Source organism: Coregonus lavaretus (genome assembly GCF_964263955.1).
Source record: "Coregonus lavaretus genome assembly, chromosome: 24".
NCBI classification, from domain to species: domain Eukaryota; kingdom Metazoa; phylum Chordata; class Actinopteri; order Salmoniformes; family Salmonidae; genus Coregonus; species Coregonus lavaretus.
Genome location: NC_140011.1, coordinates 27,588,030 through 27,660,118, shown reverse-complemented (window position 1 = coordinate 27,660,118; position 72,089 = coordinate 27,588,030). Strand labels below are relative to the sequence as shown.

Sequence of the window (72,089 nt, the reverse complement as noted above, 5' to 3'; positions counted from 1 at the left end):
GCGTCTGCTAAATGACTAAAATGTAAAATGTAAATGTAAATTAAGCATTTCCTAATCGAAATGTACAACTGTTACTTCCCATTGCAAAAAACATTTTACATTCAGCACACAAATTAACCTGTGACCTAAAGTTTAAAGTGGAACTGACAGCGTTTTAACTACTTTGCTGATATTAAACAAACAGACAATCATAACATCAGTAAAAATATATACAATTCCCAGTTTATGCTACAAAACCAACTTCATGAGAGGTTTTAAAAATAGGTTCTATTTGACAACGTTCCATGAAGTACACAAAGGCATTGTTGGCAGAATAGTTCAATGCATGGTAGTCCAAAAAATATTGCTATCAGGTTGTAAATCACAGCTGGCCTGGTACATTGTTTGCTGCCTCCATTCGGGATGCACTGTTTCAGTTTCAATGACTCAATATTCTGGAAAAGAATTGACGAATGTAACTAACACTGGGAATGTCAATACAATCAAACTAGCAAGGGCAATGATCACAAGTCAGTCATAACGTGGCTATTAGGCTAGTGTACATATTTATGTAGCAAGCTAAAAACACGGAGGCTAACGTTAGCTAGCTAGCTAGCTAGCTGTTAGGAGGATGTCATGTCATGCCATTGGAGGAGTGGGTGAGTGACTTACAGTGAGGGAAAAAAGTATTTGATCCCCTGCTGATTTTGTACGTTTGCCCGCTGACAAAGAAATGATCAGTCTATAATTTTAATGGTAGGTTTATTTGAACATTGAGAGACAGAATAACAACAAAAAAATCCAGAATAACGCATGTCAAAAATGTTATAAATTGATTTGCATTTTAATGAGGGAAATAAGTATTTGACCCCCTTTCAATCAGAAAGATTTCTGACTCTTAAAGGGAGTGCTCCTAATCTCAGCTTGTTACCTGTATAAAAGACACCTGTCCACAGAAGCAATCAATCAATCAGATTCCAAACTCTCCACCATGGCCAAGACCAAAGAGCTCTCCAAGGATGTCAGGGACAAGATTGTAGACCTACACAAGGCTGGAATGGGCTACAAGACCATCGCCAAGCAGCTTGGTGAGAAGGTGACAACAGTTGGTGCGATTATTCGCAAATGGAAGAAACACAAAAGAACTGTCAATCTCCCTCGGCCTGGGGCTCCATGCAAGATCTCACCTCGTGGAGTTGCAATGATCATGAGAACGGTGAGGAATCAGCCCAGAACTACACGGGAGGATCTTGTCAATGATCTCAAGGCAGCTGGGACCATAGTCACCAAGAAAACAATTGGTAACACACTACGCCGTGAAGGACTGAAATCCTGCAGCGCCCGCAAGGTCCCCCTGCTCAAGAAAGCACATATACAGGCCCATCTGAAGTTTGCCAATGAACATCTGAATGATTCAGAGGAGAACTGGGTGAAAGTGTTGTGGTCAGATGAGACCAAAATCGAGCTCTTTGGCATCAACTCAACTCGCCGTGTTTGGAGGAGGAGGAATGCTGCCTATGACCCCAAGAACACCATCCCACCGTCAAACATGGAGGTGGAAATATTATGCTTTGGGGGTGTTTTTCTGCTGAGGGGACAGGACAACTTCACCGCATCAAAGGGACGATGGACGGGGCCATGTACCGTCAAATCTTGGGTGAGAACCTCCTTCCCTCAGCCAGGGCATTGAAAATGGGTCGTGGATGGGTATTCCAGCATGACAATGACCCAAAACACACGGCCAAGGCAACAAAGGAGTGGCTCAAGAAGAAGCACATTAAGGTCCTGGAGTGGCCTAGCCAGTCTCCAGACCTTAATCCCATAGAAAATCTGTGGAGGGAGCTGAAGGTTCGAGTTGCAAAACGTCAGGCTCGAAACTTTAATGACTTGGAGAAGATCTGCAAAGAGGAGTGGGACAAAATCCCTCCTGAGATGTGTGCAAACCTGGTGGCCAACTACAAGAAAGATCTGACCTCTGTGATTGCCAACAAGGGTTTTGCCACCAAGTACTAAGTCATGTTTTGCAGAGGGGTCAAATACTTATTTCCCTCATTAAAATGCAAATCAATTTATAACATTTTTGACATGCGTTTTTCTGGATTTTTTTGTTGTTATTCTGTCTCTCATTGTTCAAATAAACCTACCATTAAAATTATAGACTGATCATGTCTTTGTCAGTGGGAAAACGTACAAAATCAGCAGGGGATCAAATACTTTTTTCCCTCACTGTAATTTTTCCCCTCATATCATTTTTCAGTGGCTATACACAGCTAGAGATGCATTTGGTTAGCTAGAAAGAACTTGAACGACTGTTATCCAGTTAGCATATCTCTTGCGTTTGCAAATTCACTCTGGTTATCTACTCTGATTTCAGAGAAGTCTCGTCTGAGTGTGCCAGAGCGCAGAACAACTGATGAGTTTACGAACGTGCAGTACCTGCTGAATATGACCGGTGTCAGTAAACGTAGGCAAAAAAAGTTATAGTTAGTCAAGAACGCTCTAGATAACATGTAAACAGCCTAACCAGCTCTGCTACGGCAAGTAAAATGGTCAGAGTGAGGTGTTCTCTTATTTGTGTCTGGAAGTAGCTAGCTAGCAAGCTTTAGCCACTTAGCTTGGGTGCTTGGTTGGGACAAGCATGAATTGGCAGGCAAGCTGTAGAAGGATGAGGAGGCTACATTTCCCCATCGTTTATCAGTGCAATATTGACGGCCAACTAGCTGAAAAAGTTTCAGAGGGTTTATCTAATGTTCCTTCATTAGATTTTAGCTCAACTTGCTCTGGCTAGCATTAGTTGTTGATCTTGTTGTTCTTGATGTGCATAACTGAGGGAAAGAGAGCCTACCTTTTCATGGTTGTTTGATCAATAGGGCTGTAAGGTTCCCAAATGTAAGAGGACTCCCGTGGTGTTTACATATTTGCAGAAATCCATTTAGGTGTATTTTGTGGCTTTTGCCAAACGCTTTCTAATGATCTAAAGTTGCACTGTTGCAACTGCCTATAAACACACAGTAAGGTTCAAAGTGAATGATGGCAGGCACGTGTGGCAAATGGCTTGTTTGTATAAAGGCCTACAGTAGCTCTGATTGGCTATAGCGCACCGATTTGTGTAGACATGTGTAGAAATGTTGCCCTAATACAGTTGAATGGCAGATGCCTTTATCTAGCTTCTGATGGCCTAGCCAATGGCTGACTTAGCTAGCTAGATTTATCTCCCCAGAGACCAGCAAAGAAAAATCCTGATTGGATCTTTTTTTCTCTTCAGTGTTAACCCATTCCTTTCACCCAAAAAACTGAAGAGATTAAATCAGAACATTACTGAAAATAATAATGCAATTAGCATCATTATTATAATATTATTATAATCGTTATTTTATAAATCCTTAGCCCTTCTCTGAAGGTGTAGAAGGCCCATTGTTCCCCACTGTGTTTGGGTTAGTAATAATTTTCCCTCAGCATGCATTTTCTCACTATTCTGAATGTCTAAAGAATCCATATGTTGTTCTGAAATATGAACACAGAAATACTGGACATTTTGAACTCTTATCATGGTGGTGATTTGACAAAATTACAATCATGGTCTTGAATTGGATTTACACTTTTCTGGTCTTGGGCTTGCCTCGGTCTCTGACCCCTTGTCCCCCTCCCGGTCTCAGTCTTGACTCAGTCTCGCCAGTCTCCGGTCTTGGTCTTGACTCGGACTCGAATTGCTCCAGTCTTGCCTTGAATTGGTGTCGCTTTACGTGGTCTCGAACACAACACTGGACCCATGGGTTCAATCTCAGAAGTATTTACAACTCCAACAATAATATAGACAAATGTGAAGACAAACAATGACAAACTGTAATATATTACCCATGTCAAATGAAGTAAAATAAAAAATTTGCATTGGAAATAAAGTGATGATAACAACCTTATGCACTCACCTCGAAGGCAGGATGTGAGTTAAATGAACAAAACCTTGAAAAATAGTCAAATTCTCTAGCTCCTTCCCCAATCCTTGCAGTTACCCCCACAAAATACACAAGAAAAAGAAAATAGCATGCATATCATTCATTAGTAGCAAATAAAATACATTCTTTCTAATAGTGCCCCCAAATCCCCAAGCTCCTTGCACCATGGAGCGGCAAATAAAGAACTGGGGAGAAAGATGCAAAAGGAAGCCGTCTCCCTCAAGTGCTTGTTAGGCCCAAATTATTATGGCGATGAATAATCTTAAAAATAAATAATGAAATAAATAAATAAAAAATAAACATTTATAGATCTAAGTATTATCAGAGGAGCTGCGGGTTTGTTTCCAAGCTCTCCGGGCCCGTTTGAAATCTGCCTTTGTTTTTCACTTTGATATTTAACTCCAAACCTATCCATCGTTTCACCTGATCCCTTGATAATGCTTCACCCACTTCCTCCTATATCCAACTTTTTAGCATGCCATGGCATTGCCGCCCTAATTGGTAATCATTATCATCATCTTTAACATTACTATTTTCCTTGCTTGCTTCCTCAAAATTCATTAACATACTGTATGGAGAACCAAGGAGATACTGTTCTGTGCGTACAGACAGAAGAGGAGAGAGATGGAAGAGAAAGACTGCGGAGAGACAGAGAGTCAGGGATGAAGAGAAAAAGAGCATGAGAGAAGTAGCGTGATGGCCAGCTCCTCTCCTCACACCTCCCTCTCGTCTTCTCCAGGGGGACCCAGGATCCTGGCCTGCAGTGCAGGGACATCCCAGCCCTGAGCCCTAGTTTCAGTGTCCCCTCTACATCCCCCTGCAACCCCCGTCCCTGCCGCACCGCTTCGACATGGCTCCCCCTCCACGCTCCCCCCACAGCTCCCTGAGCCTCTGAGCGGCTCGCTCCATTCCGTTTCATCACACATCAAACAGGCCTGACGCGCTCCACGCTGTGCGGGCAGGACCCAGGGACAGCAACATCTGCACAGGGAGGTGTGTGGGGGACAACGGCCTCCGAAGGGGGGGTGGGGGTTTGGGGGATACGGCGAGTGCAGAGCAGATGTCACAGGGACCTGAACAGCAGGTTAGGGGTAGGCTGCAGGGAGAGCGAGAGGGACTGTCACCACCCACCAACCTCTAGCCAAGTCTAGAGAAAGAGAGAGGAGAGAGAGAGGGGTAGAGAGAGACCCCCCAGTCCTGTCACACACACCCCTCCCCTCCTGGCCCTCCAGCAAGTCCCCCCTCCCTCTGCCCCCTTTGACAGTACAATTAGGTAATTAGTCACCCCAACACTAATAAGCTAATCATTATCAGTGTGTTTTTTCTATTACGAAAGCCTTGTCCTCCATGGGCGCTCCCTGAAGGTGGGGGTCCTGTCGCGGAGCTGCGGTGTGGGGACACAGAGGTGGTGGGGTTCCTGTCACAGAGCTGCACTGTGGGGACACAGAGGTAGCGGAGTAGAGATAGAGGCATGCAGGGCATTTGTCTCAGCACTCCCTGTGGCACAGAGAGATCCACCAGCACACATAAAGGCCACGCTTTAATGGAGACAGAGAGAATAATCTTTCTGGCCTCAGCCCCAGAGCTGAGGTGGGTTGAATATGATCTGCCTTGTGCAACACTGGCATTTCCCAACTTAGAACAAGTAGCAATCAGGAGCTCTCACTGTCAATGAGTCATCAAAGGGCTCTGTTGAAAATACAGTCAGTTCCAATTTTGGCACCCTTGATAAAGATGAGCAAAAAATACAATCAAATAAATAATACAAATACTGAGCTATATTGTATGCTCCAAAAAATTGGGAAATTATATTATTTTATACTAATAAAGTTTCTCAGAGAAGAGATTTTGTTTAACAAGTAATATGTTTTCCCCCAAAAAAGATAGGGGTTAAAATTATTGGCACCCCTGTTTTCAATACCTTTCAATACCTTACCTTGTGAGGATAATGGCACTGAGCCTTTTTATCAAATGTTTTATGAGATTGGAGAACACATTGGGAGAGATCTTAGAACATTCCTCCATGCAAAATATTTCCAGATCCTAGATATCCTTCGTCTGCACTTATGGACTGCCAACTTCAATTCATACCACAGGCTTTCAATAGGGTTGAAATCACATCAACGTTTATTCATTGCGTACACATATTTGCAGGTGTTATAGCAATGATCATGTACGGAAACTGAGATGGCCATTGCAATATGTTGATTTTGTGGCTTTTGATGCACTGTAAAATAGGCAAGTTATCCAATTGCTTATTCACCGTTATTCTGTGAGTTGAGTGGACTTCAAATGGACAAGAATTTGAGCTAATGTGTTAAAGTTTGTTCACTGCTTGAAGCGAGCTGAATTTGAAAAAGCTTGTTGAGTAAAATGACAAATTCATGTTTTCCTTTGGAAGGCAACACTGTAGGCTTTAGGTTGGTTCAGCTAAATGCCCAAATGTTGAATTGTACAATTTTTTTAACAGTGTGTGTTCTTTGGGTTGTCTTGCTGGAAGATCCACTTGCAGCCAAGTTTCAGCCTCCTGGCAGAGGCAACCAGGTTTTTGGCAAAAATGTCCTGGTACTTGGTAGAGTTCATAATGCCGTTGACCTTAACAAGGGCCCCAGGACCAGTGCAAGCAAAATAGCCCCATAACATCAAAGATCCACCACCATATTTTACAGTAGGTACGGGGTTATTTTCTGCATATGCATCCTTCTTTCAAGGCCAACCCCCCCACTGGTGTGTGTGGCCAAAGAGCTCTATTTTCATGTCATCTGACCATAGCACCGGTTCCAGTCCAAGTGCCAATGCCTTTTAGCAAACTCCAGACGTTTACATTTGTTGGATGACATGAAAATAGAGCTCTTGGGCCATGCACACCAGTGATGGGTTTGGCGTTGTCAGTGCTAGTAAGAAAATAAAAGTGACAGTGTTAGAGCAAGAAAGGCATTGGGTAGAGGTAGGTTTTCAGATGTTCTTGGAAGATTGTCAGGGACTTAGCTGTCCTGACGTTAGGGGGAAGCTTGTTCCACCATTTGGGGCCCAGAACAGAGAAGAGGTTTGACTGGGATTATTTTCAGAAATAACCACAAGCCTTTGGTCTCGATTTAGTTTTTCTTTCTATGCCTCTTCTACTAAATGTTCACCACTTCTATAACCAAACTAAATCTTGCTATGTGATTCAGTTTGGATTTCGCAGCTACAATTTCTGGGCTCATGATGGGAGTGATTAGGCTCTGAGCCCACTTGTTTACAGAGGAATGTAGGCTACTGTATAATAATAATAATAATAATATGCCATTTAGCAGACGCTTTTATCCAAAGCGACTTACAGTCATGCGTGCATAAATTTTTGTGTATGGGTGGTCCCGGGGATCGAACCCACTACCTTGGCGTTACAAGCGCCGTGCTCTACCAGCTGAGCTACAGAGGACCACGTATCTAATCCTGAAAGTTTGGGAAGCCCTGGCCATGCTGCTCAATGGGCATGAAGGGCAAAGCTGCTTGACTGACCTTTCCCCAAAGGTCAGAGCCAGAGAGACCAGCCAAATATCCCCCCTTCCCTTCTCTTCCCTCCATCCCTCCATTTCTCCTCATCTCTCCTCCACAGATGAAATTACAAAGAACGTTCAACTTTGCCACAACACCATCCTCCTCTCCCGATTCTGTTCGTTTTGTTTTCTGTATTTGTCTGGTGGAGTTGTGGCCCCCCACGGTGCACGCAGAGACAGCCGTTGTGTTGTCTCATTACCATTCACATTTATTTTGTCACACAGTGAAGCGCTGGCTCCAAACAGCTGTTTTCCATGGCAGAATAAATAAGGGTTTGTTCTTCTCACACAGAGGCAGTGATTCTTAACTATCAAGACAAGCATCGAACCTCAGAGAGAGAGAATGAATGGTTGTTGTGGACACTTACTATCTTTCTCCTCAATAACAAACCAGCACATATGGTGCACAAGTGCAAGTGTATGTGTATTGTGGGCAGCAACCTTTATTAGATACAGCAACATATAGCTGGTAAGGGCACTATGGCACATTATCACAGTGTGGGTAATGAGAGATAACTTCCTCACCACGGAGGTAGCGAGTGCATTGCGAGTCAGTCCACCACCACCCCATGCATTTTTTATCAGTCGCAATTACTCAGAGGCTGTTGATATTTCCCATTCATTGTATTTGGAAAAATGTACATGAAATGACCAGAAGCCAGCTGTAGGGGCTAGCGGCTAGCAGCAGCACACTAAATAACAGGTCCCTGACAACATTCTGGGGATTTACTAATGACTAGGCTGCTTGTCAGGAAGGAGGGCTAGTCAGTTACATTTAAGCTACAGTATATAGGCTATTGTAAATTCTCCTCACTCCTCCTCACGTCTGAAGTTTGAAGACTTTCCTCAATCAATATATTCTCTAAGAGAGAGATTTAAATTTATACAATAGATACCTGGAGTAAAGTGGGGGAGGGTCATGCTTTTTCAATTTCAGTCAGGGGGAGGGTTTAGTTTTTTAGTCCAGGGGAGGGTCATTTAATTTGTAATCGATTAAATGTCATATTGCTCAGGGTTTGAGAATTAGTTGCTTATTATCGTATCTCATGTGTGCCCAATGATGCCCCTCATCTCTGATTCTCTGCTGGGTGCGCAATATCAAGTGCGTATATCAAGGCCTCAATAAAATATCATATATAGGCTATAGGCCTAGGCTATACGAAGAGCATGCTCAGAGAAGCACAGGGCAAAGTTATATTTCTAAGAAATATGATAGATTCATACAGCGCTTTTATTATAATGGAAATCTTTTCACCCCCCTTGTCTGCGTTGGTCTGCGAATCCACAATCTTCTGGCTACTTTGCCATGTAATGCTTACAAAACGAAGAACAGTTTCTAAACTGCATATCTAAGGCTCTGGTCTGTCCTAGGAGTGAGGGTAAATGGTAGGCATGTTCTCTGCTATCCACTTTGTTTTAATTATTATTTTGGGTACAGGGGAGGGTCACTTTTCTTTTAAGCGTTCAGGGAGGGTCAGGAAAAAATACATTTTACTGAAGGGAGGGCCATCCATTTTCATTTCAGAGAGATTAGATTTTATCCAGGTATCCCTCATTATAAATAATGTACAGTCCCTAAACTGAACATTGCTAAGAGCTTCTCTTAGATTCAGTTACTAGTACTTGTAGTGCATTAAGGTTGATTTATTGTGATAATTAAGTGGTGTTCAATCTCTCCCTCAGTGTGTGATAGGAAAGGGAGGAGGTGGGTGGGGACTGTCAGGCAGACCTCTGCTCTGATAGGGCGAGAACAGGTCAGATTCAGCCATCGCTCTAAGAGTTGCCTGTTGTGATTGCCAAGTACAAAGAGACATCAGAGAGTTCTCCTGGTGGAGCTCAATGTCTTTATGTAGATAAATACTTAAAAATTTTATAAACAGATAACTACTATCAGGCTTTTAGCCTGAGGCAATAGCATCATTACTAGATTAAACAAAACAATCATCTTCAAAAGTGAAAAAGTAAATTGTCTTAATCGTCATAATTATTTAACTCTGGGACAAAGCAATGCCCTGAATTCATTAGGGAACCACGAAAAGCAACATGGGCAGAATTTAATGACAGCAAATTCTTTAAACAGAAACAGTTAGACACCAGACGGATGATGATTATTCTTGATGACAGATTAGTGCTACTGACAGAACACCTATCCATTATGCCTTTACTGTGGTTTCAAGCACGTCATATTTGAGGGGTGGATTACAAAACCTGCCCAAAACCGGCCCACAGGGACAGCCCTTATTCCCTGAGCAGCCTACCAGTGAAGAAACCAAAGGTAGTATTCTGGAGGGAATTCCACAGAAGAATGCAAGAGAAAACAGACAGGGAATAAATTGAATCCCATAGAGTGCGCAAAATTTTCAAATAAATCCCATTGTCTTTGAAATTCAAATGAGCCGATAGTCTTCCATCCAATAACTAAGATGTGTAGCAATCAAAACCCATTGAACTGCTGTTGGACTGCACTCGGATTGTAGTCCTTTCACACATGTTTTACCTTTGAAACAGATAATGTATTGCAGCAAATGGCAGGGCAGGGAAGCGAGCCCAAGTCACTGCCATGAAAGGCAAACACCCTACGCATCACGCCAACCCAGTTGGTGGGAATTGTAATGTAGCTTATATAGTGAGGATTGCCACACTGCCCCCTCCGAACGGGAAGGCACGTCCCTGTGTTTCGACCTACCGAAGCCCGCTCAGATGTCCAGACCGTACATTCCGATGGCCTCACGGCCACCATCCCATTTCTTACACCAATGTATTGAACGAAGGGGAACCTGGGTCGTTTACGTGAAAGGCAAACACCCTACGCATCGCGCCAGTAGGGTTAACCCACTTGGTGGAAACTGTAACGTGGCTTTCACGCAATAAACTGACCAGTAAAGCTTCAACTCTCATATCTGTAAGCCCAATGCAACTTCACTTAAACACATAACTACCCTTAAATTGATTATCAAATTGCCCTGGGCCTCCAGCCCTCTCCCCCTTTTGACCTTCACCCTTGCTGCGGTTCCAAACATCACATATTGATGCTGATAACTATCTGTTTACTCCTCATATGCCTCCACTCCTTCTCAGCTGCAGGAGAGGAGCATCGTTTGCCCCGAGGCAATCACCAGGGCCCGGCTTGTTCCAGACTTTGATCATCGTTCAGTCAGAGGATTAACATACGCACGCTCTCTTCCTCCCGTTTGTCACCGCGCCTCATCATAAATCTATGGGATGAGCCCCATGAATCAATGGCCGTCTCTTGTTCAACATGGATCCTAATGGTGGATGGATGTCTGTGGGTAAAACTGTGTTTATTAAAACTCCGTGGCTGATTCATTACGCCGCCTCTCATCCACATGCATGCCAGGTCGATGAAAAGCAAATAATGGATATGAATATTATCAAAATGTATATGTGGGACGATGCGAGAGAACAATCTGAAATTATACTGTAAATACTTTATACTATTTCTTAGAACACAGCGTACATTCAAACAGACAAAGCAAAAAGCAAATTAAGTCAACAGTTTTCTAAGTGTTCATGCTGGCTAAAATGGGACTACTATAAAAGACACTGCAGTGCAGGGCTGCATCTGGCTCTCTGTCATGCCAGCCCTAGCTGTGAAGTAAGTGTACAAATTGCAGTGAAATGGGCCTACTACAGTCTCTACAGTTTGTCTGCACTAGCTAGGGGAACTAATTTAAGGGCTGGGGCTTTTGGGAAGAGCTGAGAATGCAGCCTGATAGGCTGAATGGCTGTGGAAGTGGGACACAGTGTCCTATGGTGGGGGGGGGGGGGGGTACACCTACAATCCCCACTAGCTGAGCTGATATTGCCACGCTTATTACGACCTAATTAGACATTAGCTAAGGTGACTATTTGCCCATCATCCTGCCCTAAATACCATAAATGATCTCATGGTCAACCTTTTGGGTATCATGTGAAAAGGCAGCCTCTATAGTCAGGGGTGAACTGGCCATCTGGCATTTCAGTCAAATGTGTTAGAAATGCCAGGGCCAATTTTTGGTCTCAGTCTGTCCCTGTCTATAGGTCATAACACAATTAACCATGGCTATTGATTCACATGAGCATCACTTCCATTGAGCCTTGCAATGGAGCCTCAAAAAATGCAATGAAATAAGAATTTCCAGGTAGCTGGGCCGCATGCAGTGAATGAAAATAAAGTAACAACATGAGCCAAGGTTTGGCTGCAGATTCCAGGTAACGAGCAGCCCAAACTGTACGAGTTCTCATCCTCATCAACCTGCAGGTCTGAACTGAGCAATGAGCAGAGCGACCTGCAAGGTGCTGGAGCCCAGGCCCTATTAATACTGGAGCCCAGCTTGCAGTAAGGATACATGTTTTCTTGTTGTGGAAAAACCAATCGGCACGCCCGACAGTGATAACATCAGATGTGAGCTGGGCGGGGTGACATAGGGATGCCCCACTGTTTCCTGCACAGCAGAGGTGAGGCCAGCTCTACAGACAAACATCAGACAGGCCATGACAGATCTCCCCGTGACCTTCTCCACTGCCCTGTCTCCTGCTCTCTCCTTTTATTTGGGGTTGATGTGGGAGCACGGATAGTCAAATATCCATCATGGTGTGCTCCGTAAAATTCTCTCTCCAGGTTTGAGAGGTGATTATAGACCCAGGCCCAGCTGATGCAGACAGTGTTGTGTGTGTGTCTCAGATGCTGCTACCCAATATGTTCCAATCATCCAGAGACAGACATCCCAAAGAGAATGACTAGAGGGAAAGATATCTAAAATAGGCGATGGAAACACTGAGAATAATGCATATGAAATCCAATCATAAAAATTATAATGATTTGGATCCATCCATCCAACCAACCCCCTTTCCCTTGCTGGCCTTCTGTTGAAGAGGCTCCAGAATTCCCAATAAGATGCAGCTAGATTCCAAGTGTTTGCAATAGGGGCTCCCGAGTGGCGCAGCAGTCTAAGGCACTGCATCTCAGTGCTTGAGGCGTCACTACAGACCCCCTGGTTCGATTCCAGGCTGTATCACAACCGGCCGTGATTGGAAGTCCCATAGGGCGGCGCAGAATTGGCCCGGTCGTCCGGGATTGGCCGGTGTAGGCCATCATTGTAAATAAGAATTTGTTCTTAACTGACTTGCCTAGTTAAATAAAGGTTAAATAAATAACAAATATGAATGGGCTGTTATTAATTAAGGTTGTGGGTAGAGTTTTTGAAAGGGGCTCCAGAGTGCAAAGCGGTGTGAATCTTGGCGCTGACCTGGCCCAGCGGGGGTACTCGCTGCGTCTTTGAGGAGGGGGGAGGATAGAGGGGGGCAGAAGGGAGCGGGGCGAAGTTGTGGGGGCTGGCTCCATGCCGGCAACCAGGCCTGCCACGTCTGTGTGCCTGCTTTGAAGTGTCACCTTGAGGGAAGAGCCGATGGCCGGGAAGCAGGGAGGGCGGGAGCCGCAGAAAGGAGTGGCACTGTTGGCATTGCCAGACACTGCGTTTTTAATATTACATGGGCTCCCGTCCATCTCTCTACACACACAGGACATTCCTTCTGCTTGATTTAGTTTGAAAGTAGATCTTTGGGTTTTTTTCTCCTCTCCATGCTGTGGCTCAACACCTGTGCTGGTTTTGTGTCCACTCTGGCCTGAACAAATGTCAAGCTCTCAAAATGGCATAATATTATGCAGCATAACAGCACATGATTAATAATGTATGACTAGGTGCTTACAGTGAGGGAAAAAAGTATTTGATCACCTGCTGATTTTGTACATTTGCCCACTGACAAAGAAATGATCAGTCTATAATTTTAATGGTAGGTTTATTTGAACAGTGAGAGACAGAATAACAACAAAGAAACCTCACCTCATGGAGTTGCAATGATCATGAGAACGGTGAGGAATTAGCCCAGAACTACACGGGAGGATCTTGTCAATGATCTCAAGGCAGCTGGGACCATAGTCACCAAGAAAACAATTGGTAACACACTACGCCGTGAAGGACTGAAATCCTGCAGCGCCCGCAAGGTCCCCCTGCTCAAGAAAGCACATATACAGGCCCGTCTGAAGTTTGCCAATGAACATCTGAATGATTCAGAGGAGAACTGGGTGAAAGTGTTGTGGTCAGATGAGACCAAAATCGAGCTCTTTGGCATCAACTCGCCGTGTTTGGAGGAGGAGCTGCCTATTACCCCAAGAACACCATCTCCACCGTCAAACATGGAGGTGGAAACATTATGCTTTGGGGGTGTTTTTCTGCTAAGGGGACAGGACAACTTCACCGCATCAAAGGGACGATGGACGGGGCCATGTACCGTCAAATCTTGGGTGAGAACCTCCTTCCCTCAGCCAGGGCATTGAAAATGGGTCGTGGATGGGTATTCCAGCATGACAATGACCCAAAACACACGGCCAAGGCAACAAAGGAGTGGCTCAAGAAGAAGCACATTAAGGTCCTGGAGTGGCCTAGCCAGTCTCCAGACCTTAATCCCATAGAAAATCTGTGGAGGGAGCTGAAGGTTCGAGTTGCCAAACGTCAGGTTCGAAACCTTAATGCCTTGGAGAAGATCTGCAAAGAGGAGTGGGACAAAATCCCTCCTGAGATGTGTGCAAACCTGGTGGCCAACTACAAGGAACGTCTGACCTCTGTGATTGCCAACAAGGGTTTTGCCACCAAGTACTAAGTCATGTTTTGCAGAGGGGTCAAATACTTATTTCCCTCATTAAAATGCAAATCAATTTATAACATTTTTGACATGCGTTTTTCTGGATTTTTTTGTTGTTATTCTGTCTCTCACTGTTCAAATAAACCTAACATAAAAATTATAGAGTGATCATGTCTTTGTCAGTGGGCAAACGTACAAAATCAGCAGGGGATCAAATACTTTTTTCCCTCACTGTATATTCTGATCAATAGATGTACAGTATTTCTACAATAACTTGATAGTAGGCTTGAACCAAGCATGTAAGTTGGGTGCAGAGGCAACATCACGGACTAGAAATCTATACTGAACAAAAATATAAATGCAACATGCAACAATTACAGTAACAGTTCATATAAGGAAATTAGTCAATTGAAATAAATTCCTTAGGCCCTAATCTATGGATTTCACATGACTGGGAATACAGATATGCAACTGTTGGTCACAAATAGCTTTAAAAAAAAGTAGGGGCGTGGATCAGAAAACCAGTCAGTATCTGGTGTGACTGCCATTTGCCTTATGCAGCATGACACATCTCCTTCGCATATAGTTGATCAGGCTGTTGATTGTGGCATGTGGAATGTTGTCCCAATCCTCTTCAATGGCTGTGCGAAGTTTCTGAATATTGGTGGGAACTGGAACACTTTGTAGTACACATTGATCCAGAGCATCCCAAACATGCTCAATGGGTGACATGTCTGGTGAATATGCAGGCCATGGAAGAACCGGGACATTTTCAGCTTCCAGGAATTGTGTACAGATCCTTTGCGACATGGGGCCATGCATTATCATGCTGAAACAGGAGGTGATGGTGGCAGATGAATGGCAAGACAATGGGCCTCAGGATCTTGTCACGGTATCTCTGTGCATTGTAATTGCCATCAATAAAATGCAACTGTGTTCGTTGTCCATAGCTTATGCCTGCCCATACCATAACCCCACCGCCACCATGGGGCACTTTGTTCACAACGTTGACATCAACAAACCACTCGACCACACGACGCCGTACACGTGGTCTGCGGTTGTGAGGCCGGTTGGACCTATTGCAAAATTCTCTAAAACGACATTGGAGGCGGCTTATGGTAGAGAAATTAACATTAAATTATCTGGCAAAAGCTCTGGTGGACATTCCAGCAGTCAGCATACCAATTGCACGGTCCCTCAAAACTTGGGACATCTGTGGCATTGTGTTGTGTAACAAATCTGCACATTTTAGAGTGGCCTTTTATTGTCCCCAACACAAGGTGCACCTGTGTAGTGATCATGCTGTTTAATCAGCTTCTTGATATGCCACACCTGTTATCTTGGCAAAGGAGAAATGCTCATTAACAGGGACGTAAACAAATATGTGCACAAAATTTGAGAGAAAAAGCTTTTTGTGGTGTGGAAAAATTCTGGGATCTTTTATTTCAGCTCATGAAACATGGGACCAACACTTTACATGTTGCGTTTATATTTTTGTTCAGTGTACTTATTAGTTGGAGATAACTTGAATTAAGGGGTGTACACTCCATTTGATAATGCTGCTATCATAAACTAAATCTATTTCAGTGATGCTAATTGCTAAGCTAATGTTACTCACTTGCCCATATAATTGCTTTTTTAATGAAAAGTCAGTATCATTAGGGGAAAAACACATCCTTTCAAAATCTTTTAGCAATCTTCCCATGTCCCTCCCTCCTGTGAAGACTCAGTGTTGTAGAGCACACCAGAATATCAAGCACTGTGTCAGTCATTACACTGGCAGTGTGCTGCGGGAGAGTGAAGAGAGCTTCTCTGTATGAGGGGAGTTTAACAGAGAATGAGGAAAGAGGTGTTTTGAAGTGAGAAAAAAATAAAATAACTTTCTACCCACTTTAACAACCATCCCAGTTCACAAATAGCAGTTTTAACTCCCCTGATTAGCTCTGACATCTGCAGCCCTTCATCTTTCCCTCCATCTTGTTTTTAAAAATCACATTAACCCAAACGGGCATCCTTTAATGGCCTCTTTTTTAGGAAAGCTGAAAGAGGAAAGATAATTAAAATAATTAAACCATAGGGATTGGCCTGTGCATGCTCCTCTTCTCCTCTCTCTCTCTTTTATTTTCTTCTCTCCTTTTTAAAGTTTTGAATCTGCTTTGCTTACTGATTCGAGAGAGACAGAGAGAGAGAGAGAAAGAGAGATAGAGAGGGGAAGCCTCACCACCCTCATTTAATTGCATTAACTCTCCTCTCAGAGGTCCAATTTTTCCTTCCAAAAACAGCAACCAATGTAGAGTCTGATGTGGAGGTGTATATCAGCTGTCTAAATGTGATAGTGGGGGAAGGGCACATGTTATAAACAGACTTTATAGCGCATATTTATTTTGTCTATTTTAGGGTGTTTTGCGTAAGGCCTTACATTTAAAAAATGAAAAAGTATCTTCTTTAATCATTATTTATTCATGGACTTTTAAGCTTTTAATGAGGACAAATGAAGCCGTTTTCAACAGTGTCAGTATGTAGTATGCTTACCAAAAATGTTCTGGTTTAGCATTTTTCATTCAGTGTGTGACCATGTGGAATAAACACAAACATTTAAATAGAACTAGGCTTTTGAAAGGGAAACTTAAAATGATCATGATTTTAACTTGATCCTGCATAAATTCCTTATCTTAAATATTTCCCCTATAAATTCTTATCAGATTCAAATCATGATACTTACAGCTGCACAGTATTTTCTGTCTCTAAATTAGATTTAAATGAATGTAGATTATTGCAATAATTTAAGGGAAAAGCTCAAATTAATAAAACTTTGAGTTTGATGTCCAGTGCAATTGACAGAATGAACCATTTCAAACTCATTACTATAATAGGATAGAATGTTGTCAAGTGCCTATAGACTTTCAAACGACGTATTACTTGAGGAAACCCTTCTTCTGGGCTGCTTCAAATAATATGTGTCATTAAATATGTCATTATGATATTATTAGGAAAAGGAGGACTGATAAGTATTGCAAAGTTATAACTTTACTGGCCACATGAATCTAACAGTTGGATAATATTGAGGAGATAGTTGCTGTAAAAGAGAGAGATGTGTTCGCCTGTATTTATAGATTAATTGGCTGCGTTTACACAGGCAGCCCATTCTGATATTTTTTTCACTAATTAGTCTTTTGACCAATCAGATCAGCTCTGAAAAATATCTGATGTGAAAAGACCTGATGTGATTGGTCAAAATACCAATTAGTGGGAAAAAGATCAGAATTGGGCTTCCAGTGTAAATGCAACTATGTCTGCCTGCAATTTTATACATACATATTTTCTGTTGCTTAAACTAGCACCCCTGTATTAACTTATTTAAAAACATCTGCAATGTAGTGTATAATTGAGGTTTGGAAATTAAGGGAGGCAGGTAGCCTAGCGGTTAAGCGCATTGGGCCAGAAACCGAAAGGTCACTGGTTTAAATCCCCGAGCTGACTAGGGGAAAAATCTGATGACGTACCCTTGAGCAAGGCACTTAACCCTAATTGCTCCTAAAAATCATTCTGGATAAGAGTGTTTACTAAAATGTAACTATGTGTAAGAATCAATGTAGCAAAGTAATACCCTGCATTACAGCTATATTTTTGGAAATTGTTATGAAATAACTCAAATTTTACAAATTTTCTCTCTAAAAAAATGTTTATCCACAGGACTTTACTGTTGGCAAGAGATAGAATTGGGCTCTAAGGAGAATGTCTAACTTTGCATAACCTGCTGTCTTTTTCTCTGCAACACTTTTCTTCATTCAGATCATTTTCACAGGGCTTCATTTCAAGTTGGCAAAGAGAAAATAATCCCTTTGCTGGAAATACTTCATATTTATATTTAAATTTTCATGGAATCTTTGAGAACATTGAGGAGCAATTTCACATTTGCACTGACATCTAATTTCTCAAGAAAAGTCTGAAATCACAAATTGCCAAGGATTCCCTCTGTGCCCAATTATCCTGCATCAATTTCCCTGACCCCGTGGAGTACTGGTGAATTAATCATACCACTTTTTTTTTGACTCACTCATGAAATACATAGGCACACGTTTGATAAACTAATCATACTTGCTCAGTTATACCCACAATGATTCCTTTCCTTTCACAAACTGATATAATTTAGGAGCAAGTAGCATTAACCCAGGGAACTGAGCTTTGTCGACGACACGCATACACACAATATCTGCATATAACGGTCACTATTCATTTTATGGCTTTGCCCAATATATTAATTAATCCGAAATTTACAAAATAAAACAGTTTCAGGTAATAGGAAGGAGAGGAATTTAGAACTATTTGGTGCTTAGGAAATAGGCAGAATGGACAGACAAACTACACTGAACAAAAATATAAACGCAACATGTAAAGTGTTGGTCGCATGTTTCATGAGCTGAAATAAAAGATCCCAGAAATGTTCCATACGCACAAAAAGCTTATTTCTCTTAACTGTTGTGCACAAATGTGTTTACATCCATGTTAGAGAGCATTTCTCTTTTCCCAAGATAATCCATCCACCTGACAGGTGTGGCATATCAAGAACCTGATTAAACAGCATGATCATTACACAGGTTCACCTTGTGCTGGGGAAAATAAAAGGCCACTCTAAAATATGCAGTTTTGTCACACAACACAATGCCAGATGTCTCAAGTTTTGAGGGAGTGTGTAATTGGCATGCTGACTGCTGGAATGTCCACCAGAGCTGTTGTATGATAATTGAATGTTAATTTCTCTACCATAAGCCACCTCCAAAGTCATTTTAGAGAATTTGGCAGTACATAAAAACGGCCTCACAACCGCAGACCATGTGTATGGCGTCGTGTGGGCGAGCGGTTTGCTGATGTCAAAGTTGTGAACAAATCAAATCAAATCGTATTTGTCACATACACGTGTTTAGCAGATGTTATAGCGGGTGTAGCGAAATGCTTGTGCTTCTAGCTCCGACAGTGCAGTAATATCTAACAAGTAATATCTAACAATTTCACAACATATTCCCAATACACACAAAACTAGTAAGGAATGGAATTTAAGAATATATACATATATGGACAAGCAATGACAGAGCGGCATGGACTAAGATACAATATATAATATTATAGAATAGAATGCAGTATATACATATGAGATGAGTAGTGCAAGATATGTAAACATTATTAAAATGACTTGTGTTCCATTTCTTAAAGTGGCCAGTGATTTCAATAGGCAGCAGCAGCCTCTAATGTGCTAGTGATGGCTATTTAACAGTCTGAATGCCTTGAGATAGAAGCTGTTTTTCATTCTCTCTGTCCCAGCTTTGATGCACCTGTACTAACCTCGCCTTCTGGATGATAGCGGGGTGAACAGGCAGTGGCTCGGGTGGTTGATGTCCTTGATGATCTTTTTGGCCTTCCTGTGACATCGGCAGACCGCACCACCCTCTGGAGAGCCCAGCTTTTGCGGGCGGTGCAGTTGCCGTACCAGGCGGTGATACAGCCCAACAGGATGCTCTCAATTGTGCATCTGTAAAGGTTTGTGAGGGTTTTAGGTGCCAAGCCAAATTTCTTCAGCCTCCTGAGGTTGAAGAGGCTCCGTTGCGCCTTCCTCACCACACTGTCTGCGTGGGTGGACCATTTCAGTTTGTCGGTGATGTGTACGCCAAGGAACTTGAAGCTTTCCACCTTCTCCACTGCGGTCCCGTCGATTTGGATAGGGGGGTGCACCCTCTGCTGTTTCCTGAAGAACAGAGTGCCCCATGGTGGCGGTGGGGTTATGGTATGGGCAGGCATATGCTACGGACAACAAACACAATTGCATTTTATCGATGGCAATTTGAATGCACAAAAATACCATGACTAGATCCTGACGGCCATTGGGATGTCCATTTTTTTAAGGTATCTGTGACCAACAGATGTATATCTGTACTCCCAGTAATTTGAAATCCATAGATTAGGGCCTAATAAATATATTTTAATTGGCTGATATCCTCATTTGAACTGTAACTCAGTAAAATATTTGAAAATGTTGCATGTTGTGTTTATATTTTTGTTCAGTATATTTCAGCAAGGTTGAAGTGTTATATGTTTGAGCTAGTTTGATACATGGCTAGTATATTCTATACTGTGTATTTTTGTACCACTAACCATTTCATAGATTTGACGAGTAATAATGCAACTGATAAATAACATAAATTGCACATTTTCTATATATATTGTATTTACACAAATACATCCTGTAGCTCCCACTGACAGTATTTGACCTTAGCAATAATTGTCTATGGACTTGTTTGCGCCAATCATCAACTATACACCACATCTACCAGACTGGCTTACCTGTTGATTGAGCCACTGCAGGAAAAGGCTGAGTATTTAAAACAACAGCGCTCTCTAGTGGGGAATGAGAGAGAAAATTGTTTAGTGGTCTGTTTTAGCCTTGGTCGAGTTTCGTGACTATAGAAAATGAAATGAAAAACAACATTCAGAGTATCGGTAGTGCAAAACATTAAAGACGATTTTTATTGTTCACAGTTAAACACAAGCAACTGCTTTTAAGAACTTTGTTTTTTGCCTTTTTTCAAAATCTCCAGCTCCAAAAGGAGTCCCAGTTCAAGCTTTCCATTTAGTCCACACTTGATTGTACCTTCTATCTTGGTTTGTTGTAGTTCCTTCTACTATACTGTTGGCATTAAAGTGGATTGTTGAACATGCTTTAGATAGCAAGGCAGAGGGAATAACAGCTGAAGTTAAGTGGACAACAGGATTTATTACCATTTAAACACATGGCAGAACCCAAAAGAAAGAAGCAATTCTGACTGTCATAGGTCAGTAGGGAAGGAGAATGAATTGGCAGACTTGATTTTTTTCTTTTCAGACTCACTGTATCTATGACAATAGAGGATAACACATGCAAACCTTTTATGCATAAATCAGCCCTTTTGAGAGACCCAGATACTGAACTAGAATAGGAGCACTTTGAGGTCAATGAGTCATTTTGAAATGGTTGTATTCAGTATCTGGTAAATGTTTGGCACCGTCTTTCTGTACACTTTCTGTTAGCGAACTCAAACAGAAAATACTGCTTCACACAGGTTGATGTATTACAAATGATTTGTCGGAATTAACATAGCATGAGTCTGATTTAAATTCAAGATATGTGGTTATCATGAGCAACATTAGTTACTTAAAGTACTTGTAACTTTCTGCATCAGATATGTCACTTCTCATAAAAAAGCATTTGTAAATGATTGCAACATGACTTAAACAACATACCCTTGCATGCATGCATGCATACATACATACATGCATACGTGCATACATGCATGCATACATACATACACGTTCTCCCTCTTCAACACATACTAAAGGTAATTTCTGTCAGGAACATAATGAAACCAGCATGGAAACCAGCAATCCTCCTCCTATATTTTATCTCAAATGAAACAGTCAAACTCCCAGGTTCCTCCCCAAGCATAGCAGAGGAGTTGGAATCATTGACAACAATCTCATACTTGGCACAGTTACTCCCCAAGCCTTGAGAATCAGCCCACCCCAACCCACCTCCCTCACACAACATCAGTACAGGTGCTCAAGACAATAGTCAACCAAAACCAGGCTTTCATTACCATCACTTTCTCTCACACCCCACAAGACTAATACATAAGAATGAAAAGGCTCTCACATACTTTCTTAGTGTTTTATACTTGTCTAACTTATTTTGATTCGTTTTTTTAAACCTTATAACTTTGAACAACAGATTTGGAAATAGGGTCTCTCTATTTATATGAAATTGTTCAGGAAAAAAAACTCCCAAATGTCTAAGTATAACTGCAATTAGACCAGATATATAATGTGGTCTCTGCTGGTATATTGTAACATGACCTCCTTATTTAAACCTTCCTTCATTCCCATCTTTCCATCTGGGATTAAATCAATCAGAGGTTCAAATCCTGTTGTCCACTTAAGGGAATGGGATAAATAACACTGAATTTAAAAGAGCTTTGTCTTGAACTTTTATGGTTCTACTGCTTGTAGCTCTTGCTCCGGACGACCACTCTTCCTACTCTCCATCCTCCCCTCTATTCTCTTCTCCTCTCTCAGTTCGGTGTCTCTGTAACTGTGCTCTTGTTGTGTTTCGTTGTAGTCCATGATCCTTAGTGGCGGTTGCTGTCTTGGTCGTGCTGCGCTGGCCACTGCCCCTCCCCTTGCTCCTCCCATCTTCCTCCTAGGACTCTCCTGCTTGGTAGCCCTCTGCCTGGTTTCAGGCAGGTGCTTCTTGGCAGGCACAGTGAGAGGGACACCCAGTACAGAGGCAGGGACAGGAGTAATGGTAGGGACAGGGGTAAGGGTAGGTACAAGGGTAAGGGTAGGGACAGAGGCAGAGACAGGACACGTCAGAGCATTCCCCAGTGGGGTAAATAAGGGCTCCACACACAGCTCAGTCTTCAGGCACTGTGAAAGGCCGGCCAGGCGGGGGGGCGGCGGCTCCTCGTCACACTGGCTTTCGCTCTTGTTCCGGAACAGCTCCCGTGCCCTCATCCCCAGGAAGCTGTTGGCGCTGGGGTAGGAGCCAACCGTGAGGGGGGCGGCGTCAGGGGGCAGTGGGGTGGCATGGGGACTGTAAAAGGAGGGCTCCACAAGGAGAGGTGGGGGGATGTCCTGGGTGCTGTTGGCGGAGTTGAGAGGGGGCGCTTTGGGTGGGTTGTTCGCCTTTGGTTGCCCTGGCGATAAAGTGCTGCCGTTGCCCCGTGGGGACTGAGATGGTCTGCTGTCATCTGACCACTCGTTGGTCCCCAATGTGACTGGCCCATCTGGTTCCATGACACTGCCATTACCATAGAGACATAGGAGGAAAACATGGAGGGTGATTACTTTCAAATATACATTTGGCTTCCAATGGCACAAAAACACACATTTCTGCATGTGCATTCACAGCAATAAAGTAAAAAAATGTAACTTCAACAGTTTGACTGCCATCTCACCTTGAGTCTATAGGAGGGCCAGGATCGGTACTGCTGCCCCCTGCTGCTGAGGCTGTGGTAGGGCAGGCATGACCCTCCATCTCCAGTCTGCTGTAGAGGTGCAGCAGCTCAGTTTGCAGGAGCTGTGTCACTCTCCTCTGGGCCTGGTACCTGCTCTCTGATGCCTGAAGCTCACCCCTGCACAGAGATAGATGGATATGTTCATATCACACATTTACAGAGACAAGCTGCTATGCTAACACATACAGTTGTACATAAAAACACATAATCCAACTGCCTTGATCCAAATAAGTCTTCAAGGCCTTTTCCACCTCTAAACCCGGAGTGCTCATACTTGGCCTGGCCCTTGACATCCTCCAGGAACCTTTTCTGCTCCACAATGAGGTGTTCCTTCTTGGTGAGCTGAGTCTCCAGCTCGCCCACCCTTTGCTGCGCTGCCTCCAGCTTCTGGCCCTGCTGCAGCAGGCTCTGCCTCAGCCTCTCAACCTCCTTCCCCCAGGACACCTGCACCATCTGGGCCTCCTGCAAGGATAGAGAGATGGTGGTGGCGACAGTGGACTGTTTAAACTAGTTTGGCCAGTGGCCTCCATGAGAGGTATTGTCTCTGGTATGTATAGGTTGTTGTTCTTTTCCAAATACATATGTATGGGAACAGGTCTCTGACAACTTTTACCACAATGCAATGGAACACAATATGGAAGACCGGTATTCTCTCATGGTGGTTACAGGCAGAGACATCCATAGCAATTTGTCATTGATTCAGCTTCTACCCATGCAATACTACTGATCCTGTTCTTCTGTTTCCCCTCTCAGTTCCTACTATACTCCGTCTGTGGTCCTTGGCCCCCCTACCTTGGTGCTGTCGGAGCCCGTGTGCTGCTGCTGCAATACATCCAGCTTGCGGGCCTCCCCCAGGAGCAGCAGCTGCTTGTTCAGGAAACTCATCTGTTGCTGGGTGCTCTCACTGGTGCTCAGCTGAAGAACACACATAACAACCAATCAGAAGGGAGACAAACTCCTTTAATCTATGCACATACAGCATCTGACTGATATTTTACAGAGCAGAGCAAGTAGAACCAGGTGAGCTGCCTCACCTTGATGGTCATCTGGTTGAGTAGGTGCCCCGTGTGACACACTTTGTTGTTGGCTCTCTGTAGATCTGCCTCCAGCTCATTCATCTTCTTCTGACACTCATTCAACTGACTCTGGAGAGGACATTTCAGAACATCAGAGAGAATTCAACACAGAGCATGGAAGATTTTATATACAGTATTGTGTGTGTGTGTGTGTGTGTGTGTGTGTGTGTGTAAATGTGGTCATGCGTCTACCTGCAGTTCCTGGTTCTTGGTGTAGTAGTCGTCCCGGCCCTGCTGTAGCTGGCGGACCTGGCTGTGTAGTCTGGTGACCACGGTCTCTCTGTCGTCCCACAGCTGTCTGCAGCGCTGCTGCTCCACCTGCAGACTCTCCTTCAGAGACACGACGTCCACACTCTGCAGGTTCAGCTGGTCCTTCTGCAGGCGGACACACAACACAGGGAGCGAGGATGACATATCACTCACTGTTTCTGAAGAAATCTACAATGTCATATGATTTAATCAAATATAGTATATTTTTTCCACCATATGCAACGCAGAGGAAAACCCACAGTACCTCACATGCATGTGTGAGTGAGTATAACAAAGTTGGCGAGTGAAATGGATTAAGAGCATTTACATTTTATTCATTTAGCAGACGCTCTTATCCAGAGCGACTTACAGTTAGTGAGTGCATACATTATTATTATTTTGTATTATTTAATTTTTTCCCATACTGGCCCCCGTGGGAATCGAACCCACAACCCTGGCGTTGCAAACGCCATGCTCTACCAACTGAGCTACATCCCTGCCGGCCATTCCCTCCCCTACCCTGGACAACGCTGGGCCAATTGTGCACCGCCCCATGGGTCTCCCGGTCGCGGCCGGCTACGACAGAGCCTGGATTCGAACCAGGATCTCTAGTGGCACAGCTAGCACTGCGATGCAGTGCCTTAGACCACTGCGCCACTCGGGAGATAGGCTCCTGCTTGATGATATTTCTCTACAAAACATCTGCTTCTTTGTGATTCTTTGAATGATAACCGTCTTAGACAGTTAGAATTACAACACTCCTATCTCCCAACAGATTTGCACTGGTTCTGAGAAGCTCGGGGAAGGGAGGAGCGTTTGTTACCATAGCGTTGTTCTGCTCTTCCAGTGCAGTGGCGTTGATGACGCGGCGCAGTAGACGTCGGTTGCGGACGGCGTGCTGCTCCCTCTTGTAGCGCTCGTATAGCAGCTGGCTGTGCAGCAGGAGCAGCTGGCTACGCAACGTGTGCAGCTCGTCCAGCGGAGCGGAACCTGGGGGAGGGGGTACAGGCACACAGAAGGTTAATGACAACCAGGAAAATGGTGCGGTCATAGAAAGATAAATCAGGATAATAGACTGTATTTACACTGAGTGTACAAAACATTAAGAACACCTAATATTGAGTTGCACACCCCCCCCTTTTGCCCTCAGAACAGCCTCAATTCATAGGGGCATGGACTCTACAAGGTGTCGGAAGCATTCCACAGGGATGCTGGCCTATGTTGACGCCAATGCTTCCCACAGTTGTGTCAAGTTGGCTGGATGTCCTTTGGGTGGTGCACCATCCATGATACACACGGGAAACTGTTGAGCGTGAAAAGTCCAGCAGCGTTGAAGTTCTTGACACAAACCGGTGTGCCTGGCTCCTACAACCATACCCCGTTCAAAGACACTTAAATGTTGGTCTTGCCCATTCACCCTCTGAATGGCACACATACACAATCCCTGTCTCAATTGTCCCAAGGCTTAAAAATCCTTCTTTAACCAGTCTCCTCCACTTCATCTACACTGATAGAAGTGGATTTAACAAGTGACATCAATAACGGATCATAACTTTCTCCTGGATTCACCTGGTCAATCTATGTCATGGAAAGAGCAGGTGTTCTTAATGTTTTGTACACTCAGTGTATTTGGTCCTTCTCAGGCGATGTCAAGGAACTTTGAGAACATTGTTTGCGGGGGTAACTTAACTCCACACTGTAAAAGGTAAGGTTTATTTCACTGGGTAGATGTGAAGTTTATGATGCATTGAAGGTATTTCTGAACTTATTTCTGATTATTCCTACTCACAGTTCCATCTGTCCCTCTAATTCTATTCTGGGCTAAAATAATAGTATTGTTAATTATGTAGATATAGTTTTATTTCATTAGCTCTAGCTACACCAGGCCCACATACACAGTACATGACAGCTACATTAATTAATATCTTGAACACTGATTATTCATAATCCTTTATTAATGAATGAAAGTTGTATGACTAGTGCACTGTATGTAGTCAAACTCTAACACAGAAAAGAGGGAACTGAGTAGGTGTACATAAAATAAAACTGGCAGATAAAATCTATGAGAACTTTACACCAAGGCCTCTCAGAATCATCCAGGGAGCTTACATAAGTTAAGCATAAGCTCTTTGTGGAGTTGGTTTCACAAACAATCACTTATACATTACTTCTATAAGTTGTATAACCAGGCGAGCTTATTCAATTCCAATATTTGGCAGGCGGAGAGGGAGTTTAGGCCCAGACACAAGGCTGTTATACAGTGATCAGCAGCTTGACATGGTTAAAACAGAGCCCCTTGTTCCCATCCAGGGAGGATCTCATTATCACATTGCAGCAAGGATCATGTGAACTCTCAACTGCTTATGTCTTTATTATTACTATTCTACCTCCAAGGCACTTAATGAGTCCAGGTTGTGTTCTGGATCAAAAAGGGGCTTAGGTGGTGGCCGTGTTTTTTGTATTCTTCATTTTAAATTCTCCCTGACCTTCTAGCATTTATTTTTGTGATCGTCAGTTCTCAAAGATGATATTCTAAAAATATATATATAATATATGTCCATTATCTTCTCTACATACTTTGTGTCAGGTTTTAGTTGTTTAAGTTTACTGAAAACGTTTTTCCATCCCGAAAATTAATAATAATAAAATAAATGCTTCAGGGGCCCGCCCAAGGATTTCAATGGCAGAAAAGTGTGAGCATATTGTCAAATGCCCTCTGTTTCTGCCTGATGTAGGAAAACTACATTGTAGTCATTGTATGGTAAACACATCATGAGGCCTAAATGACCTGAAAGCTTTATCAGTGTTCCCCTGTTGCACTAGCTAGTACAGTGTAGCTGCAGTGCTCTGGTGCTGGTTCTTTACCTCCAAAATGTGTCCAGTCAGCTGACTTGCTTGGCAAAGGTAATCTGTAAGAGAGCGAGTCATGTTTAAAAAAAAACAGGGGCAGCTCAACAGGGGCAGCATTGGGACAGTACATCAGACCCCCATATAAAGACCTGAATGGTAGATCCCTGCCTTCTCGACCCATCTGGGCTTGGAGACACACCTTTATGTGTGTAGGCCCTCTGTCCCAGTCAATTACATCCCTCAAAAAGGGCAATGCCTGCCATTCATCTTTGGGGAGGATACTAAAGAGGTGGGAGGTGAAATGTGCAAAGCCAGATAGTTCTGTGCAGAGCTCCAACTCTGCTGACACGGTCTCTGCTGTTGTATTATTGGCTTAGGAGCGAGGACGGTGTGCGTGTGTGTGTAGGAGGGGAGTGGAGGGTGTCAGACAATGCCTGTAGTTGTTCTCAACTGAGCGTTTCCCGTGTGCCAGGGCAATGGACTGGAAAGGACCCAGCCCAGTTCTACACAGTGAGCTTCACATCACATACACTCTGGCTTCCACTTGTCTCCAACACATACAGCACACAGAAACCCATGTTCTTGGACTAGGTACTAAGACAACCCATTATCAGTTGGTTTTGATAGAGACTGATAAGCATAAAGTTGGTCAGACAGTTGTGACCTGACAGATATTAAAAGCTGGGCCCCTCACCTCTTGAGCACCTTGTCGTGGGTGTCGCTCCCCTGCTGAACAAGGCGATCCAGCACCTCCAGGGGGGAAGCAGACACCATCTCCTCGCCCTCCTCCTCCCTGTCCTCCAGCCCCTCCTGCCGCTGGCACAGCCTCTCCAGGGCAACTCTGCCCCGGGCTTCCGACGTCCTCCTCCCAACGAAGAGGGATGCAGCCCGGGGCAGAGCCAGGTCAAACAGGGCCTCATAGGGCAGGGAGGGGTTCTTCACTGGGCGGCTTGGCGAGAACAGGCCACTGAACTTGGCCACCTCGTCCTCCAGGGCAGAGGGGCTCTGGTGAAGAGGGTGTTGGATGGGGCTGAAGGGACACACGGGTTGGAAAGACCAGGACTGGTCCAGGGCCGAGCCCCTACTACTGTCCCCACCTCCATCTCCACCAATAGCCCCCTGGGCATTCTCCAGTGCCTTGCCTGGGGTCGACACAGCATTGTGGGGTTCCCGGGGTGGCATGGGGCCACCCAGTGGGGGGTTGGGAAGGGGCTTCTCCTGGGTACCTGTCAGGGTCTCGGTGGTGCGGTAGAACGGGGAATCAAAGCCCCTCAGGCCGGTCAAGTCCCGCTTGTCCTCCGTGATCTTCAGGAGCTCCTCTGTGATGGCAGCTGGTGAGTTTTTGGGGAAGTAAAACGGAGGGCATGAGGAGGCTTGTAGTGGAACAGGCTTTTGAGTCATTGGTGACTATTGCTATGAAATGTACACTATATATATACAAAAGTATGTGGACACCCCTTCAAATTAGTGGATTTGGCTATTTCAGCCACAGCCATGCAATCTCCATAGACAAACATTGGCAGTAGAATGGCCTTATTGAAGAGCTCAGTGACTTTCAACATGGCACCATCATAGGATGCCACCTTTCCAACAAGTCAGTTCGTCAAATTTCTGCCCTGCTAGAGCTGCCCCGGTCAACTAGAAGTGTTGTTATTGTGAAGTGGAAACGTCTAGGAGCAACAACTTCTCAGCCGCGAAGTGGTAGGCCACACAAGCTCACAGAACGGAACCACCGAGTGCTGAAGTGCGTAGGGCGTAAAAATCGTCTGTCCTCGGTTGCAACACTGACTACCGAGTTCCAAACTGCCTCTGGAAGCAACGTCAGCACAAGAACTGTTCGTCGTGAGCTTCACGAAATGGGTTTCCATGGCCGGGCAGCCACACACAAGCCTAAGATCACCATGCACAACGCCAAGCGTCGGCTGGAGTGGTGTAAAGCTCAATGCCATTGGACTCTGGAGCAGTGGAAACACGTTTTCTGGAATGAGGAATCACGCTTCACCATCTGGCAGTCCGACGGACGAATCTGGGTTTGGCGGATGCCAGGAGAAAGCTACCTGCTCCAATGCATAGTGCCAACTGTAAAGTTTGGTGGAGGAGGAATAATGGTCTGGGGCTGTTTTTCAGTGAAGGGAAATCTTAGCGCTACAGCACACAATGACATTCTAGAAGATTCTGTGCCTCCAACTTTCTGGTAACAGTTTGGGGAAGGCCCTTTCTTGTTTCAGTATGACAATGCCCCCGTGCACAAAGCGAGGTCCATACAGAAATGGTTTGTCGAGATCGGTGTGGAAGAACTTGACTGGCCTGCACAAAGCCCTGACCTCAACCCCATCGAACACCTTTGGGATGAATTGGAACGCTGACTGCGAGCCAGGCCTAATCGCCCAACATCAATGCCCGATCTCACTAATGCTCGTGGCTGAGTGGAAGCAAGTCCCCACAGCAATGTTCCAACATCTAGTGGAAAGCCTTCCCAGAAGAGTGGAGGCTGTTATAGCAGCAAAGAGGGGACCAACTCCATATTAATGCCCATGATTTTGGAATGAGATGTTCGACGAGCAGGTGTCCACATACTTTTGGTCAAGTAGTGTATATGGTTCACTCTCATTCAACTGAAATGTTATGTCAACCTCATATAGACCAGCACACTCCCATTCTCAGTCAGTGTACCCACCCTCTTCCCTCTCCTTCTCTGTTCTCAGCTGAAGCTCCTTCATAAAGACTGACAGCTCTGTCAGTGTCATGGAAACGGTCTCACCACCACCTACATCTAGTATGCAGAAGACAGCCAATAAACATACAGTTTTCCATAAAACAATCTTCTACCAGAAAACATGGACTGACAATGTTTAAAAACCAAGGACTTAGTAAAAAGCATACAAATGTAATATCCAATGCCACATTTTTTAAAGATGACTGACCTCTGTTGTTGTTGATGACCTCTCCACCTTTTTCAGGATCTCTGATTGGTTCCTGCCTCACCAGGCTGGGTTTGGATGCTTCTACAGGGTGGCCATCCTGAAAGTGAACAGTTGTTATTCACAGGTTTTTATTTAACCAGGAAGTCCCAAGTTCTCTACTTACTACACTACAAAGGCCAGTTGCCCATTGTGGGAATGGATGTCATACTGTACCTTCTGTGGTGGACTGGTGGTGTTGGAGAGCAGGGGGATGATGGGGAACTCATCAGAGAGGGTGTGGGGCGGGGAGGAGGTGGCAGGAGTGCTGGAGGCAGGTGTACCTTTGCCACCTGCTGACAGAACCCAGCAATTAGGAGAAAATAACAACCAAAATGTAATGTAGGATTAACATTAGAACCGCTAAAGCAGTCATTTTCACTACTCATTGTTTTTTTAAAGTCCTTGACTTTTCCTGAATAAGTCTATATAACACACTGTCAGTGTTAGAATATTACAATCACAAACAGAACTGGAGTTATAACCAGTTTTAGGACGGCATGTCATTTTTTTGAATGGTTTTCCCACGTTGCCCATCCTTCTCACAACAATAGGGCGTGCTCAGCTCCTTGTTCCAACAGTTGAAAGTGCAGTGCCCAGTTGATAATCACCCCGAAAACTGCCTCGAAACTGAACCGAAACTAATTTCACACATATAACAGATGAAAAATATTAAGTAAAGTATGATGGGGGAGAATGGGTGAGTTGATGAGCGAGGGGAAGCGAACGATGCTACATTATGTAATCACCAATTGTGAATGAAGAACAGGGCGGGCCATTCTATTGTATTGATTCATTCAAACTACACTGAACAAAAAGATAAACGCAACATGCAACAATTTAAAAATACTTTACTGAGTTACAGTTCATATAAGGAAATCAGTCAATTGAAATATATTCATTAGGCCCTAATCTATGGATTTCACATGACTAAGAAACACAGATATGCATACGTTGGTCACAGATCAAAATACAAATAAAGTAGGGCCGTGAATGCGAAGTTGCTGGATATTGGCGGGAACTGGAACACGTTGTCGTACACTTCGATCCAGAGCAAGCCAAACATGCTCAATGGGTGACATGTCTGGTAAGTATGCAGGCCATGGAAGAACTGGGACATTTTCAACTTCCAGGAATTCTATACAGATCCTTGCGACATGGGGCCATGCATTATCATGCTGGAACATGAGGTGATGGCGACGGATGAATGGCACAACACCGGGCCTCAGGATCTTGTCACGGTATCTCTGTGCATTCAAATTGCCATTGATAAAATGCAATTGTGTTCGTTGTCCGTAGCTTATGCCTGCCCATATCATAACCCCACCATGGGGCACTCTGTTCACAACGTTGACATCAGCAAACCGCTGGCCCACACGATGCTATACACGCTGCCACAGTTGACTACTGTTCAGTCGTGTGGTCAGGTGCCACAGAGGGACCTCAGGAAAATTACAACTGGCTCAGAACAGGGCAGCACGGCTGGCCCTTAAATGTACATGGAGAGCTAACATTAATAATATGCATGTAAATCTCTCATGGCTCAAAGTGGAGGAGATGGACTTAATCACATTTACATTTTAGTAATTTAGCAGACGCTCTTATCCAGAGCGACTTACAGTTAGTGAGTGCATACATTTTTCATACTACTTGTTTTTGTAAGAAGTGTTGACATGCACCGAGGTGTCTGTTTAAACAACTAGCACACAGCTTAGACACCCATGCATACCCCACAAGACATGCCACCAAAGGTCTCTTCACAATCCCCAAGTCAAGAACAGACTATGGGAGGTGCACAGTACCACAGAGCCATGACTACATGGAACTCTATTCCACATCAGGTAACTAATGCAAGCAGTAGAATCAGATTAAAAAAATACAGATAAAAATACACCTTATGGAACAAAGGGGACTGTGGAGACACACACACACAGACACATGATAAGACACGCACTCTACACACACGTACACATGGATGTTGTATTGTAAATATGTGATAGTGGAGTAGTGGCCTTAGCAAACACACTAAACGTATTGGGTAAAGTGTTATGAAATGTAATGTCATGTAATATTTTAAACTGTATATAACTGCCTTAATATTGCTGGACCCTATGAAGAGTAGGTGCTGCCTTGGCAGGATCTAATGGGGATCCTTAATAAATACAAATAGTGTAAACAGAAAAGTTGAAAATCTGATGTTGAAGAAAGACAGATTGTACTTCATACAGTGGGGGAAAAAAGTATTTAGTCAGCCACCAATTGTGCAAGTTCTCCCAAGAAAAAAATCCAGAAAATCACATTGTAGGATTTTTAATGAATTTATTCGCAAATTATGGTGGAAAATAAGTATTTGGTCAATAACAAAAGTTTCTCAATACTTTGTTATATACCCTTTGTTGGCAATGACACAGGTCAAACGTTTTCTGTAAGTCTTTACAAGGTTTTCACACACTGTTGCTGGTATTTTGGCCCATTCCTCCATGCAGATCTCCTCTAGAGCAGTGATGTTTTGGGGCTGTCACTGGGCAACATGGACTTTCAACTCCCTCCAAAGATTTTCTATGGGGTTGAGATCTGGAGACTGGCTAGGCCACTCCAGGACCTTGAAATGCTTCTTACGAAGCCACTCCTTCGTTGCCCGGGCGGTGTGTTTGGGATCATTGTCATGCTGAAAGACCCAGCCACGTTTCATCTTCAATGCCCTTGCTGATGGAAGGAGGTTTTCACTCAAAATCTCACGATACATGGCCCCATTCATTCTTTCCTTTACACGGATCAGTCGTCCTGGTCCCTTTGCAGAAAAACAGCCCCAAAGCATGATGTTTCCACCCCCATGCGTCACAGTAGGTATGGTGTTCTTTGGATGCAAGTCAGCATTCTTTGTCCTCCAAACACGACGAGTTGAGTTTTTACCAAAAAGTTCTATTTTGGTTTCATCTGACCATATGACATTCTCCCAATCCTCTTCTGGATCATCCAAATGCACTCTAGCAAACTTCAGACGGGCCTGGACATGTACTGGCTTAAGCAGGGGGACACGTCTTGTACTGCAGGATTTGAGTCCCTGGCGGCGTAGTGTGTTACTGATGGTAGGCTTTGTTACTTTGGTCCCAGCTCTCTGCAGGTCATTCACTAGGTCCCCCTGTGTGGTTCTGGGATTTTTGCTCACCGTTCTTGTGATCATTTTGACCCCACGGGGTGAGATCTTGCGTGGACCCCCAGATCGAGGGAGATTATCAGTGGTCTTGTATGTCTTCCATTTCCTAACAATTGCTCCCACAGTTGATTTCTTCAAACCAAGCTGCTTACCTATTGCAGATTCAGTCTTCCCAGCCTGGTGCAGGTCTACAATTTTGTTTCTGGTGTCCTTTGACAGCTCTTTGGTCTTGGCCATAGTGGAGTTTGGAGTGTGACTGTTTGAGATTGTGGACAGGTGTCTTTTATACTGATAACAAGTTCAAACAGGTGCCATTAATACAGGTAACGAGTGGAGGACAGAGGAGCCTCTTAAAGAAGAAGTGACAGGTCTGTGAGAGCCAGAAATCTTGCTTGTTTGTAGGCGACCAAATACTTATTTTCCACCATAATTTGCAAATAAATTCATTAAAAATCCTACAATGTGATTTTCTGGATTTTCTTTCCTCAATTTGCCTGTCATAGTTGACGTGTACCTATGATGAAAATTACAGGGCCTCTCTCATCTTTTTAAGTGGGAGAACTTGCACAATTGGTGGCTGACTAAATACTTTTTTACCCCACTGTATATTATAAAGGTGTAAAGATGCATGTTGGGATCATTTTCTACAGCATGTTATATCATACAAATCAATATTGTTTATTAAATCTATATCAATCACACAACACATAATTCAGTCAGGTTGATAATTAATGGCACCCTTGATAAAGATGAGCAAAAAAGACTGTAGAAAATAACCAATACAAATACTGAAATATATTGTATGCAAAAAAAGGGGAAATTATATTATTTTATGCTTATACAACTGCTCAGATAATATATTGTTTAACAAGTATTACCAAAAAATCTATGAAAAGAAGATAGGGGTCAAACTTATTGGCATCCCTGTTTTCAATACACTAGCTTTTCTAAAATATTTTATTCGATTGGAGAACACATTGGGAGGGATCTTAGACCATTGGTCCTGGGGGGGCCCTTGTTAAAGTCAACAGCATCATGAACTTTACCAAGTCCCAGGACATTTTAGCCAAAAACCTGGTTGCCTCTGCCAGGAGGATGACACTTGGCTGCAAGTAGATCTTCCAACAAGACAATCATCCCAAGCACTAATCAAAATCCACAAAGAAATTGTTAATTGACCACAAAAATCTACATTTTGCAATGGCCATCTCAGTCTCCGGACTTGAGCCCCATTGAAAACCTTTGGTTTGAATTGAAGAGGGCAGTCCATAAAAATAGACGAAGGATATCAAGGATCTGGAAAGATTCTGTATGGAGGAATGGTCTAATATCCGTCCCAATGTGTTCTCCAATCGAATAAAACATTTTTGTCGCAAGGGGAGGGTGCTAGAGTACTGAAAACATGGGTGCCAATAATTTCCACCCATATATTTTTTCTATTTTTATTATTACTTGTTAAACAAAATATTTTTCTTGTTGCATATATTATAGCTCAGTATTTGTATTATTTATTTTATACAGTCTTTTTTGCTCATCTTTTTCAAGGGTGCCAATAATTATGGACCTGGCTATGTTGTAATAGTTGAATGATCTCTCGTCACCTGATGTGCTGAGGCCGCGGTGGCCTGGGAGGTGAGAGGCACTATGGGAGAGCTCTGGGTTGGGTGACATGCCCCTGGAGGAAGGGGGAGTGGCCATGCCACACAGGGAGGAGGGGCTCCACAGTTCCTTTACCACACAGGAGGAGTTGAGTTCACAGCTAGAGTTCTGTAGGAAAACATTCACAATGTTACATGTTAAGTGATAATTACACACATAATTATGCTTCAATGTTTGATAATGACAACAGATGTGGTATACTATAAATTGAATCTGGAAATTAGGCTACAGTGTTTTCCAGGATCTCCGTTTCCTACCGATGAATCCTTAGACAGACCCAGAGGGCTGAACAACACCAGGACCCCCTGCGTGGGTGGCTCACAAAGAAAGGGACAGACAGCGTCGCCAGGGCAACCAGCCCCTGTGACAGACCACAGTGGAGTGGCGTGGCAGGGCAGGGGCGTGAGGGCATGTTTTCTGCTTTCTAAGGCCTGACACCACCGCCCGCCTGCCAGCCAGCCTTGCCCACTCCAACGATTCAAAGCCTCCCCTCCCTCTGCTCTCCCTCTCTGAAAACAAGGGGCCGATTCATAGGCCCGGAGGGGGTGGGGGGGTGCAGTGGGATCAGGGACAAGCGACTAACAGCATCTGACACAGCCAATTTATCAAATCAAAATGTATTTGTCACATTCGCCGATTACAACAGGTGTAGACCTTACAGTGAAATGCTTACTTACAAGCCCTTAACCAACAATGCAATTTTAAGAAAAATAAGTGTTAGGTAAAAAATATAAATAAAAATTTAAAATAATTAAAGAGCAGCAGTAAAATAAAGTAACAGTAGGGAGGCTATATACAGGGGGTACCAGTACAGAGTCAATGTGCAGGGGCACAGGTTAGTCGAGGTAATATGTACAGTCAGGGAAAAAAGTATTTGATACCCTGCTGATTTTGAACGTTTGCCCACTGACAAAGACATGATCAGTCTATAATGTTAATGGTACGTTTATTTGAACAGTGAGAGACAGAATAATAACAAAAAGAATCCAGAAAAAACACGTCAAAAATGTTATAAATTGATTAGCATTTTAATGAGGGATATAAGTATTTGACCCCTCTCAATCAGAAAGATTTCTGGCTCCCAGGTGTCTTTTATACAGGTAATGAGCTGAGATTAGGAGCACACTCTTAAAGGGAGTGCTCCTAATCTCAGCTTGTTACCTGTATAAAAGACACCTGTCCAAAGAAGCAATCAATCAATCAGATTCCAAACTCTCCACCATTATTCTCAAATGTAAGAAACACAAAATAACTGTCAATCTTCCTCGGCCTGGGGCTCCATGCAAGATCTCACCACGTGGAGTTGCAATGATCATGAGAACGGTGAGGAATCAGCCCAGAACTACACGGGAGGATCTTGTCAATGATCTCAAGGCAGCTGGGACCATAGTCACCAAGAAAACAATTGGTAACACACTACGCCGTGAAGGACTGAAATCCTGCAGCGCCCGCAAGGTCCCCCTGCTCAAGAAAGCACATATACAGGGCCGTCTGAAGTTTGCCAATGAACATCTGAATGATTCAGAGGAGAACTGGGTGAAAGTGTTGTGGTCAGATGAGACTAAAATCGAGCTCTTTGGCATCAACTCAACTTGCCGTGTTTGGAGGAGGAGGAATGCTGCCTATGACCCCAATAACATTATGCTTTGGGGGTGTTTTTCTGCTAAGGGGACAGGACAACTTCACCGCATCAAAGGGACGATGGACGGGGCCATGTACCATCAAATCTTGGGTGAGAACCTCCTTCCCTCAGCCAGGGCATTGAAAATGGGTCGTGGATGGGTATTCCAGCATGACAATGACCCAAAACACACGGCCAAGGCAACAAAGGAGTGGCTCAAGAAGAAGAACATTAAGGTCCTGGAGTGGCCTAGCCAGTCTCAAGACCTTAATCCCATAGAAAATCTGTGGAGGGAGCTGAAGGTTCGAGTTGCCAAACGTCAGCCTCTAAACCTTAATGACTTGGAGAAGATCTGCAAAGAGGAGTGGAACAAAATCCCTCCTGAGATGTGTGCAAAACTGGTGGCCAACTACATGAAACGTCTGACCTCTGTGATTACCAACAAGGGTTTTGCCACCAAGTACTAAGTCATGTTTTGCAGAGGGGTCAAATACTTATTTCCCACATTAAAATGCAAATCAATTTCAATTTTTTTTTACATGCGTTTTTCTACATTTTGTTGTTGTTATTCTGTCTCTCACTGTTCAAATAAACCTACCATTAAAATTATAGACTGATCATGTCTTTGTCAGTGGGCAAACGTACAAAATCAGCAGGGGATCAAATACTTTTTTCCCTCACTGTACAGTACCAGTCAATAGTTTGGACACACCTACTCATTCCAGGTATTTTTTTTTATACTATCAAATAACACATATTTTTTACATTTTAGTCATTTAGCAGACGCTCTTATCCAGAGCGACTTACAGTTAGTGAGTGCATTTTATTTTTATTTTTTCATACTGCCCCCCCCCCCCCGGGAATCGAACCCACAACCCTGGCGTTGCAAACGCCATGCTCAACCAACATCCCTGCCGGCCATTCCCTCCCCTACCCTGGACGACGCTGGGCCAATTGTGCGCCACCCTATGGGTCTCCCGGTCACGGCCGGCTACGACAGAGCCTGGATTCGAACCAGGATCTCTAGTGGCACAGCTAGCACTGCGATGCAGTGCCTTAGACCACTGAGCCACTCGGGAGACCATATGGAATCATGTAGTAACCAAAAAGGTGTTAAACAAATCAAAATATACCTCCTCCTCCATGCTTTACGGTGGGAACTACACATGCGGAGATCATCCGTTCACCCACACGAGTCTCACAAAGACACGGCGGTTGGAACCAAAAATCTCAAATTTGGACTCCAGACCAAAGGACAAATTTCCACTGGTCTAATGTCCATTGCTCGTGTTTCTTGGCCCAAGCAGGTCTCTTCTTCTTATTGGTGTCCTTTAGTAGTGGTTTCTTTGCAGCAATTCGACTATGAAGGCCTGATTCACGCAGTCTCCTCTGAAACAGTTGATGTTGAGATGTCTGTGACTTGAACTCTATGAAGCATTTATTTGGGCTGCAATTTCTGAGGCTGGTTACTCTAATGAACATCCTCTGCAGCAGAGGTAACTCTGGGCCTTCCATTCCTGTGGCGGTCCTCATGAGAGCCAGTTTCATCATAGCGCTTGATGGTTTTTGTGACTGCACTTGAAGAAACTTTCAAAGTTCTTGAAATTTTCCGTACTGACTGACCTTAATGTCTTAAAGTAATGATGGACTGACATTTCTCTTTGCTTATTTGAGCTGTTCTTGCCATAATATGGACTTGGTCTTTTACGAAATAGGGCTATCTTCTGTATACCCCCGCTATCTTGTCACAACACAACTGATTGGCTCAAACGCATTAAGGAAAGAAAGAGATTCCACAAATTAACTTTTAAGAAGGCACACCTGTTAATTGAAATGCATTCCAGGTGACTACCTCATGAAGCTGGAACAATGCAAATAGTCTGGGTAGCCATTTGATTAACTGTTCGGGAGTCTTATGGCTTGGGGGTAGAAGCTGTTATGAAGCCTTTTGGACATAGACTTGGTGCTCTGGTACCGCTTGCCGTGCGGTAGCAGAGAGAACAGTCTATGACTAGGGTGGCTGGAGTCTGACATTTTTAGGGCCTTCCTCTGACACCGCCTGGTATAGAGGTCCTGGATGGCAGGAAGCTTGGACCCAGTGATGTACTGGGCCATACGCACTACCCTCCATTGTGCCTTGTGGTCAGAGGCCGAGCAGTTGCCATACCAGGCAGTGATGCAACCAGTTAGGATGCTCTCGATGGTGCAGCTGTATAACCTTTTGAGGATCTGCGGACTCATGCAAATCTTTTCAGTCTCCTGAGGGGGAATAGGCTTTGTCGTGCCCTCTTCACGACAGTCTTGGTGTGTTTGGACCATGATAGTTTGTTGGTGATGTGGACACCAAGGAACTTGAAGCTCTCAACCTGCTCCACTAGAGCCCCGTCGATGAGAATGGGGGCGTGCTCTGTCCTCTTTTTCCTGTAGTCCACAATCATCTCCTTTGTCTTGATCACGTTGAGGGAGAGGTTATCCTGGCACCCCACGGCCAGGTCTCTGACCTACTCCCTATAGGCTGTCTCATCGTTGTCGGTGATCGGGCCTACCACTGTTGTGTCGTCTGCAAACTTAATGATGGTGCTGGAGTCGTGCCTGGCCATGCAGTCATGGGTGAACAGGGAGTACAGGAGGGGACTGAGCATGCACCCCTGAGGGGCCCCCGTGTTAAGGATCAGTGTGTCAGATGTGTCAGTGAAGACACTTGCCAGTTGGTCAGCGCATGCTCGGAGAGCACGTCCCGGTAATCCATCTGGCCCTGCGGCCTTGTGAATGTGGACCTAATTAAAGGTCTTACTCACATCGGCTACGGAGTGGTGTGATCACACAGTCGTCTGGAACAGCTGATGCTCTCATGCATGTTTTAGTGTTGCTTGCCTCGAAGCGAGCATAGAAGTAATTTAGCTCGTATGGTAGGCTCGTATCACTGGGCAGCTCGTGGCTGTGCTTTCCTTTGTAGTCTGTAATAGTTTGCATGCCCTGCCACATCCGGCGTCGGAGCCGGTGTAGTATGATTCAATCTTAGTCCTGTATTGACGCTTTGCCTGTTTGATGGTTCGTGGGAGGGCATAGCGGGATTTCTTATAAGCCTCCGGGTTAGAGTCCCGTTCCTTGAAAGCGGCAGCTCTACCCTTTAGCCCAGTGCGGATGTTGCCTGTAATCCATGGCTTCTGGTTGGGGTATGTACGTACAGTCACTGTGGGGACGACGTCGTCGATGCACTTATTGATGAAGCCAGTGACTGATGTGGTGTACTCCTCAATGCCATCGGAAGAATCCCGTAACATATTCCAGTCTGCGCTAGCAAAACAGTCCTGTAACTTAGCATCTGCGTCATCTGACCACATATTTATTGACCGAGTCACTGGTGCTTCCTGCTTTAGTTTTTGCTTGTAAGCAGGAATCATAGAGTTATGGTCAGATATGCCAAATGGAAGGCAAGGGAGAGCTTTTTTTACGCTTCTGCGTATGTAGTGAAGGTGATCTAGTTTTCTTCCTCTGGTTGCACATTTAACATGCTGGTAGAAATTAGGTAAAAGGGATTTAAGTTTCCCTACATTAAAGTCCCCGGCCACTAGGAGCGCTGCCTCTTGATTAGCGTTTTCCTGTTTGCTTATGGCCTTATACAGCTCATTGAGTGCAGTCTTAGTGCCAGCATCGGTTTGTGGTGGTAAATAGACAGCTACGAAAAATATAGATGAAAACTCTCTTGGTATATAGTGTGGTCTACAGCTTATCATGAGATACTCTACCTCAGGCGAGCAAAACCTTGAGACTTCCTTAATATTAGATTTTGTGCACCAGCTGTTGTTTACAAATATACACAGACCACCACCCCTTGTCTTACCGGAGGCAGCTGTTCTATCTTGCCGATGCAGCGTATATCCCGCAAGCTGTATGTTATCCATGTTGTCATTTAGCCACGACTCAGTGAAACACAAGATATTACATGTCCCGTTGGTAGGATATCCATGATCGAAGTTCATCTATTTTGTTATTCAATGATTGTACGTTGGCTAATAGGACTGATGGTAGAGGCAGATTACCACTCGCCGTCGGATCCTTACAAGGCACCCTGACCTACGTCTCCGATTTCTCAGTCTCGTTCACATGCGAATGACAGGGATTTGGGCCTTGTTGTGTGTCTGAAGAAAATCCTTTGCCTCCGACTCGTTAAATAAAACAATATTTGTCTAGTACGAGGTGAGCAATCGCTGTCCTGATATCCAGAAGCTCTTTTTGGTCATAAGAGACGGTGGCAGAAACATTATGTACAAAATAAGTTACAAATAAACACCCTCTGCAGAACAAGAAGTGAATAGAGAAGAAGCAGCAGATAGCAGTGGCTGCCCACTCAGGCAGGCACTCTCCAACAAACCCTAATCTGGACACATTTACTATAGGTCAGTGTAGTGAAATGCTGTGTTGGTGTTACCTGACGTCTGGAGGTCTGGGGGCTGCGATAGAAGGACTGTGCCCCTGAGAGAGGGGGCAGGGACAGGGGCGGTAGCAGTGGCTGGTGGGGGGTAGAGAAAGGGGTCGAAGAGGAGCTTCCTGTGGGGAGGAGAGGAAAATAATCAGTCTGACTCACTGACTCCCATATCGATGTGTTAAATCTTCCATTCATTCTCCATTTTTATCAACAACACCATAATCACCTCATGACAAGTCATTATTACAAACCAACTAACTCGTCTGGCAGCCAAACAACATTAGAAAAACATTATTTCAGATGATTGATAGTCTGACAATTCACATGACAGTGAAAAAACTGTAAACAAATTTCAGACATGAACAATATACTCAGTGAGAACACCAATCAAACTGTTATGACATTCCTATCCACCAATGGGAGGTGAGAGGTGAGGGAGGGGGTGTGGTGTCACCGTAGCTGTTGTGGAAGTCAGTGTAGGGGCTGGAGACGGACTCATGTGGGTGAAGCTCCAGGTGGGGGTAGAGGTTCTCGGGCATGGTCGCATAGCCCTCCTCACACGACGCTTCCTTGGGGTCCAGAGACACTTTGGCACACTCTATGACGATGTCATGAATCTCAAACCTCTTCCACCTGCAGAGATCCAGCATGGTCAATCCCACTGAGAAAAACTATGTAATAATAATCTCTAATTTGCTCATACAGCAGATGAGCTCTTTCAGCAGATAAACTCTTGTTTTGGTTGACAGAATTTGGTACATAAACAAGTGAGTGAAGCTGGAGAGCTGTGATTGACTGACCTGGTGGGATCAAGCTCATGGTCCTTAGTTCCAGTCACTAGTTCTGGGTGTATACGGACGTGTTCCAGCATTGGCTGCAAAAAATGGGGAAAGAACAAATAAATAAAAAACTGATGGAACCATTTAAATTAGATCAATTTCTATGGGTAGAACATCTTTCTGAAGCCAAATCAATAGAATAAAAATGATCAAAATTAAAAATTGATCAAATGCAAAAGCTCAAGTCTCTCACCTTCACCACCTCCTCAAAGGTGTCCACGTTCTCCTTCATGCTGTAGTGGGAGCGCAGGTAGGACACAAAGTTGCAGGGGTACATGCCGTAGAGACGGTGGAAGAGCGAGTAGATGCTGGCGTGCAGGTGGATGAGGTACACCTCGGAGACGTGCCCTGGGGGAAGCAAGAGGAACAGAAGGAGAGGACATGATGTCAGGTCAGAGGCAGTGTGAACAAAAACAGTGCATCTAAAACCATGCCTGGCTCTCAACTATTTCCAATATTTTTCTTGTCTTCTATTTTAATAAAATAGCTCATCTGAGTCTTTTCTCAGGGATTACCTGGGTTCTTCAGGTTCCAGGAAGCCAGGCGGCCAAAAATGTCAAAGAACTCATACAGGTGTTGTTTGCCAGCCTGGGGGATCATGGGTAGCAGAGTGATCAACACCAGGACTCCAGTTATGAGGACCACCACGTCTAAATCCGTCTGCACACAATGGGAAGAAAAACATTCAACATTAGCATACAAGTGAAAGATGTCCAGGACACTTGATTTAATAAGCTTGTGTTTCCAAGTATTTTTTTTTACAAAGAACAATATATTTAGGAGACATCTGAGGGTAATGGCCCATTTCACTCTTACTTTGAGGCATTTAAGCAGCGAGAGAAGCAGCGGGTAGCGGGCGATCTTGTGGATCCAGGACGGCTGCTTGCGGACCACGTGGCCCAGCAGGGTGAGGGTAGGCAGCCGGCAGGCCTGTTTGGTCATACACTCGTTCATCTTGTCCAGTAGGTGCTGTGGTGGGTAAATTAAAAACATTGGGCTATAAGACAATCATACTTATTAATAGTTACTCAATGCATGAGTTCAAGTTATTTAATTAATATCTGATTAAAAATGGGGGTACATTAGTCTCTTGAGATATAGGGTGAAGGTGATGGTGGGGTTAGGCAGATCTCACCTTATCATGTGGCTCTCTGACTGAGGAGAGAATATTAATGGCCTGGGCTGAGTTAGTCTCCAGGAAGTAGTCCACCAGTCCATTCAGCAGCATGGCCCCTCGCTCTGCACAGAGAGGAGGGAAGAATGAATATAGTCCCAACATCCACATTATGGTCCACAATATGGCTGCATAATAGCCCTCTAATACAATCATCAGAGTACAGGATAAAAGGCTGACTGACAAAGTCCAAAAAACTGACTGACAAAGTCCAAAAACAACTTATTAAAAAGCAGAGTTCTCACCAGTGCTGAGATGCTCATTGATAAGGCCTTTAATCTCCTCCAGTTGGTGGATGTCAGAGGACTCCAGGAGAGGGAGGAGGTCTGCTACGTTAGGCTGCTCTCTCGCCATGGTGACAGTGGTGGAGGGGGAGGTGGTGGCAGGGGGTCTCCGTTGAGGCCTGAGGAGGGCAGGGGGGTGTCCCGGTCGTGTATCTCACAGTGTCCTGCTGCCCTGCCTGGAGGGCTCCCTGGGCCTCCGGCCAATACAGTCTCCAGGCACCACTACAGGACAGGGCAAGCAACAGGACAGTACAGGGTCATACCTGACTCAACACAAGTCAGAGAACTTCAGTGATATGTAGGCTATTAGATACACAACTTCACACCGCCGGGATTCTAGAAGAGCATGAATTGTAATATCACATGATTATGACCCTCACATAACCTAATCTAAAGAAAGTCATACAGTGCAGACAAAATGTAGGAAATTAGCAATGTTATTAATGGCATTCAGCCTAGCTAGTAGCTACATACATATTGGTATTATTAGGCTAGTTACAATGCACCTCCTAATTGCTAAGGTATAAATAAGGCCACCGATAGGTACATAGTGTGCTTTTGATATAGCCGTGAGAAATCTTATAGCACAATAGTTTCAAAGCAGTGAAACACTGACAAATTCAAAGAAATTTCTCTGACCACACTTGGCCCAACGGAACAGACAAAAACACAATCTTAATTATCTCTGCATGATATCTGTGCCCACAACTTACACAACCATGCTTAATACAAGAGAACAAGAGTCTGAGAAAAGCATGTCCTCTCCAGCTAACACAGTGGTTTGTCATAATATTCTGAGTGCTCACAGAATCTCTCCCCATCTCAGTGACTCAACCTTTAAAAGGAAAAGAGGCGTCCAAATCTCCAGCTGACAAGCGGGCATAAATAATTGTGATAGGCAGGGCATTATCACCCGGATGTCGAGCACCCCTGGTCCCTATATGTTGGAGAAAAACGGCAAGCATGTTATTGTTTTCTTAACTCCTACTCCTATTCCAATGACAGCATTACCTTAGAGGAGGAAGGGTATAGGCCTAAGGCTGAGAGCCTATTTCTTACCCTCCATCTTTAAAGTAGGCTACTCCTGTTTTACTCTATTGTGTGTCAGTGCGTGCCCCTGCTGAGAAGAAAGGTTGACAGGCAGGCAGAACTGTTAGCCTATAGACTGCTCTGTTACGGAGGCTCTCCCCCACCAGTCTCCAAGGTATCAATTAGCTCCTTTGTCTTAGTATTGGTCTAGGTTGTGTTAAATTGAATGTGGGTGTTTTCAAACTTGCAGGGCCAGAGTCAGTGGCACAACCAGGAACAACCCTCAGAGTGACCTCAAGCAGCAGCAGCTCCTGGCATCTCTGGAGCACTCAGGAGAACACAAAGAGCCTTTATGCAGCCCCATGCACTTCCATGTAAACACTGGAAATTACATTTGGCTGTGTGCAAGCCGTTAAGCGCCACCCTCATTCTCTCACAAATAATTTCACTAACAAAATACATTTGAGACTTTATAACTAAATGCATTTGAAGCCTTAGGCTAGATCTATGGGCTCAACTGGACTAGGATTTTTAATAATTCTGTCATTGTTTCGTAGTCCTCTGTGCTCTCCACAATCAGCGACAATGGACCTGATGCTCAGGAGGGAGGATATTTAGTGCAATAGACTACTGCAAAGGGAGACCCTTTCTAGCCTAGTAATGCAACTTGTATCAACTTAATTTAGAGTAGTACAGTAACTAGATACCAAATACACATTAGAAAATAAACTATGATTATGTTATGGTAAGCCTTTTTATTTACAGTTGCATGCGATGAATTACCTATGGCCATCTAGTTATACAACATAACATGCTTAGAAGTTGGAATGTACTGTAGCTGTAATATCAAATAAATGCAATGATGAGATATAACGTTAGCTAGCTAGTTAGTACTTATGACGCCTACGCCTCAAGCTTTGCTCAAAATGTGATGCAGAAAGCAGCTGCAACATTGCAAGAAGTTGCAGCTGAATACAACAAATATAACCAGCTAGCTAACGTTACAACATTCACCTGTAACTGTCAATGTAAACTCACTATGACAGTCAAACGCTAACTAGCCAATAATTCTCAACTCCAGTATCGAGGAGTTGATAATTATTGGCTAAACGCTAGCTAGCTGTGTCGCCAGCAAGCAGACTACTGTAGTTTTCTATCTGGAACGACCACTTACTGTCGTAAACAACTCAGGGAACAATGGGCAGGGTTCGGTTTGTTGTGTCCGAGTATCTTACAGGAGTTAATCTTGGCAAGCTGAAAACTATTTCAACATATGCATGGTCGTGAAAGTAGCTAGCTAGCTAGCTATGACTCAAACCATTACCGTCTACAGAAATAGAATTAACGTTAGCTGACAGTCCAAAAAAACAAGTCATTATAAACAGCTACGTCTGGGGGGGGGGGGGGACATGCATTTAACAGTCATGAAAGAGCATCAGAAACGCATAATAATGCACACGCCTTATATTAACCACATTTTAACGTCTGAAATTCACCATTATATATTTAAGTACCTCAATACATGGACCTGTTACCTGTCAGAGTCGCTGCACTCCACAGGGCGCCGCCATCTTGAACACCTCACAGCCCATTCTTCTGCAATCAGCCTCCGCTGACTCGCACGCAAAGTAATCCCTGGGCCATTCAGAATCTGCAATTGCACAGTGACTAGTCTATTTACCTAAATAACGCTACAGCTAAGCTTATTCAAATTCTTCCATTCTGCTGTAATCATATTTCAGTGCACCATACTACTCATTTCCTCACTCTACGAGAAACTAAGCATTGTTTTTCTCAGGTGGAGGGATGAGTTTATCTGTAATGCGGTTTTCGCGTGACTCGGGTAGTGAGCGCATGCGCCCAAAATAATGGCCATATTGTTAGGCGTTATCTGTAGCTATTGGATAACTCCAATATCATATCCCATTCTCACCTCACAAATTGAAATACGCAACACAGAAATATTTTCAAAATGTTAGCTGATGGTGTTATTAGCCTACATAGGCCTATTTATACAAACCAAGCATTAACCAACACAAACCAAGCATTCCACTCAAAGCAGTTTAACAACTTTTTGGGGCCCATCAATATGATTTCCTTGACTACAGCTACTACAGATAAGATGAATAAAGATTTGTGAACATAAATCTAATTCAGGAGTTTCCAACCCTTTTCACACAGGGACCCCTATTTCACAACAAAACATTTGCTGGAAAGAAAGAAGACATGGTTTTATGGGGAGGCATTGTTCCATCACACCATGCCTCCCTTAAACCATGCCTCCCCTCTTTCTAGCCTCTTTCTATTAGCTTTTTATGGACACTTCATTTGATTTAGTAAATTGGGTAAAGTAGACAAGGTATGAAATACACAGTCCTAGCGGTTAGAGCGTTTGTCCAGTGATCAAAAGGTTGCTAGTTTGCAATACCCGAGCCAACAATGTGAAAAATCTGTTGAGCTGCCCTTGAGCAAAGCACTTAACCCAAATTGCTCCAGGCAGACCCTGGCTTTGACCCCCCTCTTCGAGGGTGTCTCAGGAGTTGGGATATGCAAAAAAACACATTTCCAATTCACACGTGTATAATGCGTACATGTGTGAAATAGGAAAAACATAAGCACCTACAAAAAATGTTTTGAGGTTAGAAAGTTGGGCTAGTAACCGTTGGGCTAGTAACCAAGGTTACTGGTTCAAATCCTGCCGCTGACAAGTTTAAAAAATCTGTCACTGTGCCCTTGAGCAAGGCACTTAACTCCAGGGGCGGTGGACAATGGTGACCCTGGCTGTGACCCCACTCCATTCGGGTGTCTCTGGGGGAGTTGGGATATGCAAGAAAGACATTTCCACTACACAATTATGTGTAACAGGATAAATGTAAGAACCCCCCAAATTATTATTATTATTATTATCATCATCTTACAGTACATTTCTATTGTGGGACCGTAATTGGATGACTTTTATTTTGATAGCGGATGCTGTTGAACCAGGACTGACCTCCGGCACAACAGACTCTTGCACTGACTCCCTGCACCTTACACACATGCACTCACTCACACATAGGCACGAACACACACACAGACACACATACAGTGAGGGAAAAAAGTATTTGATCCCCTGCTGATTTTGTACGTTTGCCCACCGACAAAGACATGATCAGTCTATAATTTTAATGGTAGGTTTATTTGAACAGTGAGAGACAGAATAAAAACAAAAAAATCCAGAAAAACGCATGTCAGACATTTTATAAATTGATTTGCATTTTAATGAGGGAAATAAGTATTCGACATCTTGCTAAACATGACTTAGTACTTGGTGGCAAAACCCTTGTTGGCAATCACAGAGGTCAGATGTTTCTTGTAGTTGGCCACCAGGTTTGCACACATCTCAGGAGGGATTTTGTCCCACTCCTCTTTGCAGATCTTCTCCAAGTCATTAAGGTTTCGAGGCTGACATTTGGCAACTCGAACCTTTAGTTCCCTCCACAGATTTTCTATGGGATTAAGGTCTGGAGACTGGCTAGGCCACTCCAGTACCTTAATATGCTTCTTCTTGAGTCACTCTTTTGTTGCCTTGGCCGTGTGTTTTGGGTCATTGTCATGCTGGAATATCCATCCACGACCCATTTTCAATGCCCTGGCTGAGGGAAGGAGGTTCTCCCCCAAGATTTGACGGCCCCGTCCATCATCCCTTTGATGCGGTGAAGTTGTCCTGTCCCCTTAGCAGAAAAACACCCCCAAAGCATAATGTTTCCACCTCCATGTTTGGGGTCATAGGCAGCATTCCTCCTCCTCCAAACACGGCGAGTTGAGTTGATGCCAAAGAGCTCGATTTTGGTCTCATCTGACCACAACACTTTCACCCAGTTCTCCTCTGAATCATTCAGATGTTCATTGGCAAACTTCAGACGGCCCTGTATATGTGCTTTCTTGAGCAGGGGGACCTTGCGGGCGCTGCAGGATTTCAGTCCTTCACGGCGTAGTGTGTTACCAATTGTTTTCTTGGTGACTATGGTATCAGCTGCCTTGAGATCATTGACAAGATCCTCCCGTGTATTTCTGGGCTGATTCCTCACCGTTCTCATGATCATTGCAACTCCACGAGGTGAGATCTTGCATGGAGACTCAGGCCAAGGGAAATTGACAGTTCTTTTGTGTTTCTTCCATTTGCGAATAATCGCACCAACTGTTGTCACCTTCTCACCAAGCTGCTTGGCGATGGTCTTGTAGCCCATTCCAGCCTTGTGTAGGTCTACAATCTTGTCCCTGACATCCTTGGAGAGCTCTTTGGTCTTGGCCATGGTGGAGAGTGTAATCTGATTGATTGATTGCTTCTGTGGACAGGTGTCTTTTATACAGGTAACAAGCTGAGATTAGGAGCACTCCCTTTAAGAGTGTGCTCCTAATCTCAGCTCGTTACCTGTATAAAAGACACCTGGGAGCCAGAAATCTTTCTGATTGAGAGGGGGTCAAATACTTATTTCCCTCATTAAAATGCAAATCAATTTATAACATTTTTGACATGCGTTTTTCTGGATTTTTTTGTTGTTATTCTGTCTCTCACTGTTCAAATAAACCTACCATTAAAATTAAAGACTGATAATTTCTTTGTCAGTGGGCAAACATATAAAATCAGCAGGGGATCAAATACTTTTTTCCCTCACTGTACTACACACACACCCCATGAATGCTGATCTTTTTGTCTATTTATTATTGCACAATCTATTGCACAATTCCCTGTGACGTGTAAATATCCTACTTCAATTCGTTTGAATGCCTTCTTGTATTATATTTTAGCAAATGTTTATCATATTTCTATCCATTGAGCTTTTATTTTGTAGTACTCTTTTATTCACTTAATTAGCCTACTTTTCTACTGTTGTTGCATTGTCAATAGGTAATGATGCAGGTAAGCATTTCGTTGCACTAAGTATTCCATATATATCATATATGATTAATAAACAATCTTGAACATGAACTGTTTCTCTGGCTATAAAGAGCAGGGGTTGCTGCGATAGCTCTTCAGTTTAGAGTTGAGTGCCATAGCAGGTGCTAGCTCTCTGCTGATGTTATTTCTCCTTATATTTAATTTGTCCCCTGAAGTTGAGTGGTTGCTCTAATTAAACCTTAATCTATATCTGAATAATAACCGTTATTTACCCTGCCTGGGCTTATATCGGGTGGCAGTTGGCTGTTCTTTCAAGAATGAAAGCTAACAAACTACCACCACTGGTGATCTAGACTCTAGACTGGAGACTAGTGGAGGCTCTATAGAGTTAAATAGAGGACTTTAGATGGATAAAACCCATTCTGGCATGGACATCGCCATTGAGGGCTTCCAGCATTTTAAAGTAGTCAACTGGGTGGGACTTTCTTTGGGTTAAGGCAGGATCACATGATTCCATCCGGGTCATTAGGAGGGATCAGTCAATTAATTATACTCGTGAGCAAACACTAGGCAGTATACACTCTTTCAGTTTATTTGCCAACTCATAGAAGTAGTATAAGAAGAAAATGGACTACTTCAAAAGGAGATTGCCTCAATGGCACTCCCCGTGCGCTCACAGACGCCATAATGGGACATTAACAAACATGATATCTGTTTCATTCTCTATGGGAGGCTCCTGCATGAGAAAAATGTATGGACGAGAAACCGCCACGTGATGTCGCAAGTGTGCCTCCTCACTTCATTACGTTGTGAGTTCATGCACTGAAAAATCGCATTTTGGCAAGATACAGTATATTAGTGTAGCTTACAAAGATGACATTCATTGTTTTACTGTTATTGTAACACAAAATAACTTAATTGTATTTGTTTTATTCAAAATAATGTTTTCGTTATTTTCAACGCACTGATCCATGAAGATACGTCTTTATGACAGTTGGATAGAATAGACCAGGGTTCTTCAATTCCGGTCCTGGAGGGCCGAAACACTTCTGTTTTTTATTTCTACCTGGTAGTTAATTGCACTCACCTGGTGTCCCAGGTCTGAATTAGCCCCTGATTAGAAGGAGAGGATGAAAAACAGAGGTGTTTCGGCCCTCCAGGACCGGAATTGAAGAACCCTGGAATTGACCAACTGTCTGACAAAAGTTCTGAGAAAAAAATCTAGGCTATGTCAGTAACTGATGAACAGCTACACAAAATACAGTCCAGTGCAAACAAGACTGTGTAAACATGAATAATCGGAGACTGGTTTGGTGTGTGTATCTATGGAGGTGCTGGGGCCTAGTTTTGCTTATTTAAATCTTAGGCACCCAAGACTATGTATTGGCAATTTCATTTACACAACAGAGAGATTGTAATGACTACTGTAAATCTTGTAAATCAAATATTGCAAGTTGTAGGGTAAGGAGTGAAACTTTTGGATTGGATTTAATTTTGTTTCTCTAATCGATTTTAATAGATGTAAAATATTCTGTAATTGGTGAAATGACCTTTGTTCCTTCCAATTTGAAAACCATTATATACCAAACAAAATATAATAATGTGGATGACATGATGTTCAAAAATTATTTCAATTTAATTTGTGAACTATTTGAAACTTAAAATCGTTTGTAACAGTTCGAGGAGTTGTGTCTAGGTTAATTTATGTTATTCTACGCAAATTTCCAAATGCGAGTTGGCGCTCTCATTGGTTGAAACCACAGTCAGATTCCTACAGAACAGTATCTGATTGAAAATCAGGGAGGGGAGAAAAAGAAAGAGAGCAAGAAGTGCGATGTCTTACAGTGGTTTGGTTTCTGACTTTTGCGAAGGGATTTTGGGAAATATGTATTCTTCGACTGATTGGATATTGTTTTAAGACTGGGGGGAAAAGTAAGCTAGCCTTTGCCAATATATAGTAATACAACCACTATCCTACCTAACCTACTTTTTATACACGAAAGGTAAGTGCAGCAGGTGTGTAATATTATAACGAATTTTTCCTGTAACATAATTTATTTTGTATTTTTATTGATAATTCGAATAAAGAAAATTACGATAGATTCATGTAGGTTATAAATTAATTAATGCATTTTACAATTAGCCTATCCAAGTCAGTGATGTTTTAAACATCACAAGCCTATCATATGCTTTTGGAACGAAAACGTTCTTATTTTCTGTCTTTCAAAGCGTTATATTTCATGATAGGCCTACATAGATAACTCAAATACTGATTGATCATTCTGTTGTATTGGATTTGACAGCATATTAATTTGTGGCATATTCTGGGAATTAGTTAGTATGGCTTGGTTATTTTAAATGTACAATTCATGTAGGACTACAGTTTATTTATACTATATTTAAAACAGTGTTAGCATAAAGTCAAACAACCTACCTAAACTGAATTTACACATCTGACACAATTTGTCTAAGAATAATGTAATGATAATTTATTTAGCCTATTATTTCCCTCGCTCAGAATCGCTCCATCAAAAATGTTATATCAGCCTACCTAAAAATCTTGAACGTTCACAGACTCATAAACTGCATTATAACATGCTAGGCCTAGGCCTCCAAAATACCTAAAATATGTTGAGTTGCGTATAAGCATTTGCCATAATTATCTTTTCCAACAGCGTTGTCATGCCACGATCCTTTTTGGTGAAAAACAAGAGGTGCACATCTTACAATGTGCACCGATCTCACGAAGATGAAACCGAACCGAGGGACCCTGAATTTACAAGTAAGAATGTCAAGATTATTATGGAGACACATCAATACTTTTACAAGTGTATAATGATTTGCAAGTTATTTCATGCATTGCCACAGTTTATAATTAATCAATTGACACAATGACAAGTTTACGTTTGCTTGTAATTTATTCACACCCCTGTGCATCATAGACATCAGTCATTTTTATATTATCTGCACCAAAATAGGCTATTGCAAAAAAAAAGAAAAACAAATGACATTTATTTGACTTGAGGAAAGTTAATACATAATGATGAGTTGCAGCATGCAGTGGGACTTTTCTAAATATATGTTAAACATCATCATAGAAAATAAATGAAATTGAGGACAGAGGCAACACCTGTTGGACTATTAGACGAAGTATCGTCCAAAGCAAGGGAAAAATGCTAAGACTGTTATTGATGGTCGGATTTGTCAATGCGTTCACAATTCACTGAATTCCTTGAATTCATTGTAATTAGCCTATTGAAACTGAGCGGTTAGGGCCGGTGTCAAGGATATGCAAAAGATACATCTTTATTGGACGTATGCGACACCATTCTTTCACGGGAAATACCATCATTTTGTGTTTTGTTGATGGTGGAAAACACTGTCTCAGGTGCTGCTCCAGAATCTCCCATAGTGTTCAATTGGCTTGAGATCTGGTGACACACATACACTTTAAACCCTTTGAGACCCCTCTTTCAAAGTCATTGGCCGTGTCCGAATACCCATACTAGTGTACTATACTGAAGAAAAATGTAAACGCAACATGCAACAATTTCAAAGATTTTACTGAGTTACAGTTCATATAAGGAAATCAGTCAATTGAAATACATTTATTAGGCCCTAATCTATGGATTTCACATGACTGGGCAGGGGTGCAGCCATGTGTGTCCTGGGACGGCATAGGCCCACCCACTTGACAACCAGGCCCACCCCTGGGGAGCCAGGCCCTGCCAATCAGAGTGGCATTGTGTTGTGTGGCAAAACTTCACATTCTAAAGTGGCCTTTTATTTTTTTGTCATTTAGCAGACGCTCTTATCCAGAGCGACTTACAGTTAGTGAACACATATTTTTTTATACTGGCCCCCCGTGGGAATCGAACCCACAACCCTGGCGTTGCAAACGCCATGCTCTATCAACTGAGCTACATCCCTGCCGGCCATTCCCTCCCCTACCCTGGACGACGCTGGGCCAATTGTGTGCCGCCCATGAGTCTCCCGGTCGCGGCCGGCTGCGACAGAGCCTGGATTCGAACCAGGATCTCTAGTGGCACAGTTAGCACTGCGATGCAGTGCCTTAGACCACTGCGCCACTCAGGAGTACATTGTCTGCAGCACAAGGTGCACCTGTGTAATGATCATGCTGTTTAATCAGCTTCTTGATATTCCACACCTGTCAGGTGGATGTATTATCTTGGCAAAGGAAAAACGCTCACTAATAGGAATGTAAACAAATTTGTGCACAAAATTTGAGAGAAATATATGGAAAATGTCTGGCATTTTTTATTTCAGCTCATGAAACATGGGACCAACACTTTACATGTTGCGTTTATATTTTTGTTCAGTGTACATACTTAAACTGCATACTCATTTCAGTGTTTGCTCTAATGTACAGTACCAGTCAAAAGTTTGGACACACCTACTCATTCCAGGGTTTTTCTTTCTTTTTACTATTTTCTACATTGTACAATAATAGTGAAGACATCAAACTATGAAATAACACATATGGAATCATGTAGAAACCAAAAAAGTGTTAAACAAATCAAAATATATTTTATATTTGAGATTCTTCAAATAGCCACCCTTTGCCTTGATGACAGCTTTGCACACTCTTGGCATTCTCTCAACCAGCTTCACCTGGAATGCTTTTCCAACAGTCTTGAGAGAGTTCCCACATGTGCTGAGCACTTGTTGGCTGCTTTTCCTTCACTCTGCGGTCAGACTCATCCCAAACCAACTCAATTGGGTTGAGGTCGGGGGATTGTGGAGGCCAGGTCATCTTATGCAGCACTCCATCACTCTCCTTCTTGGTAAAATAGCCCTTACACAGCCTGGAGGTGTGTTGGATCATTGTCCTGTTGAAAAACAAATGATAGTCCCACTAAGCCCAAACCAGATGGGATGGCGAATCTCTGCAGAATGCTGTGGTAGCCATGCTGGTTAAGTATGCCTTGAATTCTAAATAAATCACTGACAGTGTCACCAGCAAAGCACCCCCACACCATAACACCTCCTCCTCCATGCTTTACGGTGGGAAATACACATGCAGAGATCATCCGTTCACCCACACCGTGTCTCACAAAGCCTTGGCGGTTGGAAACAAAAATCTCAAATTTGGACTCCAGACTAAAGGACACATTTTCACCGGTCTAATGTCCATTGCTCGTGTTTCTTGGCACAAGCAAGTCTCTTCTTCTTATTGGTGTCCTTTAGTAGTGATTTCTTTGCAGCAATTTGACCATGAAGACCTGATTCACACAGTCTCCTCTGAACAGTTGATGTTGAGATGTGTCTGTGACCTGAACTCTGTGAAGCATTTATTTGGGCTGCAATTTCTGAAGCTGGTAACTCTAATGAACTTAACCTCTGCAGCAGAGGTACTCTGGGTCTTCCATTCCTGTGTCGGTCCTCATGAGAGCCAGTTTCATCATAGCGCTTGATGGTTTTTGCTTGATGGTATTTAACACTTTTTTGGTTACTACATGATTCCATATGTGTTATTTCATAGTTTTGATGTCTTCACTATTATTCTACAATGTAAAAAATAATAAAAATAAAGAAAAACCCTTGAATGAGTAGGTGTGTCCAAATTCTTCACTGGTAGTGTAATTCACTTGTCTTTTCCAACTCATGTGTTTGACAACAGCTGAAAATCAGATAAATTGATGCACTGTACCAAAATGAACGAATAGCGGGAGTCAATGCAATCGCGCATTAGATGATGCATTGGAAGTACTATTTTCGAAATTTCACATACTATAAAACATTATTTATTTTCGCAAATACAAAATATTTGGCATGGGTCCTCAGATCCTCAAAAAGTTATACAGCTGCACCATAGAGAGCATCCTGACTGGTTGCATCACTACCTGGTATGGCAACTGCTTGGCCTCCGACCGCAAGGCACTACAGAGGGTAGTACGTACGGCCCAGTACATCACTGGGGCCAAGCTTCCTGCCATCCAGGAAAAATTTGTCTGGTTCATCCTTGGGAGCAATTTCCAAACGCCTGAAGGTACCACGTTCATCTGTACAAACAATAGTACGCAAGTATAAACACCATGGGACCATGCAGCCGTCATACCGCTCAGGAAGGAGATGCGTTCTGTCTCCTAGAGATGAATGTACTTTGGTGCGAAAAGTGCAAATCAATCCCAGAACAACAGCAAAGGACCTTGTGAAGTTGCTGGAAACCGGTACAAAAGTATCTATATCCACAGTAAAACGAGTCCTATATCGACATAACCTGAAAGGCCGCTCAGCAATGAAGAAGCCACTGCTCCAAAACCGCCATAAAAAAGCCAGACTACGGTTTGCAACTGCACATGGGGACAAAGATCGTACTTTTTGGAGAAATGTCCTCTGGTCTGATGAAACAAAAATAGAACTGTTTGGCCATAATGACCATCGTTATGTTTGGAGGAAAAAGGGGGTCGCTTGCAAGCCGAAGAACACCATCCCAACCGTGAAGCACAGGGTTGGCAGCATCATGCTGTGGGGGTGCTTTGCTGCAGGAGGGACTGGTGGACTTCACAAAATAGATGGCATCATGAGGAAGGAAAATTATGTGGATATATTGAAGCAACAACTCAAGACATCAGTCAGGAAGTTAAAGCTTGGTTGCAAATGGGTCTTCCAAATGGACAATGACCCCAAGCATACTTCTAAAGTTGTGGCAAAATGGCTTAAGGACAACAAAGTCAAGATATTGGTGTGGCCATCACAAAGCCCTGACCTCAATCCTATAGAAAATTTGTGGGCTGAACTGAAAAAGCGTGTGCGAGCAAGGAGGCCTACAAACCTGACTCAGTTACACCAGCTCTGTCAGGAGGAATGGGCCAAAATTCCCCCAACTTATTGTGGGAAGCTTGTGGAAGGCTACCCGAAATGTTTCACCCAAGTTAAACAATTTAAAGGCAACGCAATCAAATACTAATTGAGTGTATGTACACTTCTGACCTACTGGGAATGTGATGAAAGAAATAACATCTGAAATAAATAATTCTCTCTACTATTATTCGGACATTTCACATTCTTAAAATAAAGTGGTGATCCTAACTGACCTAACACAGGGAATTTGTACTAGGATAAAATGTCAGGAATTGTGAAAAACTGAGTTTAAATGTATTTGGCTAAGGTGTATGTAAACTTCTGACTTCAACTGTATTGTCACGCTTGTTTAATGACGGGTCAGACCAAGGCGCAGCGTGATATGCGTACATGTTTATTTTAACTGTTAAACACACGACAAAACAACAAAGGAAACGAAACGTGAAGTCCTAAGGTAGACACACAACTAACCTTACACGGAACAAGATCCCACAACTAGACAGTGCCAATAGGCTGCCTAAGTATGGTCCCCAATCAGAGACAACGAGCGACAGCTGCCTCTGATTGGGAACCACACCGGCCAACATAGATCCACACATACTAGAATATACAACATAGAACATACACAACAAAGAATATACACACCCTGACTCAACATATAAGAGTCCCCTGAGTCAGGGCGTGACAGTACCCCCCCCTCAAAGGTGCGGACTCCGACCGCACAACATAAACATAACAGGGTAGGGGCCGGGTGGGCATTCCGCCTCGGAGGCGGATCCGGCTCGGGGCGTGACGACCTCTCACTCTCCGCCTCCCTGTTGCGCCCCTGGTCTGTTCTGGACCTCGGCGCGCTACTTCCCCTCTCCTTCCTCCCACGATACGCCAGGCCCTGTCTGGACCCTGGTGTGGGAGACCCCGAACCTGGAGAGGGGTGACGTCATGGTCTGGACTGGAGCCGCTGACCGGAGCTGGACTGGGCACCGGTGGAGCGGACTGCTCTGGCTCCGGAGTGGAGCCGCTGACCGGAGCTGGATCAGGCACCGGTGGAGCAGACTGCTCTGGCTCCGGAGTGGAGCCGCTGACCGGAGCTGGACTTAACCCCGGTGGAGCGGACTGCTCTGGCTCCGGAGTGGCGCAGCTGACCGGAGCTGGATCAGGCACCGGTGGAGCGGACTGCTCTGGCTCCGGAGTGGAGCAGCTGACGGGCACGGGCCGTGCCGGACAAATGCACCACTGGTCTGGTGCGAGGAGCAGGCACAGGCCGGACCTGACTAGGAACACGCACCACTGGCTTGGTGCGAGGGGCAGGAACGGGCCGGGCCGGACTGGCGACGCGCACCACTGGCTTGGTGCGAGGAGCAGGAACAGGCCGGGCCGGGCTGGCGACGCGCACCACTGGCTTGGTGCGAGGAGTAGGAACAGGCCGGGCCGGGCTGGCGACGCGCACCACTGGCTTGGTGCGAGGAGCAGGAACAGGCCGGGCCGGACTGGCGACGCGCACCACTGGCTTGGTGCGAGGAGCAGGAACAGGCCGGGCCGGACTGGCGACACGCACCACAGGCTTGGTGCGAGGGGCAGGAACGGGCCGGGCCGTACTGGGAACACGCACCACTGGCTTGGTGCGGGGAGCAGGAACAGGCCGGACCGGACTGGCGACACGCACCACTTGCTTGGTGCGAGGAGCAGGACTGGGTTCCTTTATTAACCCCCGCTCCTTCTGCTGCCTAACCAGCTCCTCTCGCCGTGTCTCTACTCTTTCCTTCTCCCTTTCAGCCTTCTGTAGCGCCTCCCTCTGACCGAATAACTCCTGCTCCCTCTGAACCAATAGCCCCCGTAACATGGTGGCCTCCTCTCCTAACCTGCAGATCCGCCCTTTAACGGCCTCCTGCTGCCTCGTCATCCACACCGTGTGCCCCCCCAAAACATTTACTTGGGGTTGCTTCTCGGGTCTCCGTCGTCGGCACTGTTGGGGCCGTTTCTCCTCTCCTACCTGGGCATCCTCCTTCATCGCCTTCCGATAACGGACGGCTTCCCCCTCCGTAATTCTCCCCCACCCGAGGAGGACATCTACTAACATAACCTCCTGTTGAGTCCCAGGCGTTTGCTCCTTCTCGGCACGCTGCTTGGTCCTTGTTTGGTGGGATCTTCTGTCACGTTCGTTTAATGACGGGTCAGACCAAGGCGCAGCGTGATATGCGTACATGTTTATTTTAACTGTTAAACACACGACAAAACAACAAAGGAAACGAAACGTGAAGTCCTAAGGTAGACACACAACTAACCTTACACGGAACAAGATCCCACAACTAGACAGTGCCAATAGGCTGCCTAAGTATGGTCCCCAATCAGAGACAACGAGCGACAGCTGCTTCTGATTGGGAACCACACCGGCCAACATAGATCCACACATACTAGAATATACAACATAGAACATACACAACAAAGAATATACACACCCTGACTCAACATATAAGAGTCCCCTGAGTCAGGGCGTGACATGTATATACCAGGTGGTGTATACCAAACCCCCCCCCCCCCCTTTACGCTGCTGCTACTCTCTGTTTATTATCTATGCATAGTCACTTTAACTCTACCTACATGTACATATTACCTCAGTGAAATGCTTGTAAGTAAGCATTTCACTGTAAGGTCTACACCTGTTGTAATCGGCGCATGTGACCAATACAATTTGATTTGATTGATTTGATACTATTTAGTACGCTAGTATGGGTATTTGGACATGGCCACTGAGATCTCTTCTTCTAGCCATGATAGCCAACATAATTGGCAACTGGACATTTTTATACATGACCCTAAGCATAATGGGATGTTTTAATTGCTTAATTAACTTCGGAACCACAGCCACATCTGTGTGGAAGAACCTGCTTTTAATATACCCTTTATCTATCATTTACTCAAGTGTTTCCTTTATTTTGGCAGTTACCTGTACATTTATGTACACTTTCACAGATAAACTTTTTTGACTTTATGTTGAGACTCAATTAATCATATTTACAATTGTGAATTGACAGGTACTGGTACTTTTTTTATTTTGATATTTTCTTACTTTTTAACTCTCCATTGTTGGAAAAGGTCTCTATACCTGTTGTATTCGGTCCATGTGACAAAAAACACTGTATTTGATTTGATCTCGTCAGAACTAAAGAGTCCAGAGTCTCCAGTCAGGCCTCAGTCACTGGGTCAGCCCACTCATCCTGACCCCTATTCTTACATGAAAAATGAGCAGGAGCCTGAACGACCAGTCCCCTTTCACCCTGACCCAACAGGACACCCTGGTACCCCTGCTCCACGGCCATACTACTTATCAGGTGAGAGACCCTCCAACTGGGCTGGGATGTTTTGAAGAGACAAAAACTGTTGGGAATAGAATAGAATATAACCTTATTGGTCCTAAATGGGACAGCATATGATTCAGAAGGTTTTTTCAGAGGAAGTGTTCATTGAGTCAATTCTCATATTACGTCTACCCTCAGAGGCTCACATGGCAGAGCTCCCTGCCTACTACAAGCCCTCCTACACCTGGGACTCTGTACCTGCACCCTATGACTTTCATCAGATGGGCTTCCCCCCCTCCCTCATGCAGCACTCCAGCAGCCTGTTTGGGGCTCACGTCAGCAATAGCCCTGAGCCCCAGCAACCTCTGGACTGCAGCACACACTACTACCCCACCTCTGGAACTTATCACTGCATCACCTGTGACAAGGTACATATGCAGGAGTGGAAGAACAGCTTTCTCTTTACACTGTGTAACTGACAATAGCTAATGGGCCTATACATAATTAGACTGCCACAACACGTTTAAAAGACTACACATTGATATTGTGACTTTTTGATAAGCTCCTCCTAGCCGGTTGATAACTTCCCTGTCCCCCTCTGCCACGGCAGGTGTTCTCAACCCCTCATGGTCTGGAGGTGCATGTCAGACGCTCCCACAGCGGGACCAGACCGTTCGGCTGCAGCATTTGCAGGAAAACCTTTGGCCATGCTGTCAGCCTGGAGCAACACATGAATGTTCACTCACAGGTACCCACAATGCACAGTGTCCTGTTGGAGATGGTTAAGGAGACAAGACAGACAACCAGAGATGTGTACTCTGGCACATTGTCCAAATTGCCCTAAGTTATGTGTATACTTTCATGAGAATGATCATATTTGACATGAGATGATAAATTAAGTACATATTTCTTTAAACAAAGGAAAGAAGTTTTGAATGCAAGATGTGTGGAAAGACATTCAAGCGCTCCTCCACCCTCTCCACCCATCTACTCATCCACTCAGACACCAGACCCTACCCCTGTCAGTACTGTGGAAAGAGGTTCCACCAGAAGTCGGACATGAAGAAACACACCTACATCCACACAGGTGAGGAGAGAAGAGCATCCACAGAGCACCAAAGTTAGGGATCCAACCACTGATTTGAGTGTATTGTAATTTCTCAGAAAACTGAAAGGCAACGTTAGTGATTGCCTCACACTGTAGTTCTCTGCTTTCTAGGTGCTTTTAACATGAATTGTTTCCAAGAGTAATATAACTCCTGATGAATCAGAAAAAGAAACTTAAACAAATGTCCATCTGATTTGCATATCTGGTTTTCCTACTTTGCCGAGGCCTCTGTGAAATGAACTCTGTGCAGGCAGAATATGTCTCCAATGAATGTTTGACAAATCTTAACAATGGCATCATTCTTTCCTCCCAGTCATTGATACTGACTTTACAGCACAGATATACCTCATGCGTTACGTTATCTGTTTTTATACTAGATGGGAAATGCAAAATATTGCTCACGTGTACAGCAAGAGCATCAATACAAAATGAAACTGTGATATTTGATTATGATAGATATGATAATGCCACAGTTTAAACATGTTTTTGTATGTGTCTATTTAGGTGAGAAGCCCCACAAATGCCAGGTGTGTGGCAAGGCGTTTAGCCAGAGCTCCAACCTCATCACACATAGTCGTAAACACACAGGCTTTAAGCCCTTTGGCTGTGAGATCTGTGTCAAGGGCTTCCATCGCAAGGTGGACCTCCGCAGACACCATGAGAGCCAGCATGGCCTGAAGTGAAGAGGGTGAAAACAATGGATGGAGAAGAAGAGGAAAATGTGCCTTAGTGGTGAGCATCATGGTACATCATGACACAAAATGGCCACTACGGACACAATAATCTGTTTTACACGTACCACATTGAATCTTATCCTTCTTGTGAAAAGGCATTTTTAAGTCAATCAGAGCCAGCAGCTAACCAGCAGAAAATAGACAATGCAAATGATGAAGATACTTTATGAAAAAAGTATTTGCTATCACTTAAGGAGGAACAGCCCTTTGGAATAAAATCTAATTCAACTGATATGCATCCTTTGGGTGCATTACTGAGGCCTTTAAAGTCAAATGTGAAGAGAGATAGGTCTCATGATTTTGTTGCATAATGTATTTAAGAAAAAGCTTTATATGTTCACAAAGAGTATGTGTGTGCCATTCATACTGTATTTATAAATTAATCTTATGTCAAATAAAATGAAGCAATGGTATGAATGAACAAATGCTCTCCAAATAAATGGTGAGATTTTATTATAATCCTCGTAATCATTGTGGTTTGTGGAGAAAATAAAACTCACACTCCGCCCATATTTAACATAATCATACATTCACTCTCATGTGACAAATTGACAAACAATGTGAAGAAGAAGAAAAAAAACTGTCAAAAGGTAAAATACAAGCATTGTGTTAGCTTAGTAAGATGAGATGGCTCACAGTAAGCCTAGTCTTTATGTGTGACCGTTTACTCATGGCGCAGGTTGCATGCAGACTGTCTTCCAACTGGCTCTGTAGCAGTCCTCTGCAAGGCTGAGCTCATGTTGCCTGGGTCTGAAATATATTGTATGACCAGTCAGAGATAGTGTCAGGCTTAATTCAAATCTATACCTGGAACACCATGCAAATCTCAAGTCCACCAGGTTCTCAAATGTCACACAGACAGAGGAATGGACTGCCCATGCATGTCATGATGCTCACCAAAGAGCGTAGAGGGAGGAAATACAAAAAAGGTTACAACACATTTTTTTCTCATTCTTGATCAATCCCCCCAATGCTTCCGAAATCTCAGAGTCACTAATATACTAAATTCCCCATGTATGATGCAGTTCTTCACACCCGTAAGCAAAGGTCTGCCCATTCGGCTTAATCTCTAGTTAGTCACAATGTTGGTCTTCAAGTGGGAAGAAGAAGTGTATTCCCTCTGTGTTATGATATTGGATATACTATATAACAACAGACAGACAGAGGATGTAGTACTCAAACACCCTGTCCCCATACTGTACCACACCCATCCATTCTGACAGATTTGCTTCGACAAGCACATTGCACTTCTCATGAAGACACCACCTTCATCCAGTTAGGCCATTTAAGCTGTTACAGTCAAATCAGAGAATGTCTTAGTTAAATCTGTCAAATACTGTATAAGTACCTGGCCAAGTACAACTATGGGTTAAATCAGGTTTTGAGGTTTTAGGCCTACCACTATCCCCAAATGTTTGCTAATTTCTAACAACAATCTATTCAAGTCCCACTGTATGCTGTATAGGGTATAACAATTCTGGGAACTTTCAATAAATTCCCTAGTGTTCCAGAAATCCTGGTTGGAGGGTTCCAGATTTGCCTACAAAACAGATTTCAACCTGAGTTAAACCACCAAATTAACACACACAGAGAAATTGGCAGGAAAGGAATTTTCAGTGGGTGAAAAATACAACACACATACATGGTCACAACAGCAGTATGAGTTAAGTTACGGGATTGTTACAGAAATCAGTGTCTTGGTGCAGAATGAAACGTACAGCCTGTCAACTGTCTGGTACAGTTGGTAAACAAATCTGTGGTGCCATGCAAATTAGTGTTTATATTACCCAGGCAACAGGGTCCGTTGTGCTCAGGAGGAACAGTTAGGGTTGCATCCTGGTGTGAGGGTACAGAGCAAATCAAAATCCTGCACAGGCAGCCAATGGCAAAGAGAGGAGCAGGACGGGCGGGCCTAAACAAACAGGACATGGGTCCTGCATTGGAGGGGTGGGGCCCAGACTGTAGCCTTGGGGGAAACTGGGGAAATTTGGGGACCAGGTCCACCCACACGCACCTGATCTGAACTTCCCTTTTCAACATTCGCATACAGGTGTGTGTCTGTGCTTTTTATCATTTAGTACAACACAACGCAGGGTTTTAAAACAACACAATATAGTAACGTCTCACTAGTAATTATATATTAATTATTGTATGCTTTTACGCTCTCTCTCTCTCTCTCTCTCTCTCTCTCTCTCTCTCTCTCTCTCTCTCTCTCTCTCTCTCTCTCTCTCCTCCCCCTCTTCATTTGCATCTCCTGTGCTGGCCTGGGGCACTGTGGTATCCTAATCCCTCAATGAACTAAACCATACGTGTCTCTGGAACTTCAATGTTAAACTGTCCAGTCAAAATAAAGCTAAAATTTACATCTTTAAACACTTCCAGCTCAACAACAATCTTAAGCTAAATCAAGACAAATTATTTTCCCCTCATTTGAACTTGAGGCATCCACAGAAAATTAAAAAAATAGGTGAAATAAAAAGTAAAATGTATGTTAAAACTACAAGATAATGAAACAAAAGGTGAAATTAACAAAGCAAACTGCTTTCTTTTCAATCGTGCAGCACTAATTTGTCGAACGGCCCATGCCTGCTGCCTTGCCAGCAAGCTTATGGAGGAATCAGATACCAGAAACCGACTTAACACTGACAAACACATTAACAGAAAACAAGAAAATAAAAATCTATTCCACCCACCCGAGACCCTGTAAAGCATAAGAAAATTATGGCACATACATCTGCACACACTCTCAAACCTAACCACACCAAACTCAAGCTCTCACACACACACACACACACACACACATATACACACACACACACACACACACACACACACACACACACACACACACACACACACATACACACACACACACTGGGTGGGATGGCTCCCTTTAGTAACAGTGGGTTGTGAAGCTCAGTGGAGTGTGACCACAGGGTGTGTGTAGGCCAGAAGATGGTGCACAGAGTTGAATTTGTCTTGCAAATGAGTATGCAAAATATCCCTGGTCTGTGCTCCGGTAAAGGGGTGGAAGGTGGAAAGGTGTGCCAGCCTGAGGCTAAAAGCTAGGGGAGACATGTTGAAGAACGGATATCTCCCATGGGCTGTTCTATATAATATGTACTATTTTATGGGAAACCCCCACTTAGGACACTTTAATTAGCAGACACTGAGTATGTACTCTCAGTCTCAAGCAATGGAAGCCATAACATCCATGTGCAGTCATATAGTATCATATTTACAGTTAGCAATGCTTGACATAGAAAGGCCATGGAAAGTATGAATTAAAAAGAAGTTACACATCCCTAGCTATATGAACTGCCCACTCCCAACCAGCTGAAGGACAGAGACCATATCATCCATGTTTATGACATCAGAGCCAGGTGCTGGTATGAGATAGAGATAGAGACATAGAGAGGGAGTGGAGTGACCAGGCCAAGTCTAACACACACAGATTACCAAAGAAGTGAAGATAAAAGACAATCATTATTTCAATCCAGGGAGTGGATTATTTGTTTGTGTAAAGCATCAAATTAGAGGTAAAGTCATGCTCTTCTCCAGAACTCAGCTGGGAAAGCTGAAGAGGTAAAACATTGAAGAGGCATGAAGCTTGATTTTATCTACTTTTGCTAATACAACATTCATATCATCCTTTGGTTAAATTAATTTGGCCGTTACATGTTTATGTTTAGCCTTGAATCTCAATGCTATTGGACTAGTGAACTAAAGAAGAAGCCAAACTGAGGCAGCTGTCAGCAGCTTTCTTCCTTTTGCCCAGGCACAGGAAGTAGGTCTCTGATCACATGAGAGTGGCGGGGTGGTGATACCATTTGAATGACAGTTAGCAGGGGGAAGAGTGGAAAACATATACTGTTTATCTTGAGTCACATAATATTTGCTTATATTGCCCTTAAGGCACAGAAGTGGGACTTTAAAAAAGTAAACAGAAATGTATGAGTGTATTGCCTTATACAGATTACATTACACTTGAGGGAGGACAATTGCACAAACTGTTTGACAGGTTCTAACAGCAAGACCAGATCACTCCTTTTGCAAATAATAAGGAAACCCTGGGGGCAGGATCCCAAATTGGAGTTTAGCGTAAAGTAAACTTTTAAAACGGTGATACAACCGATAGAACATTTAAAGGGGGCAAGAGAAAATACCATTTGAATGACAATTAGCAGGGGGAAGAGTGTAGTGGATCAGAATGACAATTATGACAGCAGCCATCTTCGCCACAGCTCTGAGGCAGTTCGTCATCCAAAATTGGCATTGCCTTTCCAACCGCAACACAATCAGCTGCAAGACATGGGTTTCTGAATGCACATGATGCATTGAGAGAGAGAAGAGGAGAGAAGGAGAGAGAAAGGAGAGAAGATGACAAGGGAGTGAGAAGGACTGAGGAAAGAGAGTGAAAATTAAAAAGAGATAGAAAGAGGTGGAATGAGAGAGGGTGAAATCTGGGGCCATGCAGCAGGCATTGCGGGGCAAGTCGGGCAGTGATGGGTGTGTGATAGTCTTATCATGGCCGCCCCACACTGTAACGGTTGGAACATGCCAGCGGCTCGACAGGGAGGAGTAAACAGTCCCTCCACAGAGATAGCACCCAACACAGCCGTAATCTGGGAGACACAGGGCTCGGCAGCACGGACCCATAGACAGAGGTGCTAGATCCCACTGTGTGTGACACTCCGGCTCCACCACACCACATGACAGATTGTTTCTCCCAGCATGCCCTCTTCCGCTGCCTCATCATCTCCCACAAAGCACAGAACTTCATAATACGTCCCGACGCAGGAAGCACAAATGCCTTATCTGGCTCTCCTCTAGAAAAGCATGGCACTAGGATTCTTATTCAAACAGCTGTTACACACCATCATCTTCTCCATTTCAGGGGATGGAGGGAAATGTACTTATTTGTAACATGTGACTGTGTTGGAATGGATCTGAAGTGGTAAAACTGAAACAGGACGTCAAAACAAAAGTTGCACGGCTATCTATCAGAGGGAAACCAGCCACCATCAAGCCAAAAAAACAAAACAAGAAGCAAATGGAAAACATATACTGTTTATCTTGAGTCACATCATATTAGCTTATATTGCCCTTACATTGTTTTACATTTTAGTCATTTAGCAGACGCTCTTATCCAGAGCGACTTACAGCTAGTGAGTGCATACATTATAAATTGTGTTTTTGTTTGTTTTTATTGTTTTATTTTCATACTAGCCCCCCGTGGGAATCAAACCCACAACCCTGGCGTTGCAATCGCCATGCTCTACCAACTGAGCTACATCCCTGCCGGCCATTCCCTCCCCTACCCTGGACGACGCTGGGCCAATTGTGCGCCCTTAAAGCACAGAAGTGGGACTTTAAAAAAGTAAACTAAATAGAACTTTGCTAAATTGTAGGCCTTTCCAACATATTCTAACACAACTTGCATTGTTGATGTAATATTACTTCTCCTCTGTAGAATCAGATTCTCTCTTTCTGTTGGAGGATGTTATGAGTGTTTTGCCTTATACAGATTACATTACACTTGAGGGAGGAGGACATGATACAAATGTACAAACCACTGTTTGAGAGGTTCTAACAGCAAGACCAGATCACTCCTTTTACAAATAATAAGGAAACCCTGGGGGCAGGGTCCCAAATTGGAGTTTAGCGTAAAGTAAAAAAATGTAACGGTGATACAACTGATATAACATTTAAAGTTGGCAAGAGAAAATGTATCAATAGGGTGAGGAAAATTACATGTGTCTTTATGAATCTGAGACAATATCCAAACATTTCAATTGTATGTGTAAGACAGAAGCATACAGTACATTAAAGGGACATTTACACATTTTGACAATGAGGCCCTTTATCTACTTCCCCAGAGTCAAATGAACTCGTGGATACCATTTTTACATCAGTGTTGCAGACGGGACATTATTTGTCGTTTTACCTAAGCACAGTACTTGACTTGGGCGGGAGCACACCGGAACTGAGTACCAGCACCTCACATTGTATTCTGTTTGAGCTCCTGCACCTCCTATAGAATATTAGCTCAAAAGAATTGAGGAGTTCATGCACTTAAATATAAATGGTACCGGTACCCAAAATGAATACCGGCACCTATTTCAGTCCAAGTCAAGCACTGGTCTAAACATGCATACATCATCAGATGGAATCCATAGCAAGCAGTAGGGAGGGGGTGAAAAAATTAAAGGGATATATATTGACAATAATAATAATAATAATACATTTTATCTGGCAGATGCCTTTCAGGACACTCAAGGACATCTTACATAAAATCTATTTCATTTAGGTCTATGTAATGAATTTGAATTATGCTTGATTATTTACTTTATCAGCTTAGGAATTTCTAAATAATGGGCGGGTTCTGGCACGTTTCACTTCACACTGATAACATGTTCAGTAAACAGTAGCTATCGCTGTGTAGGCTAGGCTACATGGTGTACGCTACTCACCGTTAGCTAGCTAGCTAGAACTGAAGTAAAATGGCCAAACAAAGCTCACTGTTAAAAATTTTCAAGAGACGTGTATGGAAGAGGATGTTGGAGCATTTGCCAAGTTATTTGATATCAGCGATTTCGCCATGAAGAGCCTCCAGTCCCCCTCTATATCAATCAATGATTGCATTGATATAATCGAGGGCCTTAAAGACAGTTTCAGTACATTCAGAGACAATGATCTGCACTACAAGATTGTTTTTATTGAACACTTTTAGATATCATGAAACACGCTTCTCCACTTCGACTCGTACTCTCTCCCTCCCTCCGTTGAGACATCACCTTGAGTCCAGTGAAATAAAAAGACAAGTTATTTCAATCTATGCTCCGATGTGCCTCGCAAGTACAGTGCCTTGCAAAAGTATTCATCCCCCTTGGCATTTTCCTATTTTGTTGCATTACAACCTGTAATTTAACTGGATTTTTATTTGGATTTCATGTAATGGACATACACAAAATAGTCCAAATTGCTGAAGTGAAATGAAAAAAATAACTTGTTTCAAATAATTCTAATAAATAAATAACGGAAAAGTGGTGCGTGCATATGTATTCACCCCCTTTGCTAGGAAGCCCCTAAATAAGATCTGGTGCAACCAATTACCTTCAGAAGTCACATAATTAGTTAAATAAAGTCCACCTGTGTGCGATCTAAGTGTCACATGATCTGTCACATGATCTCAGTATGTATACACCTGTTCTGAAAGGCCCCAGAGTCTGCAACACCACTAAGCAAGCGGCACCACCAAGCAAGCGGCACCATGAAGACCAAGGAGCTCTCCAAACAGGTCAGGGACAATCAGGGTTGGGTTATAAAAAAATATCAGAAACTTTGAACATCCCACGGAGCACCATTAAATCCATTATTAAAAAATTGAAAGAATATGGCACCACAACAAACCTGCCAAGAGAGGGCCGCCCACCAGGCAAGGAGGGCATTAATCAGAGAGGCAACAAAGAGACCAAAGATAACCCTGAAGGAGCTGCAAAGCTCCACAGCGGAGATTAAAGTATCTGTCCAGAGGACCACTTTAAGCCGTACACTCCACAGAGCTGGGCTTTACAGAAGAGTGGCCAGAAAAAAATACATTGCTTAAAGAAAAAAATAAGTAAACACGTTTGGTGTTTGCCAAAAGGCATGCCAAAAGGCACTCCCCAAACATATGGAAGAAGGTACTCTGGTCAGATGAGACTAAAATTGAGCTTTTTGGCCATCAAGGAAAACGCTATGTCTGGCGCAAACCCAACACCTCTCATCACCCCGAGAACACCATCCCCACAGTGAAGCATGGTGGTGGCAGCATCATGCTGTAGCAATGTTTTTCATCGGCAGGGACCGGGAAACTGGTCACAATTGAAGGAATGATGGATGGCACTAAATACAGGGAAATTCTTGAGGGAAACCTGTTTCAGTCTTCCAGAGATATGAGACTGGGATGGAGGTTCACCTTCCAGCAGGACAATGACCCTAAGCATACTGCTAAAGGAACACTCGAGTGGTTTAAGGGGAAACATTTAAATGTCTTGGAATGGCCTAGTCAAAGCCCAGACCTCAATCCAATTGAGAATCTGTTGTATGACTTAAAGGTTGCTGTACACCAGCGGAACCCATCCAACTTGAAGGAGCTGGAGCAGTTTTGCCTTGAAGAATGGGCAAACATCCCAGTGGCTAGATGTGCCAAGCTTATAGAGACATACCCCAAGAGACTTGCAGCTGTAATTGCTGCAAAAGGTGGCTCTACAAAGTATTGACTTTGGGGGGGTGAATAGTTATGCACGCTCAAGTTTTCAGTTTTTTTTGTCTTATTTCTTGTTTGTTCAAAATATAAAATATTTTGCATCGTCAAAGTGGTAGGCATGTTGTGTAAATCAAATGATATAACCCCCCCCCCCCAAAATCCATTTTAATTCCAGGTTGTAAGGCAACAAAATAGGAAAAATGCCAAGGGGGGTGAATACTCCCGAGTGGCGCAGTGGTCTAAGGCACTGCATCGCAGTGCTAGCTGTGACACTAGAGATCCTGGTTCGAATCCAGGCTCTGTCGTAGCCGGCCGCGACCGGGAGAGAGGGGGGAAAAAGTATTTAGTCAGCCACCAATTGTGCAAGTTCTCCCACTTAAAAAGATGAGAGAGGCCTGTAATTTTCATCATAGGTACACGTCAACTATGACAGACAAAATGAGAAAAAAAAATCCAGAAAATCACATTGTAGGATTTTTAATGAATTTATTTGCAAATTATGGTGGAAAATAAGTATTTGGTCAATAACAAAAATGTTCAATACTTTGTTATATACCCTTTGTTGGCAATGACACAGGTCAAACGTTTTCTGTAAGTCTTCACAAGGTTTTCACACACTGTTGCTGGTATTTTGACCCATTCCTCCATGCAGATCTCCTCTAGAGCAGTGATGTTTTGGGGCTGTCGCTGGGCAAAACTTTCAACTCCCTCCAAAGATTTTCTATGGGGTTGAGATCTGGAGACTGGCTAGGCCACTCCAGGACCTTGAAATGCTTCTTACGAAGCCACTCCTTCGTTGCCCGGGCGGTGTGTTTGGGATCATTGTCATGCTGAAAGACCCAGCCACGTTTCAGCTTCAATGCCCTTGCTGATGGAAGGAGGTTTTCACTCAAAATCTCACGATACATGGCCCCATTCATTCTTTCCTTTACACGGATCAGTCGTCCTGGTCCCTTTGCAGAAAAACAGCTCCAAAGCATGATGTTTCCACCCCCATGCTTCACAGTGGGTATGGTGTTCTTTGGATGCAACTCAGCATTCTTTGTCCTCCAAACACGACGAGTTGAGTTTTTACCAAAAAGTTATATTTTGGTTTCATCTGACCATATGACATTCTCCCAATCCTCTTCTGGATCATCAAAATGCACTCTAGCAAACTTCAGACGGGCCTGGACATGTACTGGCTTAAACAGGGGGACACGTCTGGCACTGCAGGATTTGAGTCCCTGGCGGCGTAGTGTGTTACTGATGGTAGGCTTTGTTACTTTGGTCCCAGCTCTCTGCAGGTCATTCACTAGGTCCCCCCGTGTGGTTCTGGGATTTTTGCTCACCGTTCTTGTGATCATTTTGACCCCACGGGGTGAGATCTTGCGTGGAGCCCCAGATCGAGGGAGATTATCAGTGGTCTTGTATGTCTTCCATTTCCTAATAATTGCTCCCACAGTTGATTTCTTCAAACCAAGCTGCTTACCTATTGCAGATTCAGTCTTCCCAGCCTGGTGCAGGTCTACAATTTTGTTTCTGGTGTCCTTTGACAGCTCTTTGGTCTTGGCCATAGAGGAGTTTGGAGTGTTACTGTTTGAGGTTGTGGACAGGTGTCTTTTATACTGATAACAAGTTCAAACAGGTGCCATTAATACAGGTAACGAGTGGAGGACAGAGGAGCCTCTTAAAGAAGAAGTTACAGGTCTGTGAGAGCCAGAAATCTTGCTTGTTTGTAGGTGACCAAATACTTATTTTCCACCATAATTTGCAAATAAATTCATTACAAATCCTACAATGTGATTTTCTGGATTTTCTTTTCTCAATTTGTCTGTCATAGTTGATGTGTACCTATGATGAAAATTACAGGCCTCTCTCATCTTTTTAAGTGGGAGAACTTGCACAGTTGGTGGCTGACTAAATATTTCCCCCCCCCCACTGTATTAGAGATTGGGTCAGTTGTTCTCCAGATGTCTGCAGGAGTCTGTAAATTTACGCTGAAATCTTTGATGTTATAAACCATTATAATCAAGGACAGTGTCAGCGGATTTCTTGTCATCACAGCATAATTAGCATCGTTGTCTTGATACCACAGAATGGCGACGAGGACCTTTGGGACTTGTTGCGTCTCTCCAGCGTTCCATTCATGAGCTACGAAGTGACTCCCGCTCAAGACGCCGGCAGATAAGGTGAGATTTCTCACAATTTTGGGCGCTGGTCGGTTCGTGTGCTTGTGTGGGTGTGTGCGATGAGGAGATGTACCATTTAAAGACTTGTGTGTGCACTTTGCTGTTATTTGCTGTGGGATAGGAATCCGTTCTAAATTTCTAAATTTGTTTGCGTTGAAAACAACGCAAACAGGGGGGGAGTGTCTATAGGAATTGATAACACTGGGCACAGTGATATTTGGCTTGAATAAAATTAAAGGGAAATGGAATAGAATGAAGGAATAAGGCCAGGAACTAAGGAAAAATGTATACTAATTAGGACGTCGCTGATCTACGGAAGCCCTCAAACGAGGCGATCATTA

At 43.7% G+C, this 72,089-nt stretch overlaps 2 protein-coding genes across 4 annotated transcripts; one reads left to right on the top strand and one right to left on the bottom strand.

Moving 5' to 3' along the window:
- Positions 1-20,600: 20,600 nt before the first annotated feature.
- Positions 20,601-46,059, bottom strand: LOC311099291 (hamartin-like). 3 transcript variants are annotated; one of them, XM_084140003.1, is made up of 22 exons: positions 46,017-46,059; positions 43,414-43,674; positions 43,130-43,233; positions 42,811-42,963; positions 42,510-42,654; positions 42,188-42,342; positions 41,956-42,029; positions 41,610-41,788; positions 41,159-41,277; positions 35,048-35,213; positions 30,467-30,582; positions 30,254-30,350; positions 30,007-30,102; positions 28,024-28,660; positions 27,345-27,388; positions 25,303-25,469; positions 24,423-24,605; positions 24,189-24,299; positions 23,947-24,069; positions 23,429-23,616; positions 23,095-23,271; positions 20,601-22,937 (listed from the first exon to the last, which is right to left on the bottom strand). In XM_084140003.1, exons 2-22 carry the CDS (start codon positions 43,520-43,522, stop codon positions 22,127-22,129), a joined length of 3,954 nt encoding a protein of 1,317 aa, XP_083996129.1. In that variant the 5' UTR covers positions 43,523-43,674; positions 46,017-46,059; the 3' UTR covers positions 20,601-22,126. The 3 variants fall into 3 exon arrangements, with proteins under 3 accessions (XP_083996129.1, XP_083996130.1, XP_083996131.1); XM_084140004.1 differs by having other exon boundaries at positions 45,996-46,044; XM_084140005.1 differs by lacking the exons at positions 27,345-27,388; positions 28,024-28,660; positions 30,007-30,102.
- Positions 46,060-51,167: 5,108 nt separating this feature from the next.
- On the top strand, positions 51,168-61,783 carry LOC311099795 (zinc finger protein Gfi-1b-like). Its single transcript, XM_084140544.1, has 7 exons — positions 51,168-51,366; positions 52,039-52,145; positions 59,347-59,517; positions 59,683-59,912; positions 60,095-60,232; positions 60,406-60,571; positions 61,097-61,783. Exons 2-7 carry the CDS (start codon positions 52,046-52,048, stop codon positions 61,273-61,275), a joined length of 984 nt encoding a protein of 327 aa, XP_083996670.1. The 5' UTR covers positions 51,168-51,366; positions 52,039-52,045; the 3' UTR covers positions 61,276-61,783.
- The last annotated feature ends 10,306 nt before the right edge of the window (positions 61,784-72,089 follow it).

Coding starts and splice junctions, on each gene's coding strand:
- LOC311099795 (XM_084140544.1), top strand. CDS start 52,046: ATGCCACGATCCTTTTTGGTGAAAAACAAGAGGTGCACATCTTACAAT. Junction 52,146..59,346: donor GAGGGACCCTGAATTTACAA/GTAAGAATGTCA, acceptor TGATCTCGTCAG/AACTAAAGAGTCCAGAGTCT. Junction 60,233..60,405: donor ACATGAATGTTCACTCACAG/GTACCCACAATG, acceptor CTTTAAACAAAG/GAAAGAAGTTTTGAATGCAA.
- LOC311099291 (XM_084140003.1), bottom strand. CDS start 43,522: ATGGCGAGAGAGCAGCCTAACGTAGCAGACCTCCTCCCTCTCCTGGAG. Junction 41,789..41,955: donor CATGAGCTTGATCCCACCAG/GTCAGTCAATCA, acceptor GGATCTCTGCAG/GTGGAAGAGGTTTGAGATTC. Junction 27,389..28,023: donor CACGACAAGGTGCTCAAGAG/GTGAGGGGCCCA, acceptor GCTCTCTTACAG/ATTACCTTTGCCAAGCAAGT.